Here is a 72,089-nt window from a genome sequence, read left to right on the forward strand (position 1 = left end):
AGGGGAGGACGTAGAGCTTGAGAGACTACTCCAAGAGGCTAAATAGTAAATACTCAATGCTTGAAGACACACACACATACCTAAGTCAAGGACTTAGGAAAAGAGAGAGAGTACCAAGAGAGAGCGCATACCGAGTCTATAGTTGTTTGAAAGTTGCAAGGAAAACACGAAAGCATATTCAGTGAGGGTGTCATTTTTGTCAATTCCACTGCAACAAGACGTCCACGGGACGAGTGCACTACTGGAGAGAGAGAAAATGATGGAGAAGGAGAGCTATGAAGGAAAGGGGGGAGAGAATTATTAGTGAATTCTTATTTATTAGACATATTGTTTTACTACACGGAAGAAAATGTATGAAGGTGGATATTAGAAAAGGAGAGAGGTTATAATCGCCGTTATTTCCTGTAGCATTATTGTACTAGCATTTAGAGCCAAAATATACAAATTTGAGTACTTTGATCTATTTTCCTAAAAGTTAATTACAAAGCATGCATTTGTTATTTTTCATGAAAAATTGTATAAAAAAGGATTGATATTTTATCATTAAATTAATCACACCCACTTGATTAACATAAATTATCATGCTTCACAAAATTAGAGAGTGAGAGAAAACGATGAATGGGCGACATGAAAAAAGATTTTCATAAAATAAAATATACAAAATATACATAAATTATCTTCCAAAAGATCTCTACAAGTAGCTTGTTTTAAATCTAAACCCATGGCTCCTAAATCAATAAAGAGAGAAATTGAATTGGGCATTTGTGGATGTGCTAGCTTCATCATCTTCAAACTCGTCATTTTCCATCTCATCATCGTTATCATGGAATCATCCTCGTTGAGATTGGCGGTGGTGGGACTTGAATCATCGATCTCTCTCTCCCCTGTCTCCCCCTCATCCAAAGTAATAGATGGGAGAGGGTAGAAGACGGTCTCCACTTCATTAGTGAAAACAATGGTTCTTTTTGGAGGTGTTACGAGAACTACAAACAAAAGTTTTGGTTGATGGACTGATGGGATATAGATGATGTATAGAAGAGACGTTCAAAATGAGTGACATTGGTATTACGTTACAAGAAAATAAGTGTAAAGAACGCTTACTCTCTCATACTCACAATTGCGTGGCAAAACTAAGTTGTCATACCTTCCTATGTGATACACTAGTACTAGAGCCCACCATATAAAGACCATTCTCATGTCGCCTAGACACATTTGCATACCACTTGCATCGAAGATGAAGGTATGAAAGGTTCTAAAATCAACCTTTAGTATCCTTTCAATAGTCCCACATTACCTCACCATTTGTGTCAAAGTTGCCCATGATGCCACAATCCATGGTGGTCTTTGGTTAAATCCATGGGGCTTTAGGAAGCACAATCTTTCCATTTGGGGCTCGATGTGGGGTGGTGGAGGCGAGGAGACACTTCAAGGCCCTCAAATCCTCCCTAGCCTCCAAAGAGTCATTTTTTTCTACAATGTGGTCCCATAGGGTGTGAGAAACATTCTTGAATATGGGCATGGGATCCAAGAGATGTTGTATTTCTAAGTCCTTCCAATATGGAAGCCTTAAAAATATGGAGTACCTTGATATACCTTCTGGTGGCGTAGACGAAGGTGGATCACTATTATTTTGCTCTTCCCAAATGGTTCCCAAATCTACCATTGTAAGCTTTTGATGTGTCTTCCCATTTGTTGGAGCCTTGTATTTGTTGTGACTTTGGGGCAGAAAATGATAGTTGTTTGGATAGATTACCTTGTGTAAGGCATCCAGCCTCCGCTCCATCACAATGATCCACAAGTAGGATAGGCATTGTGAGCCGATGTGGACAACCCTGCCCTCATATCATATTGTTAGAGAAACGCTTCAAAATTTGAATGGTAAAAAGAGTGCACATAACATACCAAAAATCTCTCCAAGGCCAGGATAGTTGTGCATGGTCCACATACGGATATCTCTCACAATGGCCTCTCTTTTCTCCTTTGGAAGTAAAACATCAACAATGGGGATGCCCTTCAATAACTCCTCCAACTCCTCAATGAGGGGCTTGAGGTAGACATTAATATTTTCCATTTTTTACTTTCTTGGCACAAGCAAAGAAAAAAGTATATTTACCTTCTTGGTAGTGTTCGCCACAAGCCAACTGCTCCATGATGTAGACTTGGTGCCAAAGGGAGACATCGTCACTTGACAACCCAAGACTCAAGTGGTGAGTCTCTAGCCCGAATAGGCCAATGTGTCTTGATGTGTCTCCATGCAGATGAATCGGTAGGGACACACAATATCCCATCATTTGAGTAGTGGTTGGTGTGCCATGTGAGAAGCGCCATTGTAGACCTGCTTTTAAACATGTGCTGAATTCGAGGGATAAGTGAAAACTGAGTCAATACCTTTCATATTAGGTGAGCCTTGCTCACAATGATCTTAAGAGGGCTTCTCCACACAGAGGATGGGAGATAGCATGTGCATGTTCATTGCGGTATAGTATGCAATCGTTGAAGCATGCATGGATACGCTCATATTCCATGCCAAGTGCAATGACATACGACCTCACTCGTCAATGATTCAAAGGCATGTGGTGATCTTTAGAAATCATTTTTTCCATCAAACTAAAATGAAACAAAAAATCAATTCAAGTGTAAGGGGAGACCAACAATAGAGTGCAATTTACAAAAAAACCATACATAGAACTTACCCGAGGAGTGCATCTACACTTCCATTACTCCAACCAAGTTTTTCCTACAAGTTGAGGACCACCAACGATGCTCAGAGCACCAAGTACTGTGCACCATCAGAAAGAGGTTTTCAAACACTCGATAGCAACCTATCCTCCATTTCTTGTGCCCGTTTAGTACATGGTCTACAATCCTCCTCGCACATGTTGGCTTTATGTGCGAACAACTCATCCATTATGTTGAACATGTGCTCATATTCAACCTCGAAGTGTCCCTAAGGCGCGTGTGGAGGAGCTATTGAAGTAGATCTAGTGCCACAATGATCACGTGCCATGCCTTCGCTCAGTAGCTCTTGCTGTTGTCTTTGCATGTCAGAGCACCACCATCGAACACGGACCAATGGGAAGCATCCTCAAGCGAGGGGAAGGGGGGGGGGGCTCCCATTTACTCGGGTGCTTTTTTGAGGGATTCAAAGCCCCTCATTCTCCACATTCTCCAAGGAAATGCACCTCAAGCAAGGGATTGCCCCTTTGCACTTGGTGACTTGGCGCAAGAGTAAGTGACTATGTCCTTGAGCCATCTCCGCTCTCGTTCAGGGCGGTTGGGAGGGCCTTGATCATCTCAGTTGTCCTACACACATAAGAATTAAAATTAGTAAAATTCAAGATTTTTTCAAAAAAACACAAATGAATAGGTAGTATAGGAGGGGGGGGGGGGATAAAGTTTCAATAGTGAAAGAAAATAAAAGACCAAAGAAACAGCTGGAAAATCACCCCATTGAAACATCGTATTCATTTTCCAACGTTTAAGAAAACGCAATAACGTACACAATAATATATGTGGTAATGATTGGCATATTAAAAGAGAAATAGAGCAAGGTATGCCATGTTTTTGGAATACCTTGCTCAAGTTTTCACCCACCATTGCACCCACAACAATGATATCTCTTTCCCCCTTATACCCCCCCCCCCCCCTCTCTCTCTCTCTCTCTCTCTCTCTCTCTCTCACACACACACACACACACACACACACACACACACACAAAAGTCAATTAGACCAATGGATCACTAGCAGTTACTTCCCCTAATAATTCTTTGACCCTTTATTTGGATAAACTAGTTTTGTGCCTTTCTAACAGTATCACTCTGATTTGACTAAATCTCTTAGACTACTACCCACTTGAGGCCTAATTTATTAAAAAAACCCTAAGAGGAATATGTGACCTCACCCCTATAACTTACAGAGCAATGGGGTATTTATCCCACCACCATCGCACTTAAAGCTTGGTATTTTGTGCTGCCTTTATTTTTCCTCCTCCCGAGTATTGAATCATTCATGCACACCTCTCGGCTGCTGCTCCTACCCACCTATTGTGTACTCGCTTAATTGGTGGATCTCCCTATCTCTCTCCTCCCTGTGCCATCAAAGAGGAGGCTTATTGTGCTCCCCCATATAACTCTTGAAGTTGCACTTCCTGCTCGCTTGGATTATGGGTTTGTAAGCTGAATTGGAGGGTATCAGTGCTCGAGGGCTACTGATTGGACTTCTTCTTGCAATCTATTTAACACTTGGTGAGGGACACTCTTCTCTCTCACTTAGCCTTGCTCTGTGTATTACTATTACAATTTGTGAGAAAGGGTAGCTGCGTTGTTTAATGACCTACATACTTTGATATGGATCTGGTTGAGAAAAGTGATGCTTCTCAGGTTGGTGTTGAACCACCTATAACGGTTTTTTAACGACTTAAGTAAATCACTATGGAAAACTATGGTGAATGATATGGTATCTTTGATAATTTGCATTTTAAGTTACTAACGACAAACGCCTAATGATTTTTTGTAGTTGATTTAACTAAGCACACAGAATAAACTACTATGGTGGTTTGATCTGTCATTCCTTGAAGATTTACAGTAGAGTTTGCTTAATGTTATCGTGGTGTTATAGTATCAATACTAATTAACAATCTCGTTTCTTTTACTATATGATTTTTTGTATGGTGTTTATTTGTTGGGCTCCTTTAAACTACGTAGATTTTGCTTATACCTTTTATTGGTTGTTTCTATTATGTTTATACTGGGATGATTTGACCAAGTATAGGTGTTTGTATCTATTTTCATACTTATGTATAAATTGTTGCATTAAGAGATTGTACTGATCGACGTAACTCCCTCATCTAGCCTTAATTCTATGTCTATCTATTGATATTATGGATTGTACACCGCTGCCTGACTGGGTCCCGTGCACCTTGAGATTGATTGAGAAGTATGCTCTTTATCAAGTTCCCTTTTTATAAAATACTAATTCTCTGTATGTTTTAGGGTAATGATTATCATTCTTGCCGAAATGGAAGGTACAACTATAATAAACTCCATAATTGAAGACTCGTATCACTTACGTTGTTGATACTGAGAAGTCTACTCATCTGAAAGGGAATAATTTGTTGAATTTTTTACTGTGTATAGTCGATACTATGGGTTGCTCAATCTTAGAGCTTTCTTGAAGTATGGAATACCTTTACTAGCTTTTTTATACTTTTGAGTTTCTGCTTATACTTTACGTTATTGGATTTTTTGTTGTGTTTATACTAGGAATATGTCACCGAGTGTAGGTGCTTTTTTTTGTAACTAGACCTCACCATAGGCTTTTGATTTGGATGGCTGAGTAATACAAGGCTAGGGTAGTGAGTGATTGGTATGGCTGGTACTGACCTGAAATTGTCAACTAAACTATGTATCCTTGCAGATTTGGAGCTTACTATGGACTATGTACTATTGTAGTTCATTACTGGTTTATTTTTTGAAAAAACATAGGCTAAAATTTACAATGGTTTATACTTGTCCTCTAAACAAGTTGTTTCTATGATTTGTTGAAGTTTACAAATTTAGAACCCTTTCTTAACTCTTTGTTGAGGTAGTGGACTTGGTGATTATGGCTATAATTTGATTTAACTAAACCTTCTCATTTGATTTTTAAGCCTGACCCTATAATTAAACTCATCTTTTCCAATTTGTTTTGACACGTTTTGTGATTGAAGCTTGGATTTGACTTGAGCGATCTTGGTGTGGATTCTTGATACTAGGCTTTCTAGCATTGAAGGTAAGGATTGGTGTGGAAATTATTTTTAACTTTGTCTGTACCAAGGGAAACTCTTGAAAACATTTCAAACGAAAGTTGGCTTGCAACTTTCAATATAGAGCAGGTAAACATGGCACTTTGAGACCAGGCTGTTGTCTTTCAAGTCTTATGAACACCTGTCTATACCATTTGATAAAAATTTTATAAACCTTAATCATGACTTTACTTTGAAAAAGCTATCACCTAGAAATTTTAACATATGACTATAAGTAGAAGTGGTAGATAATCTAAACGAACCAAAACCATATTGAATGACTAACTCTGAACAAACTTTAATAGAATTAATTTAATTAATAGTGGTATGCCACTTGAATCAGAAGGGGGTGATGGACTTTTGATCCACATACCGATAATATATATTGAGGGGGTCTGGGGTGGGCAACAAGAGAGGTGACCTCTAAACACCCCTCAAGGCTCCTGTGCTGCTCAATTGGGGCTGGGGCAAGCACAAGCAAGAAACAACAACAACAAACCCACACCCAAACGAGTAAAGGGGCACCACCTAGTTATAGAGTGAATTAGGATGCAAGAAGGGAGAATCACTGAGAAATACAAGCGAGAAGGAAGGGTACACTATCACTAATATCAATGCTACAAATACACGCACCAAACATGGGGGGGGGGGGAGAGAGAGAGAGAGAGAGAGAGAGAGAGAGAGAGAGAGATATATATTTTTGTGCAAGAATTTAGCTTCAATATTAATGATTGACGTGGGTGTATAAATAGCTTAGAGAAGAGTCAAGAGACACAATTAAGTTTGATGATGTTGCAATCTACACATTATCTTAGGGTTATGAGAGTCCTCTCACCATACAACCCTCTTATAATGTTTTCCCAAGCAACAAAACAAACACAAAATCTCTTGAGTCACATACAAGCAAATACTAAAAAATAATCTCAAAATGAAAACGCATCACCTTAACCAAACAAGATGAAGTTGCCAAGTGTGAATTGGAGAGACTCAAGAGAGTTTTGAACCGTGGTTGCACCCAACTTATTGATTCAATTGATACGCAAGAGTAGGTACAACTTTGATTGGAAGTTATGAATCACGCACTCCCTTGCAATGCTACTACTAGCTCAAAAAGCTTCCATATACACCACATGTAATGGTGTATAGAGAGCTCACTCTCTCTCCCTACAACTAAGTGGAGAATGGTATGCTCAAATTGGTGAGCAATAGTGTAGAGATCATGCCATTTACAAAGGGAAAAGGGCTCTATTTGCAGGTGAGGAGAGCTCTTATTAGAATTATCTCCTGATCAACATTTACATAGAAAACCATGTTTATGAAATTTTTTATATGTTCTTATGAGATTGGGGGTCTCTTGTCTCTTGAGTCACATGGATGTGGGCTCAAGAGGAGAGAATTGTTGAGCGTACTCCAAGGTAGAGTAGAGTGGGTGCAATTTACAAGAAATGGTTAGCAATTAGTGTTAGTAGTTTGTACTTAGTAGGATGGGTAAAATTACATGGCATATCCACTCAAGGTGAATTATATGATTTCTACAATGATAAAATTAAGAGAAGGATTAGAATATACACAATTTGATGGAAACCACAAGATGGAAAGAGAATTTTCCACCTATCTCCTCCAGCGAATGAAGCGGTTGTAGAACTTTGTCGGTGTAGTTCTTGGGACCGTGGAAAAGTTTAATTTTCCATGATCAAACTCCTTTCTTTTTAGAGCTTGAGCTTGGTTATTTGCTGATGTTTTCTCTTTTTGTGACAGGATGAAGAGGTTATGGTAATATGTGTTTGATTCTAGAGAGAGAAATTGAGCTATATGTGTGTAAAGATAATAATTTTTGACCTATGGAGTAAGGGAGAGATGGGAATGGTGAAGAAGATGAAAGAAGCCTTGAAAGTTTCAGGTTTGAGTGAGGGATGGACAAGAATGTGTGTGTGTGTGTGTGTGTGTGTGTGTGTGTGAGTAGGAAAGGAGGTGAGAGAAGACTATGGGTTACTTTGTGAGAAAAGTGGGCAGACTAGCATCCACACAAAAAAATCCTATCTCACCGGTGGTAGCTCCAAAAAATTTCAAAATGTGTGAGTTGATTATTCAGCTCTTGCTTCACATTTTGTCTTCTAACCACCACTTCAAATTCAGAGTGGAGATGGATATAAAAAATCCCACCAAAATGCCTAGTTTTCTTCACAAAAAAGTCTTTAGTGGCTCCCCTTTTGTTGAATTTGCATAAGGCCCCAAAGGTGAGCCCCTCCTTGCATGAGAGCATGACCTAATAGACTTTTAGAGGTTTGAAAACATGCATGGTTGTGGATTATGCACAAATATAATATATGGATATGATGAACAAAAAAACAGAATAGTATATAATTAATTCATGGAATCTAGAATAGTGTTAGCTGTATATACAAAAAATAAATATATGAAAATATAGGGAATCAAATGAGGAGGGTCCTAATTTGTTTTTATTGATGTATATTTATTTACAAGAGATAAGGAGAAATACCTATAGGAGATAGAAATTTAGTGAAAGGCAATGACTGATGATGAAAGGTTTTTCATTGGAGTGGATTCACATCAAAAATAAGAGATGCTTGCATGAAATGGTTTTTTAAAAAATACATGGTAAGAAAGATCATGGTAATGGTGAGTAAATGTACATAGCATACTTCGATAAATAACACAAACCTAGACATACATATTGAAATAAACACCAAAAATAATTATCATAAAAATTTCCTATATTTAGGCCCTATATATACAATGAAATACTTATACACAAAAGGGCCATGATATATTTTGGCTTTTATTTCTACTTACTTTTTATTTTGGCTCAACTAGCCTAGTGACTAGCTAAGTGAGGGTTTTTAAGGAGATATAGGAAAAGTCCCCTAACTCACACATGCCTATGTACAGTGAAAGGGTGAAGATAGCCAGAGTGTTTGGGTGATTTTGAGAGGGTGACGTAGCTCACTATGGCAATTACAAAGAGCCAAAAAACGGCTATCATTAGCCCTCTCCAAGATGATGGTACATTCATCATAAGGCATCTTTCCAATCAGAGTGGTTTCCTGCTATTTGCGAGGTTTTATGCCTCAAACAAGTCTTCATTTTGTAGTTCTTCTTCACCTTGTCCTGAACTACTGACACAAACCAAGCTACAAGACTTACATGATGATATAGCTTCTTGATGATGCTCTTGCGGATCCTTTGGTAGAATGTGATTCAAGTAGGGCTTTAGTTGGTACCCATTCACCTTCTTAGGATTCTCCTTGCCATCTAAATCCATGAGCTGATAGTAACTTGAATTAAATGATTTTTTAACCACATACAGACCTTACCATCTGGTGTTGAATTTGGCATAAACCTATTGTCAAGTCGATTTTCATATCTTAACACTAGCCCACCTTCCTTGATACCCTTGTCCTTGACCTTCTTATCGAGCTTCTCCTTTGCTTGCATAGCTTTCCTCTTATAGAACTCATAAGCTGCTTCTCTTTTCCACTCAAGCTCAGCTAAGGTAAGAAGTCGATCCATCCATGCTTCTTGATTATCTTGTGTTGTTTTGCCACCAGGAAGGCGCATTATTGGAATGTTGAGCTCGATAGGTTGCAAAGCCTCTTGACCATAGACCAAGTGAAATGGTGTGAACTGCGTGGCTTCCCTATATGTGGTTCAATACGCCCACAAGGCACCATCCAAGAAGTCATCCCACAACTTTGTCTTGTTTTTCACCATCTTTCTTATGATGCTTGCAATGACACCATTATCCTTCTCCACCAAACCATTTGACTGTGGGTAGTAGGGTGTGATATGACAATGTAGAATGTGAAGCTCTTCACAGACTTCTATGAGTAAACCCTTCATGAACCTGGACCATTATCAGAAACAATCTCCAAAGGGGTGCCAAATGTACAACAAATATTCGTGTAGAAAAACTGCTCACTATTTTTCCATTTACCCTTGCCACACTTTGAGCCTCTACCCACCTAGTCACGTAATCTATAGCCCATTAGAATGTAGAGTTTACCATTTTTTGTTGTAGGCAGAGGACCCATAGCATCAATGCCCCACTTTTCAAAGGGTCCATTTGCAAGAACGATCTGCCTTGGACCATGGACCAATCTTCTATTTCCATTTACCTAACATTTGTGACAACTTTTACACCAATGTTGGACATCCACATGGAGGCTTGGCCAAACATACCCTACAAGAAAAATCTTCTTCACAGTTAACTCTTGGGAAAAATGACCACCGCATGCTTCCTCATGCAAACCTTTTAGAATGGATGGAATTTCCTCGATAGTTGGTACTGTTTTGCACACTTGATCCTTCCCTCTTTGATAGAGGGGGCCTTCTAGGAAGAGATAGACACTTGTCTTCTTCAGGAGTCTCCTTCTCTGAGCTTTTGTGAAATCTTGTGGAAACTCGCCATCCAAAATGTAGCCAATAATGGGAGACAATGACTCCAATCCCTGGTACCTCGGTTGCTTGAAGGTAGCCACCACCATGATGACCTACACTTCTTTTCCAACACATGCAACTTCTTGTTGTGCAAGTAAATTGGCATCCTCATTTTGTTTCCTAGGAATATGATATAATTACACCTCCTCAAATTGATTGAATAACCTATGGATGGCATGAACTTTGGCCCTTAGTCTTTCATTTGTGCATGCCCAAATGCCTAAAATCTATTTCACAATGAGAAGTGCATCCCCCTTTACCATGAGACGTTGTATACCTTGGCTGATGCACATCTTCAATCCATGAAGTAGTATGTCGCACTCTGCTTCATTGTTGCTAGTTGAACCTGGTAGATTGACCTTCTCTTTCATGACCACCTCTCCACATGGGTTGAGAAACACTAGCCCTCCCCCTTCTTTTCCTGTGGCTCATCAAAAAGCTCCATCAAAGAACAAGGTAAAAACATTCGGAATACTTTTTGGTGGTAACAATGGTAGGGTCTTTATTTCAGGCACTTTAATCTCCTTCATAAACACAATCTTCACAAAACTCTAAGTCCGCTTCTTTCAAACATGGTAGAAGATTCTTTGATTGAAGGATTTGCATTCCTTTGGCACTCATATGCCTAAGCCGGTCGTGCCACACCGCAGTGTCGACTTCTGTAGCTATTGCACAAGTTGAAGATTGCATGTTGACAGTACACAAGTAAAATGTACCAACCTTTTCTCCTATGGAAACCACCAAAGATTCCTTTGAGATCTTCCAAAGTGGTTCACGAATGCAATGTTCTGACCTTCATCGTCCAATTGTCCTGTGTCACAGATCAAACTTTTGCAAAGAGAAGGAACATGCCTAACATCTTTAAGCTTCCATTCATTTCCATTAGCAGTTTTGACACAAATTGTACCTTTTTGCCAACGATTTCACAAGCTTCGCCTATCATGAGAGAGGGCATCCCTTTTGGCGTATAAAAGGAGGCTCTTCTACACACAATGCATTGTGAAGTTGATGAAACAAGGTCTGTATGAGGTGGTGAGAGTGAAGCAAGATATGATTCCATTAAGGGTATGTCCCCTCTGTAACCTACTTCTCGTTTGAATTACTAAAGCCATTGAGTGGATGCTTTACCGTGGACGTAGCCCACATTGGATAAACCATGTATATTGCTCTCTCTCTCTCGCTCCCTCTCTCTCGCTCTCTCTCTCTCTCTCTCTCTCTCTCGTGTATGAAAATTATATCTCTCCATTAAGTAAAATACTCTAATATCTACTTAACTATGCCCTATTTCCTAACAACACTTGCTACAAAGGCTTTACGATTGTCCTTAATAGAAGTAAACATCAAGGCAAGCTTCCATCACCACCACGCAAGGATTTAATAATCACGTGATCACGTTAATTTTTTTGTGATTACCATGTGTTATTATCATCTTCACATAAGTACACTTACATGACCATATTTAGGCAAATAAATGGCGACCTAATAACCCACCAAAAGCCCGTCGAACTGTTATTTTTTTGTGGCGGGCTTATTGGGCCTGTTGGGATATGGCAAAAACCTGTCAAGGGGCCTGTCAATAGGAGTACTGGTTTGGGTGGATTTTGCAGGTTAGTAAGAAGGTTGAGTGAACATTTAACGTGATCAGTGTTTTAAAACATAATCACTCAACGTTATTAACATGTTCGCATGTTTGTGATCACATTAATGAGATCCCTCATTTCCATGCTACAAGGCTGCAACAAAAAAATCAAGAGAGCAAGAGTGTGCAAAAGACCAGAAATTAATCAAGCTCTAGATTGTGCAAATGAAGGGCGATTTGAGCATGGATAGGCTTTATGGGAAGCTCTTAAGGAGTGCTAGGCATGCACACTAATTGCAAGTGCCAAATTTGCTTAAGGAGGAGCAACTATTGATGCAAGATGAGCGGAAGTCAACTTGAATGCAATCACTCAAAATGAAAATTAGAAAGCAATCATATAATTACGTATATGCATTAATTTACTAATCAATGTCAATTATCAAGAAGGCTGGTGGCCATGCTTGGTAATCAAGCAATGATTAGAAGGATTTAGAAAAATATAATTACTCTAATGGAGATGCCAATCACTAACACACAAATGCATAACAACAATCCTAGCTAGTACATGTGGCTCTGATACCACTTGATGGGAATGGGATCGTGCTAGCTAGGATGGATGAAAGATAAACATCGTGCACGCATGTGACTGTGTGTTGGTTAGATTATCACTCAAGCGAATTAGGTTCCAAGATCAATTAACTTGGACTCATAAACACGATATTGAGTATTTGCTAAGACATCACAAGCTCGCCATAAACAAAGGAGATGTAATGAAAAATAGACTTGTTATTCATTCATGAAATGAGCTTTAAGTAGCTCTACAACCTTACACCAATACATGTGGGATAATTCCACCTCTTCTCTCCTTGACTCACACTCTAGTGACTCTAGGACAAAGCTCACAGCTTACAACTTGTTCATGTGTACCCCCTATTACACAGATTTTAGAGGAAGAATGTTTGATTGAACAATCAAACGTTCTTATAAGGTGAGAATTCCATTTCACTCAGTCATCATGGTAGTTATGTAAATGGTAAGACCTACCTCTCACTCACTTTCCTCGAGCACATACATGGAGCCCATAAATATGAAATCTAAAGATCATGAAGACCATCAACATGAAGAAAAAGCACCAGAGGAAGAAGAATCAGATAAAGCAGAAGACAAAGACCATAAAGAAGTTGAAGACAAAGCATTGAAGAAGACGAAGGTGCTCTTGGATTAGAGAAGAAAACATTTTTCAACATTTTACTCTTGGATTAGAGCATCACTTTTGCTCCTAGATTGGAGTGTGGCTCCTGTATTGGAGTATGATGTTTGTCTCCTTGATTCGGGATGTATGTTGTTTGTGCTCCTGGATTGGAGATGTTTTTTGGCTCTTGGATTGGGGTGTACCAGAGATGTCAGTTTCTTCAGTTTCTTCCTAGTCCAAACCTCAAGGGGAGGATTGTAAGGTGTGATCACGCTTTGTCCTAGAGTCACTAGAGTGTGAGTCAAGGAGAGAACAGGTGGAATTATCCCACATGTATTGGTGCAAGGCTGTAGAGCTATTTAAGCTCATTTCATGATGAATAAACCAAGTCTATTTTGCATTACATCTCCCATGTTTCTAATGAGCTTGTGATGGCTTAGCAAATACTCAAAATCATGTTTATGAGTCCAAGTTAATTGATCTTGGAACCTAATTTGCTTGAGTGATAATCTAGCCAACACACACTCACTTGTGTGCACGATGTTTATCTTTCATCCACGGTAGCTAGCACGATCTCATTCTCTCACAAGTTAATAAAGAAATTGAGATCTTCATATTGGTTGATGCATCTTATGAAATTATGATAATTAGACATCGTACCACAATGGAGAGCAGATGCACGTGTTGTAGTTCACAATCAAAAAGTGAGACAATCATGTACGTTTGCTCGTAGATCGCTAGGTGTGAGTCAAAGACGAATTACCAATCCATGATAATATTACCACAAATGGTGGCTCTCGGCCTTACATTAGGGTTGACCACCTCATACATGAGGCACAAGGCCATAAGCTGTATAATCCGTTTGATGTTTGCATGGGTTGAATCCCAAAGAGAGTTTATATGAAGGTCTTCGACATTAGCACATCTCCTGCCCACTGAAGCCTGAACAGTCCTCGCAAATATGATATCAACCTGTGCATGCCCTTGCACTCCCCAAGAGACACATAATTAACATAAAAAAGGGAACTTCTTTCCTTCTTTGTACATGCCACACAAGTGTACATAGTATGTGACCATATGAATAAAGCTCAAGGATAATGTGTCCCTTGAAAGTAGATATGTGAAAGACTTCACCCACCAACCCTCTGATTTAAGGGCCAGACAGCCTCATAACTAGCATACGAAGGGGTATATGCACCTCTGATTTAAAGGATAAGTAGTCTCATTTCATAAGGGGTATATGAGCGTTAATCTTCAAAGGCTTCTTCCTATTTCCTATACTCTACAGCTCATGCACCCTCATTTGCTACATAACCATCCCGAGAAGCAGACTCACGAGTACCCATTTTGTAACTAAAAGGAATGCAATCAAATATAGCTTAGTACCCACTCAAGCTTATGAGACAATTAACATGACAATGTATGTTAAAGAAATTAACATGTACTGCGACTATAAAGAAGACCTGCTGATCACACAAAACTTGAAGCACACTCAGAATGTGTTCATGCTTACCTAGAAAGATGGAGAATACACAACGATAAGCACAAAGCGCTCTCGCTCTCTCGCTCTCTCTCTCTCTCTCTCACACACACACACACACACACAGATGCACACATTACCTTGATCGCAACTGAGCTCGGTGCCATTGGGGCGAGCATGATACCAAAATAAGAAAGTCATGGAGGTGTCAAGAGAGGCGATCTCCACCCTACGCCCATTGAGTGTGAAACATGTCAAAGTCCATGGAGCTCATTTTCCATTTGCATGAGCAAGCCTAGCTGTGAGAAGTGCAGGTTTTATGGCAGTGTTACCCACGTGTAGGGGAAAGGAGAAAAAGGTGAGGCAATGAGCGTTTTCGCACAGATTGCAATGTGAAGCATTATCGGTGACCTATCCATAATCGTGATTCCTCTTTAGGTGAGTTGGCACCTCCAAACTTGTAAGTTGCAAACCATTGTTCGGTTGCCACGAGGCATGTGCCAAGGGATAGGGTCTATCCTCTCAATCACCCCAAGATTTCTACAAAGAGATTTTTAAAAGCCACATTTAAACCAACCATATGGCACTACCAAGTCACCGACTCACTACCACATGTACATTGACACATGGCTCTCCTTCTTATATCAATTTGCACCACATATAAGGCCTCTGTCACACTGGGCCGCATGCCCTTCGTGAGTTGGACCTCCATGACTACCGTGCTCGTGAAAGCATATAGGATTGCACACCCTATTGGAAATGGTGTCGCACTGGAGCATGTGGGAGAAAATGAAAAAGTTGTTGCACGTCCAATCAAATTGCACGTTTGACGCTTGGGCTGAGCTTGGACGGGCAGGCGAAGCCGGCACACTTTTGGGAAAAGCTGGTCACTGAGGTGGAGAGCCAGCTCAGCTATGTGATGGGGATCAACACGTGATTGGTGGGTGGCAGGAAAAAGCGTTTTCACTTGCCCGAATTGGATAACCGTTCAAAAAATCAAAACCGTGCAACGTGGCAGCGTTCTAGCTAGAGGCGAGATACGAAGACACGTGTTACGTGGGCGCGAAGTTTGGGAAGCACTATATAAGAGGTCTGAGCAAACGGTCAGAGGAAGAACCTCGCGCACACATTAGCTACTCGCGAAAACTCCAGTTACGCGCTCACACACACACACACGCACCACAGAGGGGAAGAGAGAGAGAGAGAGAGAGAGAGAGAGAGATCAGAGCGATTCTGAGTAGTAGTTGAAAGAATGGCTCATCTGGTGGGAAAGATTGAGGAGAAGGTGGATCACCTGACGCACAAGGTCACCGGCCACCATGGCCATCGTGCAGGCGGCCATCACCATCATCATGGCACAGGCGGCCCTCATATGGGTGGCGGCGGCCCCTACGCAGGTCCTCACATGGGCGGCCCCCCGGCAGGAGGTATGGGTATGGGTATGGGTGGACATCATGCAGGCCCGCATATGCCTGGCGGCGGTCACCATATGCTGGGCGCTGCAGGAGGCCCTCATCCTCACCACCCCACAGGCGTTCTGCCTGGTGGCGGTCACCATATGCCGGGCGCTGCAGGACTAGGCCCTCATCCTCACCACCCCACAGGCGTTCTGCCAGGCGGTCACGGCCACGCCGGCCCAGGCGGACACCACAATGGCCCCCTGAACAAAGTGGAGCATGGCGTCCACCACATCATTGGCGGCAGATATTATGCACTCCTGCGATCATATAGATAATCTTTGTAGATTGTGTCTGGTTTTTGGATCCCCGCAAACATTTCTGTACTTTACACTCACTCCCTCAGCGAATTTTAAATTCTGAATAAAAAGAAATGCATCTTTTAAGATTGAAAGATGCTGTTCTTCGCAAGTTGAGAGAGAGAGAGAGAGAGAGAGAGAGAGAGAAAAGAGGGTTAATTAATTAGTGTAATTCAAACCAAGAGAGAGAGAGAGAGAGAATTACCGGCCTGTTTGTCCCTCTCCACCTTTATATATATATATAGAGAGAGAGAGAGAAAAGTTCAATGTTTGCATCTTCCTTTTCCTTTCTATCATCCCCAACTTAATTTTTATCCTTTTGAGGTGGTGTGTGTGTGCGCGCGTGCACTTCGTTGGACGCTTTGGGATTGTTCCTCCACAACTTTATACCTGTTTGTAACTTCTACTATTCTTCTCCTTGGGTGACTTGACATCAAACCCCATTGAGTTGATTTGGAGAAGCCTACTACTTGGAAGCGGTCTTGTGGGTTATTGTCCTAGGGTCGCTTCCTCGAACCGCCCTCATCGAAAGATGCTTTCTCTTCTTGTTCGCAAAAATAGAAAAAAAAAGTGATGGTATATTCAAGCATTTTTTGATAGATCAAAAATGAATTAAGTGATGGCTAATCGAATGTCCTCGCAAAGAAGCAAACCGAAAATACTAGCAATGATTTTGTGATTTGTACGATTTTTGAACGTCCTCACATATTTTATCGGTTTTTTTTTCCTTTATTGTGGTTTACAATTGGTTAGTCTCAATTTTCAATCGGTTCAAGACTAAGATGAAGCAATCCTTTCTCGAACATTGATTCTAGTTAAACGCATTTTATCACTTTCTTATTCTTTTAGAAAGCCATCGCGGTGACCTTTTCACTTGTTTAATTAAATGTTGAAATTATTCTATTGGTTGCAATAGACGAAGATGAGGCAATCCTTTTTTCAACATTGATTCTAGTTAATCTCATTTTATCACATTGTTATTTATTCTTTTAGAAAACCATCGTGACCTTTTCAATTTTTAATCAGATGTTGAAATTATTCTATTGGTTGCAATAGATAGTGAAACATTTACTTAAGATATGTGATGATGAGAATGGAAGGGGTGAATAATAAATTATTGATATTAGTTTGAGCCATGCATTAAGCAAGTACGTCAATCATTTTGAAACCATTTTTTTAATGGGAACAAAATCATATAAAGAGCACATTCGTACGGGAGGGGGTTGATCCTAGTTCGGACAAGCGCGAGTTGGATTTGCATGGGCGAAAGTTACATGGCATAGTTAACGAGGATTCGAGGCTTTAATTCTGTCGAATATGATACAGTTGCTCTTCAGCCGCTTCGTTTACCAATGGCATGAGGAGGTCCACCTCGCCATGAAGCTGGCACGGCAACACGAACTTGCGTATCATGGTGGCCACTGGCTGCTACAGACAGTCACCTACACTGCCACGAAGCAAAACTTAACCCATGTGAATGCTCTATTTTTTACAGGCAACGTTGTCTGTCGACCGAGAGCCGAGTTGGGTAAAGTGCAACGAGCGGGGGTGCCACTTCTGCGTGCAAACGTACCCTAAGGTTTGGGCAAAAGCTTGGACAAAACTAAAGGGAGTGAACTCTCTCCCAATTGAGGGCATGCAGCCTATGCAGGCAATGATGCCTATGTTTTTTTCTTTGTGCGTGTTGATAGACTGGACGTATATATGACTCTCTCTCTCCCTACAAGCTTGGCAAAATTATGTCTTTGCAGGTTTTGGACCATTTCTGGCACTGATGTCTTTGTATATGAGTTCCATTCCATCCCTTTTCATGGCCTTTTCTACCCCTGGCCACCTATGCACAGTCTACCTATATGGCTTCTCTAGCTCCCTGATTGCCTACCGCGACTAGTTGAGTCTAGCTCCCTTATTTTTCTGGCTAGAATTATTTCTAGAAAAAAAATTGGTGATGGCAATTATTACATAAAGAAGATGTCGTGCAAATGATGGAGAGTGAGTGGTTGCACCGTTGCAGATCACTCTTGAGATGATGCGATCAAATACCAACTGCTTTAAGCGGACTAGCTCCATTGGCAGATTTGTGTGCTGAGGCATTCAAGGCTCCACCTTCTAAATTGATCATGCTTTCGGGGCTCCGCCTCCATGTAGGGATCTTACAAGTCTTGTCATAGTCTTGCTTCTGGTGAATATTTATCTGCTACCTAATTAAGTGCTTGGCTTAGTCATCTATATGCACGTGTGAGGGATCCATGGCGAAGAACTTGGCGAGAAGGCAAAGGGATCGCAGGAGCCGACCATATTGCAGTTGTAGTTGTTGCTTTCTCAATGGCTCCATTGAGACAGAGACACCCTCCCCGAAATCATGAAGGCTCTCCATGGAGGTTGCTAGTATTAGTGTCCTCGTCATGTGAGGTCATCCTCCACGCCACCAATTTGAGTTTCATTTGAATCAATCTTTTTGGGCATCGCCACAATATAATATGATTGCTCTATCTAGGTACAGCTCAAGATGCTGCCCCTTTGAAATCCCTTCTTTCAAACCATTCTTTTGAGAAAAGCTGTAACAACTAATCCCACTTGTGCACTATTCCAATACCCCACTTTCACTTTCTAGGATGTATCGTACACAACCTTCTAGAGGCTAATATGTCTTTCATTGAGTGATTCTTATGTCCCATCTATTGAGTTATTCTTTATTAATCTCAACATATTGTCATTCTTCTTGATTCTATTGTTGGACAATGTTGTCTCTAGTACTAAGAGCGCCATGTGAGGAGTTCTCCCTCGAGGGATGTGGCCTACTTGGAATGCATGTGTTATAACCCTTCTATGGTGATGTAATCTTTTGCAATAGCATAAATAATATACTTTTTTGACATGTATTTATAAGTAAACAACTCGGTTGTTTTGTTCTGCAGATAGTCTCTTTTGTAACTTGGTGGGCAATGCCCATTTGGAACATTGAAAATGCTGAATGTTTTAAAATTTTTGACTATTGATCGAAAACTAGCGTGACTTGCAATGAAAACATTGAGGATAGACAGTCATGTTTCCTTGCCATTTGAATGTCCCAAGGTACATGTGCTTAGTCCTTGTTTGCAGATTTAACATTGTGAACTTCACTGAATACCCTCCAAGCTTTAGTCCCCCTCTTTTTGCATTTCTATAATGCTAAGAGCTAGCCAATTCTTTTTGTTGTAACTCTCGAAAAAAGGGCACATTTAAAGCTTTCCTAACTTTTAGGTTAATATTTGAATGGAAATTACTTTTAGGTTTATTTCAAGGCAAGCTTAGAATCTAGCCACATTTTTGCAAATGATTTAGCTAGTTAAAAATAAGATTTTTATTTGAAGCATTCTAAATTATATCATATGACCAATCTATCAATTATAGGCAGGCCTTGTGATTTTATTACTTGTTAGTATGGAATAAAAAATGAATTTGTATTGAACGACATCGAGGTCCAAATTTCTAGTTTGCAAAATTCAAGCTGCAACTTGCTACCCATGAAGATCCTTCTTGGAGCTAAATATGAGAATAATAACAATACAAAGAAGTGAGATTTTGCCAATGAATTTACTTCCGGCATCAAGCACGATGATGGGCCATTGCACACTTGTGTTGTGGTTGCAGACGTACTACTTGCGAGTTCAAGGCACAATGTCCAATTGACCTCTCTCTCTCTCTCTCTCTCTCTCTCTTTTTGTGTGTGTGTCTCTCTCGCTCACTCAGCTTTGGCCAATTTCACCACATTAGCTATTCTTGCATGTCTTGCCCCAAGGGCCTTGTGTGTTGTTGCCACCAAACGACCATAGTATCTACTTGCAATTATCCTCTATCCATCATCTTAAAACTACAATTATCACCAATGATATTTACGACCATTAATGCATCCTCCAATGCACTCTGGAAGTAGTTGACTTTAAGGTATGAAGAGCTATAAAACTTTGCTTGCATCGCAATGTCGACATGCAAAGAAGAAAGAGGGAGGGAGGGACCGAGGGAGGGAGATTGAAATGGATAGGTTTGTCAAAGACAACAAGTTTATGGTTTTGCACATGCCAACTCCATCCCTCCACAACAAACACCATAGCATCTCTTAGTATCATATGTGATAGTTAATTAAATCCACTCGAGAAATAATTCAATATCTATTATGCTTTATAATTCGATATCGGTTATGCTTTTCAATCAACTTGGCCACTTTTATCAAACCTATTGTTGGGTAATACCACCACAGAAATTCTCATGGTATTCTCACGGCTTTAGAGTCTGGATTCTTGCAAATTATGCCATCTTTGATTTTTTTCTTGTATTCTCAACCACCTTTGATGCCCACCAATGTTGCTCGCCTCATCCTATTTGCCGAGGGATGCTCACTATTCAAAGCTATTCCTAGCAAAGGCACCCCACCAATAGGCCCATGTTCCCCCCTCCTTTCATTTGGCTCATTGTAGCCCTAGTGAATCTACTAACATTAGTGGACAATCCTCCAGCGGCACTCCGTTTTCCAACACTTGGACCATGTTTTCTCTGGGCCTCTTGGGATCCCATCTCATACTGTCCTTCTCCCCATGTGAGACACACACACACACACACACACACACACACACACACACACACACACACACACACACACACACACACACACACACACACACACACACACACACACACACACACACACACACACACACAGATCCTCTATTGTATTTAGTCCTGGCAAGTTCTTACATATAATTTTGTCAAGATTTTGGAGTAATGGAAGTTAAAATGGCCCTTGCTCCGGTTGCAACGGATCCTAGGCATAATGAATCTAGCCAACCAGTTGAGATGGGTTGAGAGGCTTATAAATATCTTGGGGGGGTGTTAGACACATGAGATTTGAGCAAGTCTTAGTGGGTGTGAACTTGACCATGAGAGCTAGTAAGGCCAGCGACATCCTTAACATGACAACAACATAGTCATCAGAGAAGGCAGATTGGTTGGAAGTGAAGTGGTTGACTTGGGCATGGGTGGGTCTGGCCATCGAGTACAACTCCTTGTCAAAATGCAAAAGGCCTTGCCGATGGGCCAAGTCGACGTAGTATGCGTTGTCAAACCGAGTGAGCAAGGCCATGGCATGATTCACAACTCTTTCACACTGCTTGACCAGAATATGCACTACTATTAGATTGCGTGATAGAAACTCATAATAGCCTTAAGCTAAAGCCATGGTATCTTTTGTCGAGTTATTCAAACGAATTGTCCTTGCCTATGGTATGCCCTCCCACTACAACACCATGTTAATGGCACCTAGTCCCACCTACTCGAACATAGCCACCAGGTTGCTGACATTGAACCAGTAATAGCGTAAGGCCTCACCCTTCCATGGAGTTGCTGGTTGTCTAATTATCAAAGAATGAAATGATTAAGAAGGGTTTTTCATATTGGAGGACAATATCAAGATAACGAAAGGAGTGTAACTGTTTTGCTTGAAAAAAACCTATGTTTAGTGTAATGAGTCCTGAAAATTTTGAAAATAGTACAAAAACCTTCATATATGGTCAAATTATCTCTAAAATTTACCATACGTGTTTGACAAAGTTTTCTAAAATAGTTTTTCTCGAGCACTTGGGCCATGTTTGGGCCACATTGACAACATAAAGTAGCGTGCTTACCACAACCTGGGCCACCATAGCCAGAGTGTCCGTGCAAGACACAACCCCCAGACACTTCTCATCTATGATATTGTCTACCACATTTAAACTCCCTGCGTTGTGTTCAAGCCAGAGCCGTCTACCCCCCTCAGGGCTCCAGCTTTCTTGTGATGCTCTTTACACCATAATACTCCAAAATTGCCACAATTTAACAAAGAAAATTAGAAATTGTGTGTGCGATAACAGGAGTGGACTTGTATGCGGTAATGGTTTATCAATAATATATGCGGTAATATATCCGCAACAATTATCGCATGTATTATTGTGTGTAATACCACATATATTATTGTTATACGACTCTTCAAAAATAAAGGTGCTCATTTGGGTGGCTCAAATGAGCATCCTTATTTTTTACCTGCATAAAACATAGGAAATATCAATTGCATTTTGCAAAGTGTAAAAGAATAATAATAGTAAACTTTAAAATCAAAGAAGGGTTTTTCATATTGGAGGACAATATCAAGATAACGAAAGGAGTGTAACTGTTTTGCTTTAAAAAAACCTACGTTTAGTGTAATGAGTCCTAAAATTTTGAAAATAGTACAAAAACCTTCGTATATGGTCAATTTATCACTAAAATTTACCATACGTGTTTGGCAAAGTTTTCTAAAATAGTTTTTCTTGAGCACTTGGGCCATGTTTGGGCCACATTGACAACATAAAGTAGCATCCTTACCACAACTTGGGCCGCCATAGCCAAGATTTCCGTGCAAGACACAACCCCCAGACACATCTCATCTAGGGTTGTTTTGATATTGTCTACCACATTTAAACTCCCTGTGTTGTGTTCAAGCCAGCCGTCTACCCCCCTCAGGGCTCCAGCTTTCTTGTGATGCTCTTTACACCATAAAACTCCAAAAATACCACAATTTAACAAAGAAAATTAGAAAAAAAAAATTGTGTGTGCGGTAACAGGAGTGGACTTGTACGCGGTAATGGTTTATCAATAATATATGCGTAATATACGCAACAATTATCGCATGTATTATTGTGTGTAATACCACACATATTACTATTATACGGATCTTTAAAAATAAAGGTGCTCATTTGGGCCACCCAATTTTGGGTGGCTCAAATGAGAATCTTTATTTTTCACCTGCATAAAACATAGGAAATATCAATTGCATTTTGAAAAGTGTAAAAAATTAATAATAGTAAACTTTAAAATCAAACTCATACCTCACCTTTATAAATTGGGGCGAAAAAGAATGATACTTTGAAAAAATCACAAGTAAAGCCAAATTTTCAAATGAGTTCTATATACAAAATATGCGGGCTTTTTGTGCCACCTTTGCACTTGTAGAAGAGGAGTACATAAAAATATATATATATCCTAATCCTCCTCGTCCATGTCCTTGCCCTCGCCATCATCCTCGTCCTGAGCTACATACGTTGGATTGCTTTGACTCTACCCCAACCGAAAAATATTTAGAAGAGGAGTACATAAAAGTCGGTGCCATCCACGCGAGGCTCTGGACGTATGGAGTCCCTCGTTGGCTCCCCCACCGTGTGGTCTGCTGTGAAAGACCATAGGCCACAAAATTTTGTGGAGTGCAACGACCAAAGGATTCATGCGTCAAATGTAGGTATTACTCAAGTAAAGACAATGCGTGTTGTAGATCCGGATCTACTACCGGTGGAGGAACCTGTGTCAATAGACTGGCACCTCCAAAGTTGTGGGAGGGCCATGCTTGCAAATAATAATTTGAAATATTTGCCCTTGCTCACAAAATATTAGTTATAGATACATTTAAATCCATTCTTTGGACCTACCGTCTCAAGACTTGGGTCCATTGGAGGCAATGTCACCCTGGATGGCTGCCTATCTGGGATGTGAACCAATCAAAGGAAGAATGTGACGGTTTCTCAGAGATACATTGGAAAGTATAAGGACCTAGCCGGTTTTTACTCTCCCTATACCTAGCTTGCACACACGTAAGCTCTAACATATATACACACACATATATTTATGTACATATACTCACATAAATATGTATATACAAGCATATTTAGTGCTTGAAAACATGTGTATACACACATGCACACTTACACATATACATACATACACACTTACTCAGGTAGATACGTATCTACATGCATACACATATACTATTAGACCTAAGTAGGGGCTAGGAATGCCAATACTCTAGCGGCACCTCTTTAAATATCCTCACAATCTCATCGTCATAAAACCAAGGGTACGTTGCGATAATTTATACATGAGTGGATTGAAGATCACAACGTCACCGATTAAAAAGGGGCTATACTCAAGAGAAAGTGTTCGACCATCAGGTGCTATGCTCCCTTGCTTAGTGTCTATATACATGCATAGTACAAAAATATACACATGTATACATAACTACACATATATGCATGCACACACATGTATATATACATAACTACATATATATGCATGCACACACACACACACGCGCGCGTATATATATACATAACTACATAACTCTAGCTACCCCTCTTTTTATCTCTAAATTTATCTTTCCCTCCATCTCTATCTCTCTCCCTCTTTCCTCTCTATCTCCTTCTCTTTCTCCCGCTATCTCTCTATCTTGCCCTCTATCTCTCTCCCTCTTTCCCTCTATATTTCTCTCCCTTTCTCTTTCTCTATCTTTCTCTCTCTCCATCTCTCTCCTCTTTCTTTCTCTCTCTCTCTCTCTCTCTCTCTCTCTCTATCTATCTATCTATCTATATATCTATCTTTTCTTCTTTGTTACAAACTCATTTATTCTTTTATTTTTTATTTTTTAATAAAATGATTGATTTTTTTAAACATTCATCTAGATATCAATTCATGGTTATTTTTTGAAATTTTTTAAACTGAATCTACAATTTTCACTCATTTCACTTAATTGAAACTCAAACCTACTATACTAATCATACAATTTCTCTCTCTCTCTCTCTCTCTCTCTCTCTCTCTCTCATACACATCAATTAGTCAAGCATTCTTTCATCCCTCTCACACACACTAATTGCACACACTATTCACCTCCCTTACATGTCCTCTCTCTCTCTCTCTCTCTCTCTCTCTCTCTCTCATACACATCAATTAGTCAAGCATTCTTTCATCCCTCTCACACACACTAATTGCACACACTATTCACCTCCCTTACATGTCCTCTCTCTCTCTCTCTCTCTCTCTCTCTCTCTCTCTCTCTCTCTCTCTTTCACTCAAATCCAACACCAAGCACAAATCTATCAAGGCAACAAAAGAATACGTAATACAAGCAAATCAATGCAAACAAATTGATTGGGGAACAAACAAAAGAGCGCATAATGTAAACAATGAGCATTTCAAACAATCTTTGCCCCCAGGCAATGGTGGTCTAGCCTACGAGCAAACGGTGAAGCTCCACGAACATGGAAAGCTTTGAGAGCTTCCATTATGAAGCAATTTTTTACTAGCGATGCCAAAGACAAAGTGCTCACCAAATGGCAAATCTTGAAGCTCTCTCCCTACGAATCTATTCACAAATACGTACACAAGTTTTGGGATCTACATCTCAAAGCCACTATCTACAAAAAAATAGATTTTGGACATCAAAAACAACAATTTTGTACGGGTTTATCTAAAGATATGGCAGAATATGTCAACTCCCAAAGGCCTCGCACTATTTCAGCGGTCATACACCATACTATGGTGGCTTCACGAAACAACTTCTAACAAGGGGCTAAGAAAAATCTTAAGCCCATGGAAAGCAAAGATCGTAATGAGCCTAAGGGGAAGGACCATGTCCAAAAGTCTCCCAAGGGCAACTTCAACAACAACAAAGCGAAGGAGAAGGGAGTCTACAAAGGAAAACATAGACTCTCTCCTGAAGAGCTAGAGCGTTATCACAAGGATAATCATTGTTTTAAATGTGGGGAGCAAGGACATGCTTATCGTGCTTGCCCACAAAAGAACACACGCAATGAACCTCCTAGAGATTCCAAAGTTGAAGTTCAAGAAGAAGATACTCATGGCAAAGGATCTCCTCTATGCCATGCTTGGGGAAAGGTAAGAGAACTTGATGCTTTCATTCTCTTCGACAATGGCTCTACTCACAATTTCATATCCACGGAGTTGGCCACTACGCTAGTCATCCAAGCCTTTGAGATAGGAGATACCCTACCAGTCGATGGTGCTTTCAAGGGAGAAGAAGTCTCAGTTACTCCCTTAATTGGGAAATTGAGGCTTCATGTCCAAAACTACGTGGACAAAGAGGATTTCTTCATCTCTCCCCTTAAGCATGAGGATGTAATCCTAGGGGCACCATGGTTTGATTGCATGGAGGCCAACATCAAGTTCCCTAAAAGGCAAATTTATTTTAAGTACAAGGAAAAAGACATGTACATATATGCTAACGAGTGAGGTAACACTATACCTCTAAAGGATTGGGTCTTGCTTAAATTTCCCAAGGCTCGGTTAAGGCACACGATGGGAAAGAATCCTACGGGACACCAAAAGTACTATGCTAAACTAGCAAAAAGGTACTATAGCCCCTTTCAGATTCTTAAACCAATCCATGAGAGACAGCTTATCTGCTCAAGTTTCCCAACCACTGCCTCATACACAATGCTTTCCATGTGAGCCTGTTAAAGCCTTAACAAGGAGAGCCACCCCAAGAAGCAACCATAGAAGACCCACTAGAGATTGAAGACCAAGAAGATGTAATGCAACCCGAGTCCATCCTTCGACACGAAGACAAGGTATTGAGAGGCGGTAAGATTATCCGACTGTATCTTATTAAGTTTAAGAATTATCCTTTTGAAGATGCTAGATGGATGCAAGGCATACAATTAAAGGATAACCTAACCTTGTCAATGCTCACAATGATTCCCTAGAGTAAGCAAATGTAAAGATGTTTTAAATGATCAATGTTTTTGTCTTATAAGACTCTCTTTTTCCTTATTATGCACAAATGTTAAGAAGTATGCATGCTTATGATCATGTTTGTGGCGAGGACCTCTCCCAAACACCAACTAGAGCTTGTCACTCTATTATGGAAGATTGATACGCACTAATGAGCAGACATGCTTGCGGTAGCTAAGTCTCTCAAGCACCAAATGGATTAGTCATCCATTCTGGAACGATGTCATAGGGTAAAATATGGATCCTCTATTGGCTAGCAAACGGACTAATGAATAGGCTTTATCTTCTCTACCTCATAGTCGAGGACGACTATGATATCAAGAGAGAGGTAATGTCCTAAAAACCTAATATCTACTGTCCCAAATGATTTTCTCATATTAAGCTGATCATTTAATATAGGGAAAATACCAAGGGGAGCAAAGGATGGATATTGGAAAGGCTACCAGACCGGTCTCAACAGGGGATCCAAAAGAGGGGAATTGGGGATCTAGATGGGGATGGTCTGCTAAAGAGCAAAGTACATCATTGGAGTTTAAAAGAGCTCTAGGTTTACCTCCATTAAGACTTCCATAGGGCAACGTTCCAACTTTTTAACTCTAAAGGTCTTAGGCCATGGGAACTTGGCCTAGTGACTAAAAGTGCTAACTCTAGTAGTCAACAAAATGACAACCAACAAAAGGACAAAGGAGGGGACGAGCTGGGAAGATGACAGATGAGTGGGGATGAGATAGAGCGTGCACACACACACACACTCATCAGTTTACCCTATCCACAAAGCAAATAGGACACATGTCAGGCATGCAAGAAAACCCCCATTTCTTGCATGAATCCTATTGGATGGACATAGAGGTGGACCAATGAGGATTGAGCTAGTGTAAACTTAATTTCTTATTTTATAAATGCTTTAAAAAACAAACAATAAGAATTAGTCTCCCTAAAATACTATCGGGCAGTCAAAAGGTCCAATGAGAATTAAGCAGCCCGAAAATTTTCTTAATTCCTATTGGCCAGAAGACTAAAAGGTCCAATAGGTATTCAGATAATTAAATTCATTATCTGCACTTTTACAAAAGGGAAAAAGGATGGACACTTGTCACAAGGCTCTTGATTGGGCCTCTCAAATGCTATTGGCTAAGCTTTTTCAAGGGCCAATAGGAAGCCAACATGAGTAAATTGCAAGAGAGGTCGGCCAAGATGAGAGAGGGAGCTGATTTGACAAGGTATTATTCCACACACACTCACACAAGCTCATGTGTGAAGTAAAGAAAGTCTATCTCCTTCTCAAGCTTTAATGGAAAGCTCTTCATCTACTCTAAGCTTGTGAGAAGGGAGGCCTACACCAACAAGCTCTTGGCTTGTGATGCAAATCCAACCAAGAGACAAGCTCCAATGCATGCTCATCTCCTTTACCATGCTAATTACTAAGCTATGTTAAGCTGTTATGAGTGATTATGTGAGGAGAAATACTTCTTTCTCGTATGAATACTTCTTCCTCCTCTACATCTAGTCGCATACCCTACTAGCTCTCGCCATCTTCGAAGGTGTATGAGGTCTTGGGTCTAAAATCGTGAGGGGATTGATGTTATGTATTATCACGTGCAAGTTTGGTGCATGAATCTTCCATCTTCATTGCACCAACGAGTTTGTACCAAGGAACACAAAGAATTGTATTGTACAAAGTCTCTCTTAACACTAGAATGGTAACCTAACAGGACATAAAAGTGTCCTTTCAAGGTTTTGGGAAAAAATTCCAAAACCATAGTAGATCCACTCATTTTGAAAAATCCTTTCATGAGCTTATAGTTCAATAACTACTACATATGGAAAAAATGAGAAACTTGTAATTTTTCTCTTCCCTTGGTCACTACAAGTCTCCAAAGTTGATGGACCAGTGCATTTTGCCCAAAACAGCAATTTCGTACGGTTGATTGCATATAAATAAGAGTGGGGATTTTTGTAGGACATGAGATAAAATGCCACATTAATTTCAATGGGTTGGTGACCAAAACATATGGTTGCTTTTACCTCACTAATTTTTTTCAGGGCAAAAAAATATGTACAAAAAAGTTGCATTTTTTCCATTCTGCGGACCTATCATCAAAGTTTCTATAGTCACGCTCAATACAGATACTATATACATGTTTTCTTAGTTCCATTTGGGCCGTTGGATCCAAAAGGAGCCATGGAGCATGTCAAAAGGATAATGGATCTCTTACAATTGGAACCTTGGGGGCAATGATAAAGTGCTAAATACAGCAAACATGAAAAAACTGGGTTTAGCATTATGACCTCTAGAAACCCATAGAAACTACTCAATATCTAGCCAAGTTTGTAGTCTATGATTAGATATGGTTACTACCTACAAAATACACACAATTGGCCTAAGAAACTAGCAATATTGAGAAAGTTATACTTGCTACTCTAAAATGTATCGTATTCTTCAGCAATCAAAAAACTCAACCATCATCATATACTATGCTATATAGCATATTAGGTCCCCCAAAACTCAAGGAAGATTAGCTTTATGTTATACATTACACTTGCACAATCAGAATTGAATTTGGATATCAAGAAAGCCACCCAAAAAATCATAAAAGTGCTAATTTTGGCCAAAAAACCAGGATTATGCAATTCTTGTAAATTGGTCATAACTTTCAATTTTAACACTTAGCTCTCCCTACAAGCATCAAAACATGTTGAAAACTATGAAGGCCTAACCTCTAGCCATCTAAACCTCACAAACATGAAGTTTAGAGTGATATAGTTGCCAAAAAATGAAAAAAATCCAAAAATGGGACCCGTTTTTTCACACAGTTTAGGTTCAAAAATGTTGTGCACGAGTAAGGTTAATGGTGAGATCGATACTCCAAAAAAAAATGCTAAGTTTTTTTCAGCTCATAAGGCAACTTTGTGGATATATAGCACCTAGAAATTCATTTTCATACTCTTCAAATAATTCAAGAAAAATGGTCACTTTATAGGACACAAAAGTGTCCAAGGACATAAAAGTGTCATGTTACCATTCTAGTGTTAATGGGAGAAGTTATAATACAAATGCCTAATGGAGGGGGGACCGGTCCATGTAAATCTGGTCCTCAATAGTTTTCAATTGTTCTATTTCTCTCCCTCTTTCAAGTATTGTTATGCCAAATTAATTAGGTGTTATGCTAATGTTGCTATCTCCAACCAAGCACTCTTCTATGCTCATTAGGAACTTGCTCTTAATGAAATGCTCACTATGTTAAGTTATTTTCCGCTATTTACAAGCTATTTAGACCATTAATATCATAGAGATAATTTTCACACACAAGAGAGATTATAGAGTAGAGAGAGAGAGAGCACGCACAATATACGTGGCTCACTCAACGTAAGCTACGTCCACGGAAAAGCAGCCACTCAATGGCTTTAGTACTTCAAACTAGAAGGAGACTACAAAGGGATTATACCCTTAATGGATCTCCCACACCTCACAGACACCTCATTTCATCAACTTCACAATGCATTTGTGTGTAGAAGAGGCCTCCTTTATAAGCCAAAATGTATTCCACTCTCATAAGAGGAAACAATGTGTAGCCTCCCTTGTGTAGACAAGTTCGAGTTGAATTCTCCCATGCGCCCATGTCGGGTCACCCTTGAGTAGAGAAGTCTGCTTAGAAATCGGCCACCAATCAAAGACTTCCGTCCAATGGCCATCGGCCATTGACTACCGGCCACTAGCCAACCGATCGACCATTTTTTGTCACTTTCCGGCCGCCATCCGCCCGTACATAATATTCTGTCATGATTAGGCGTGGATTTTTGGTTTTTTGGTGAGTGATTTTTCTTACACACAATGGCTTCTCCTCATAATGGGGGCCTTACAAATGTGCGGTTTTGAGACTTAAAGTTACAAGGGGTAAATAAGGCTCCATATTAACAAGTGTCACCAACTCTTTCTTACTTTCTTGTGAAGAAGCCATCCTCTATTGCCAAAATGCTCTCTCTTTGTGAAACTTTGTCTTCAATGACTTGAAGATAGAGACATTAAGGGGGCTAGATTTTGTATTGGTACTTTTTAGGTATGAGTGGGTAGAATGGTGATATCTATGCCTGGCGCATGAGCGCTAGCCATGAGATCCAATGAGATATGACTACCATGTCCATCCAAAATTAGAAGATGTCTATTTTGAAATCCAATGTCTTTGCATGATGGCATTCTCTAAGTGCTTTATCCATGCTCAAAAGAGTTCGTTCACCATCCATGATTTTTTTTACATGGCCACTGCTGCTCATGCTTCACGATCTTTAGCGTAGTTGCCATTAATTTGGATATCTTCAAATATATAGTAAGCGGGAATAGAATAACTAGCTGCATTTACACAACACAAAATTGACATCCATTCTCTTGAGTCACAAGTAAGACCATACACTAACTGTGTCCCTTTCTTTGCTAAGATATTCATACTTTGTCTCTTGAGTCTTGAAAACCTATTTTGTTGGCATTCTAGATGTTAGAGGGTGGATAGCTATTATCATTATAAAGCTTTTAGAGGTTCTCATCGAGATTCTTGACTATCTTAGGCTTGAATCTTGTAGCCCTTGATTGATCCAATCCTTTGGAAACATGAAACACAGGCTTCCACTTTCAAAATCCGTCCCAGCAAATACTTCCAAGAATGCCATTAGTGAAGAGTGTGTGCCTTGTTTGCCACTTTGAGCGTAATGTACACAACTAAAACTCCATACCTAGAGTTGCACTTTAGGAGAATCCAGTGTAGAAGTGCTTCTTCTTCATCCATCATGAGTATGGTTGCAGGGTCTCTTTTATTTCTTTGTGTATGTCCTTCTTCTCAATTTGTTATTGCAAATTTGCTAATGCCAAATTGTATTGAGCACTTCTACAGAGATAGACCTTGGCCACGGGCAAGAAGAGATTTTGCCATGTCTTCTTTAGTCCATAAAAACATTGGGTGTGATTTTTGTCGTACTGGTGGGCTATCCTCATTTTGATTGGCCAAGCTCTAGAGATTGGAATTTGGTGGTGAGGGTCTGAGAAATGTTGATTTTATTTGAAGAGCCAAAAGTGGTGTCCTTGCTGTTTTGGTGTGAGGATTTCTTCTCTTCTTGATGCCGTGAGTGACTCAGAAAGAAGGTGAAGCAGTTGGGTATTGGTTCATTGTTGCATTATTCCCTTTGTTATTACTCCTCATTTTTGTAGGCTTCACCATTGCCTACATTCCAACTATAGGTTAGAGGGTTTGCTAACAATCCTAAACTGTAAAAACTAGTGGAGGAATGTACTTTGAGTTTTGAAGCCTAGTCTTTGATGCCCTCAAGCATGTGTGAATATCGCTTCATTAAAACTTTTTTTAAAGGGGCTGGTGGAGGATTAGTAGGAGGGCTTGCAAGTCTCTTCTCAAGTGATGTTGCTGAGAGGTTGAGTAGTCAAAGATGAAGCTTTAGGAGTAATAAACGGTGCTTTCTTCCTTGGGATTTTGCATAGTAAAGATGGCATAGCATGCACATGACCACAACAATACACACGTCCTTCCGAGGGATTCACTCTATATACAAAATGGGATGCCACTTGTAAGCGGACAACTTTGATAAAAGCCCTATGTACAACTCATATTAGGGAATATGACCCCCCATTCTATGCTTATACGACAATCAATGTAGAAAACTATCATACCCCTATCTTACATATAAAATCTAACTATGTAAAAATATTCAAGGAGCATGTAGCATAGTGGTTGGCAACGTGCTAAGGAACCACTTCTATTGATAACTAGATGTACCCTCAACGTGCATTAGTTTTTCAAAGCTTGTCTTTCAATGCTTTTCCTAAGTGCAAAGTTACCATCAAAGCTTAGCTTAAAGATGCAAATCTACCTTTGAAGTTTAACTTAATGATGCATAAATACTCTTAGCACTTGACCCTAATTGGGAGATTACTATTAAATCTTAAACCTAAAATACAAGGTAGTCACTAAAGCTTACACCTAAGTGCAAAGTTACCACTAAAGCTTAGCTTAAGAACGCAAATCTACCTTTGGAGATTAACTGAATGATGCATAGATACTCTTAGCACTTAACTCTATTTGCGAGGTTACCATTAAAGCTTAAACCTAAAATACAAGGTAGTCACTAAATCTTACACCTAAGTGCAAAGTTACCATTAAAGCTTAGTTTAAGGATGCAAATCTACCTTTGAAGCGTAACTTAATGATGCATAGATACTCTTAGCACTTAACCCTAATTGCAAGGTTACTATTAAAACTTAAACCTAAAATACAAGATAGTTACTAAAGCTAAAATACAAGGTAGTTACTTAAACCTAAAATACAAGGTAGTTATTAAAGCTTACACGTAAGTGCAAAGTTACCATTAAAGCTTAAGCTTAAACCTAAAATACAAGGCAGTTACTAAAGCTTACACGTAAGTGCAAAGTTACCATTAAAGCTTAGCTTAAGGATGCACATCTACCTTTGAAGCTTAACTTAATGATGCATAACTACCATCAATACTTAACCCTAATTTCAAGGTTACCGTTAAAGCTTAAACCTAAAATGATACACATAAACCTTCCTAGTAATAAAACACATGGTTTAGGTTAATTAATCCTACTAGAAGTGAAGATTACCTCCTCTAATTAAGAGGGAAGTGGGGTTGAAGTCCTTCTTGAAGAGATGTGAGGTTGAAGGAAGAAGGAAAGGGATTTAGGATGAAGAAGAAGGAGAGAAGAGCTTCTTCACAAAACCCTCAAGGATTTGGCCTTCAAGAGAGGGAGAGAGCAAGAGCAAAGTTTAATGGAAACCTTGATTTACTTAAGCATAATCTTGAGCATGGCAAGTATGCAAGTAGCTTAGCAATGTGTGTAAAACTACAAAGGAGAGGCAGTGCTTATACAGGAAATGGTGGGTATAATTCTTTTTTCTCAATTCCTTTTGGACCCCAATTCTCTTCCAATTCCTATTGGACCCCAATTCTCTTTTCAATTCCTATTGGACCCCAATTCTCTTCTCAATTCCTATTGGACGCCAATTATTTTCTCAATTCTTATTGGACCCCAATTTCTTCTCAATTCCTTTTTCTTAACTTTATCTTCCAATCAAGTTAGTCCCTTTTTCTACCAGTTCTCGATCTAGATCAGTTCCCACGCGGCTTTTGACGAAGAAGTATAAATATAATCTTAATCTTTTGGGAGAAATATAGGGACGATGTAATTTCTTATCCGAAATATTCTTTTCTTTTCATTCTGGCGTAAAGCCTCGTTGTCCGCGTGACTTCTTTGTCGGTCTTGCTTTTTCTAAATTATTTTATAGGCTGAAAAAGTTTTGAATGGCTCTAGGGTTTAGGGAGGGACCTTACAACACCTTCCCTATCAAATTCTCGAGTTGTATGTGTAGGGGCATGGCTTTTTGTGGAGGTCACCCTCATCTCTAGTATTAATGAGATCTAGTCAGCTTGGTGAGAGCAATAACATCTTCCAATCCTAGAGACGGTATGGGCATATTGGAGACTTGTGTAGGTAAACCCAAGCTTGATGTTCCAAGGGCCCACCTCCCACAAATAAACCATAGCTCACTTATCACACAAGCTCAACCATTTAGATTTTTCAAAGCCAGAGCATACGGGTGGAACCTATTCTATCCTTACTCTTCTCTACCATATTGAAATCCCCAACCATGAGCCACTCCCCTTCTATCAGAGTATCCCTAAGATGAATCCACAATTTAGCTCTATTCTTTGCATTGCAAGGACAATATACATTCACAATAGTGTGAGGATGATCATCCCACTTGACTCTAACTCCAAGAACTCTGTCGGAGGGGTGGATAAAAACCATCTTTGGTTCGAATTCTCTCTTTGCAATAAGTAGAACGCCATTGAATCCTTCACTTCCTTCCCCATAGAATACAAGATTTCCCCCTAAGGTCTATTTTCTCCTCCTATGGGTATCTAGGTGGTGTTCCTAGATGGACCAACAATTGACTGCTTTCTCCTTCTTAACTTCATCCTAGAAGAGGACACTCTTCTTCTAGGTCTTTAATCCCTTCACGTTTCAAGAGTGGATATCAAGAGTATCCATCACTAGGAGAGGGGGATGAATTCTTCAACATATGATCCCTCTCCACTCACCACATCCCTGGTCCTAGGAGAATCCGGGGGTTCAAAGTTAGGTGATTTCTTTTCTTGAAGAACTACAAAGGGGTTGTGAAGAGATAGAGCCTTTCCTTTTCATAATTGACATGGAATACCTTTCCAATACCTTTACCCTTTTGTCCCTCCTCAGACCTAGGATTTTCATCCGACCTAGTTGTCCCTGTCATGAACTTAGGTGTTGAAGCGAGAAAATCATACACACTTTCATTGTGTGGGCATTTGGGGATTTACAGTGTGAGGTTTCTCTTCTCCAAAGTCTTCTCCTACAGCTTGGTTCGCACCTTGTCACAAATCATAGCCTCCTTTATGTCCCCTTATCTTGCCCATTTTCTACTCTTTACCTGATTCACATTCCCTTCCACCGTGGTTTTCTTACCATGGAAATGGTTTTCGTTCCATTTACAGAAGACTTATGCTGCATGATCGGTATTCACTTTAGCCTTCATGGGGTAATCCTTGGCAAAGTGTCCAAATTTTTTACACTCAAAACAAGCCCCAAAGTAGGTTCCAAAATTGAGGGGAATAGTTATCAACACCATGCTCTTAGGTGGTGTCTTAGAGACATTGCATCCTATACATACCCTGTTAGAGGCCGACCTAGACCTCTCTTGTTACAAACAAGCAAGAGGGTGCCCAATTGTCTGGAAATCATCCTAATTCTATTGAGTCAAACACGGTCTCCCATGGCACCACATAGATAGTAGTCTTGTTAATAGAGAGGGGACCTTTATCCAAAATCTTCAAGACATTGGAGATTTCTTTGAATCTAAGTGAATAGAAATCCTTGGCTCAGTAAAAGGTAAATACAATTGCTCATCCATGCCCAAGAATTTGCGCTCCCTAAAGCCAGTGAATCAGCTCGTACTTGTTCGGGACTCTCCCACTAAATTGAAATACTAGTGTAAGCTTAGCTTGCATGGCCAGTTGCTTTTAATCAAAGCTGATAGAATTGCCATTGTAATATCCTCTGCAACCTCCAGGCATCTACGACCGAGATTTCTTTAAAGCACTAAAGGTCCTATCCACCACCCAAGTTCAAAAACCCCACTACTTTCAGCATGCGAGAATATTCTTTTGTTGCAGTGTGGCCAATATCGGCTTTTGAAACTTCTGAGTGTTTCAAACTCAAGCTCCATCAAAAAATTCAGAATTGCTTACAACCAAATATTGCAAAGAGACACGTACATGTCTCTATCTTCATGCCATTACATGTGTATATAATTATTCCACAACAGAGAGGTTAGAAAGAGAGAGACCATCCTCATGTGCGAGTTGAAAATCTGCCTTGATTTTTTGGATGATGCTTGGGATATCCAAGATTCTAAGGGAATTTTGTGCAAGGTGGACAAACAATCAATTGTGTGCAAGTGTATGATAGAATTACAAAACTTCATAGTTTCTTTGTACTACATAAGGTGGCATCGGGTAAAAGGTCACTTGGTATCTATGGACCAGGACAATGTATGTGATGATATTAGTAATCCCTTGAGGGTGATTGAAGTAATGTGTGAAAATGAGTTGGTGATAGTTGTTAGCATTAGAAGTAATGCCACCCTAAGAAAGGTGTGGGAGGGTTTGCTTAATGAGATCAACCTCAACATGCCTGCAATGTTTTTTTCAAGTGCAACATGCAAAAGATACTATGTTGCACATCTACTAGTTATTGTGTCTATGTAATTTACGTTCTCATTGTGATCAAGTTGACTCAGCTCTTCTGCCACTTGTTGTGCTACAAATACCCGACAGAAAGAAAACTATGGTAGTATGTGCACATATTGAAAATGGTAGACTGTACGTTGTGTGTTGCATAGCTTGATAGAAAGACACAGATCGTTGTAACAAAGCACTTTACCCCAAACCAAAGAGGGAATATGAGTGCCATTTTCTTAACAAGTTGTAGATAGCACATTTGTAAACATCACACAATGATCAATACATAGAAAATTTTTGGTCCAAGTTTTATTTCAACAAGTATGAATGAGTACATTCTAGTGAGTGTTTTATTGATATCCAACAGAAGGTGAGGAAGGGGCATGAGGGATAGAGGGTGAGGCAAGGGGGATGGTTGGTGGGTGGGGGTGATGTTCGTTGGTGTGTAGAAGAGGTAGGGCCATCAACAGACATGGGTAGAGGGTGATGAGGGGGCAAGGGCCTAGGAGAGGTATGTCAGGAAATGGTGTTGGAGGTAGGCTACTGCATTGCTGGAGGAGCTGGGGGGTATCTCCTAGGTTGAGGCCATGGAGTGGGCCTTGGTGTTGGCGGAATGAATGCATTAAGAACTCCTTTCGGGCGCATTGTTACAAGGTTGATCATGTTCTTGACCAATGTGGTAAGAACAAATCAACATGCACATCTGTATAATCTGCTAGGTCTCTAGCCTGCAAAATCATTCAACCCCATACATTAGTTTAAGAAGTTATTGAAAAGTCACAGATAGTGATGAACAAAAAGCATGTGCTTATGCTTCTGTGCTCCTCCCCATACATGTACTCTAGCAGGAGCCCTGTGTTCATTAACCCCTCTAGCCAACAGCAATGCCCATCTTTTTGTTTGGGGACCTTGCAACTCAAAATGGTCATATTTCCCATATCTCCTCCTGGGTCAGTGCCTCTAGAGTAGTTACTAGCTTTCAAAGAGACCTCAAAAAATTGGAGTTAAGTGTCATAACAATTTCACAAATAGCTCATGACACTCAAGAAAGGACTCCAAACCATGCGTGGAGTTTGCAAGGTAGCAACGCTTTTGCTCCATGGCCAAAGCAACCAGGCTCCATTGGAAGTTGTTTTAACAAGTAAGGTCAAGTGAGATGCACATTTTCAACATACATATAGAAGGTAGATTTTTATTAATGACAACTCTTGCTCCTCATTGTAAGCTAGCAAAAAATTCTTCGGCTGTCTCCATGTTGATGGTTTGAAACCAATCAAATACCTCCACCAGCTATGTATTCTCAGATGAGAGAACTATAGAAAGTTGGGAGTCAAGAACATCAACGTCACCCTGGAAATTCCATGCAAGGTTTGAGACCACAAAGCTCCGAGAAATTATATATTCTATCATGAAAAATGCACAGTAAACTTGCAACCAACACAAGATGGGAAAAAAATCACTAACCACAAAAAATAGTTAATAATTGAGCCCGTCGGCTCCCTATTAAGGTCCCCCAAAATGTCGATCTCATGGGGTCCAAAATTGAATTAGAGGACACGTCCCCATACCACAACGGCAATATCAAAATGTGGGTAAAGAGACTCAAGAGTGTCTCCATTAGCTTTGTATTGCGCTATTGCCAATCGTTGCTCATGGAGGTCAACGTTACACGCTTCCTCCTCCGCTTGAAAGTCCAATTTCCGTGCTTCCTCTTTTCTTTGAAATTCCCTTTTTTTTTTTTAGATGGGTAGTATATTGATGCATATCTAAAGAAATATCAAGTACCTTGACCTTTCATAGTGGCGGGATTCTCAAAATGTTGTCCATCTTTTTGTCGGATATACACACAGGCATCAATTTTTTGTCGCACCTAAACCTAATGAGCCAAAGGGCGTTCAGATCTCGTGGCATGAGTGTGGGTGTGAGAAATCATAATGTAGCTATTTTGAAATAGCTCGACAAAAAAATCCTCCGTCATTTCATGGAGGCAACCCATTGCATTGCGAGACCATTTGAAATTAACATTGTTTTGGTTGTAGATTTCACCAACAACTCTCTGAAAAGGTAGGTTTGGTATAGCCAGGGACATATGTTTTTGGAGATTTTTGAAGCTCCAATAACACAATTGGATTCTGTTCGTATCTCCTACTTCTCATGGTCGTGCATAAACAAGGAAGCAGACTCTTTCCTGGAGCACATGACATTGATGCTTGACCAACATCAGACTAAGCCCTGCAAGATGATCCTTCACCTTTGTAAACCTTCCTGGTAGTCGGCTTTGTACGAGCCATCGGGGAACGACTAACAACACAGGAATCAGGGGGAGTGGAAAGAAACAACTCAAATGGGTTCCAAAATGTCAAATAAGATTGTGGGTGCTAAGAGAGAAAAGAGATATTAAATAGCAAAAGATGCTTGACAAGAGTGAGCGGGACATGTTGTATAGAAGAAACGCACATTATTATGACATTGAGAACACGATTGATGTCGTGATTATGCTCATAATTGTAGGTTGTGGTGCATTGGGAAGTTCTCGACCGAATGCATGGATGACACATGGCAAGACATTGTGGGGCTATATGTACACACACACACATATATTTATGTGTGTGTGTTTTGTAAGGTTGCAGTATAGAGCGAGGACGAGGTGATCAAAAAATGTACATAGGTCTCCTCACATTGAGCCGCGAGGCGTTGTGCTACAATGAGATGGAGTGTGAGATGTTAAACATACCCAAGGCCCCTCGCATTGTGGACAACTGGTACATGTGGCAGTTGTGCCACAATGCGAGGAGCCATGTGGACATTTTTTTGGTCACCCTATCCTTGCTTTGTACCACGAGATTTTTCATATTTTAACTGCAACCACGCTCTCGCGTTGTACCACGACCTTGCAATATACACACACAAATATTTACATATATATATATATGCACACACACACACACATTCTCATATAAATATATGTATAGGTATATGTGTAGGAAATTAATTGGAATCTACTCAAAGCAATGATGAAGGTGGTCATGACGTCGATGGCAATGATGAGGGTGGTTGTCATGTTGTCAATGGGCATCATGATCTTTTGTGAAAAGCCTATAAATAAGAACCACCTATGTGCCCATAATCGTCTAAGTGAGTTCAGCGTTGTCGTACTGCTTTGCTTCCATGATGGGAAAAAGAGCCAAAGGAATGCAAGTTAAGCTTCTTTGAAACCTATATGTTTATTGAGCAGTGACCAGGGTTTGATAACAGGCAAGGTTTGATGCTAAATATATGCCATATGTGGCCTTTAAGGGCTAAAACCTATCTTTTTTATGCTAAAAGTAGGTATGTTTGAGGTGATTAAAAATGCAAGTTTATGGATAGAATTGCGGTTGCTCAAGGTGCTCTATAGGCTTGTCTATACGGCTTGTTAATAGGAGCTATCGTAAGGAAGATATGACAATTTCAAGTTGGGATTGATAGCCAAGATATTGCCCGTTAATGTTTCACCGAGGGTCGGTTTCGTACCAATCTGGTTGCCTCAGTCACTGCGCCATCTCAAAGTTTTTGGGCTTCAAACAGGTTCTAGAATGCAATGCACTTACTAGGGCAACAAGCAATCAAGGAGCATCTTGTCCAGAATTCCATCTCATGTAGTGAATTGAAAGCGGGGTATACTGCCATAATAATCCTCAGCGATATGGTGGTCAACACGTAAGCCTAATATGATGGTCATTGATGCTTTGGTCAGGATGTATGACAAATTTGTTGTGTGACCCCTCAATAATCATCAAGTGGTTTTTAGAGAAAAAGAGAGAGGGAAACAACAGCACCGTCGTTCCCCCTCTTCAAAAGCTTTGAGAAGTATTTTTTTGTTTTGAGAGGTGACATGTCATGGAAAGTTAAGGGAGAGTGCCATCGGAAGAGAAAAGGAAAAGAAAGAATAAGAAGAGAAAGAAAATAAAGAAAAAGAGAGAAAGAAAGAAGAAGAAGAGGAAGGAAAAGAAAGAAGAAGAAGGGAAAGAAAAAGGAGGAGGAAGGGAGGGTTTTTTTGGTTCTCTCGCTCTCTCTATCTTGAGCCTTCAAGTCCGCTCTTTCTTGAAATAAAGATTAAACAAGATCGGAACCTCGCACTCTTGCTCTCTCAATTGAAAGAACGGAAAGAAAAAGGGAAATTGAAGCAGGATGAACGACATGGCGAGGAGCTCCATGTTACCATATACATGTGGTAGCGATATGTGTGAACACACTAGGACCGCCGGGGCATTTTTTCCCTCTTTAGGAGGTTTTTTCCCTCGTGCATTGTATATACGCCCATCACTCTAGGGCTATCTATCTGTACATTGCACACTAAGTAACACACTCTCTATTGTGTGCCTTGAGTTTTCTTTGTCTTCTCCAAGCTGTATGCATTTCTCTGCAACCCTAATTCCGACAATTGGTATCAGAGAAGCTTGCGTCCTCCCGGGCTTAGTCGCCAGCTGCTCCAGTACACGCCTGCTCACTTTCTCCAATTTCAGTGAGCTTTGGCGAGCGTTCACAGGTCGACAAATACTTCGGGTGCGCTCGGAGAGCTCGGTCTGCTCAGATTTTCGGTTTGGGCTCATTTCGGCCTCCGTTTACACTACAGGCAGTACTGCACAGGCTATTTCCTCATTTTGTGCAAAATTTTTGTCAGTGCCGTTTTCTGCATAACAAGTGCCTTATAGTCTTCTAAGGTTTATGCTATATAGCACATGTTGTTCCCGCTCCATTTCTCGTATTTTTGGGTAGTTTTCAATTAAGGTGCAACATTTACCATGGCTGACGACAACAACACAGATGTGTTCAAGATGTTTGGTGCTGAGGACAGGTTGGATGGGGACAACTATTCTATGTGGGCTTATATGATGCAACACGTTCTTGTGTCAAAGGGCGTCTGGAACATTGTGCGGGGAATTGATGTACGTCCTGATTCTGAGGATGCAAGCGATGTTGAGGATGTTGCAAGTCTTGCTGCAAGGATTGCTGCTGTTAGAGTTGTTTTTCCTGTGGCAGAACAAGCTCGTTGGGATGTTAAGGATGCGCAGGCTCATGCATTGATTGCGTTGTCTGTGAAGCGCACCATTGTTCCTCACATCCGTTCAGCAAAATCTGCAAAACAGGCTTGGCATATTTTGGCTAGTCTTTATGCAAGTCGCAATGAGGCTAAAATTGCTTTGCTGCGTAAAGAGCTGGAGTCGAAGATTATGCATGAGGAAGATGATATGGACACTTTCCTTGTTAGTGTCAAGGATATCAATGAGCAACTCATTTCTGCAGGTGAAGTCATTTTAGACATTTCCCTTGTGCAGACTGTTCTTGATGCCTTACCAGATTCTTACCAGACTTTTGCTAGTACTTGGAGACTTATGACCCAAGGAAATCTAGAAGTTGTCAAGTTTGATGCATTATGCACATTGCTGTTGCAAGAGTCACTTTCTAGAAAAAACAGGACTAGGCAGCGTGCAGTTGAACATGCTTTTATTTCTTCTCAAAGAAAGGGTGGTAATAGCAATGCAGCCACTTCTTATGGTTCTGTTGTGAGTGGCAAAAATATTGTTCCTAATGCTTCTGCTGGCAGCACTTCGTCTGGCAATTCTGGTGATAAGGGAAAAAAGAAGATGCGTTGCCATTATTGTAAAGATAATGATCACTTGATCAAGCAGTGTCCTAAGTTGAAGTCAAAAGAGGCTAAGAAGAAAGAGGGTGGTTCCACTGCAAATGCTGGTTCCACTACAAATGCAGCCATTGTTGAGTCTTTTGTGAAAGGAGACTTTGATGCTGATGTTGATGCAGAATGGGCTTTTAGCGCAGAGTGCACTTACAATCCTGCTGTCCATGATGCATGCTTGTCAGTTGTTGCAGATTCACATGTGTGGTATTTCGACAGTGGTGCTACAAAGCACATTACCTCACATCGTGAATTGTTTACCTCTCTCGAGTTTGTCCCTCATGGGAATTCAGTCGCTTGTGCCAACAATGCCTCTTATCCAGTTCAGGGAGTTGGAAAGATTGTACTTACTGTTGCAAATGGCAGTTCCTTCACACTTGTTGATGCACTTTATGTACCTGGGATCAAGAAGAATCTCTTGTCTGTATCCGCACTTGCTCGTTGGGATGTTAAGGATGCGCAGGCTCATGCATTGAATGCGTTGTCTGTGAAGCGCACCATTGTTCCTCACATCCGTTCAGCAGAATCTGCAAAACAGGCTTGGGATATTCTAGCAGGTCTTTATGCAAGTCGCAATGAGGCTAAAATTGCTTTGCTGCGTAAAGAGCTGGAGTCGAAGATTATGCATGAGGAAGATGATATGGACACTTTCCTTGCTAGTGTCAAGGATATCAATGAGCAACTTATTTCTGCAGGTGAAGTTATTTCAGACAGTTCCCTTGTGCAGACTGTTCTTAATGCCTTACCAAATTCTTACCAAACTTTTGCTAGTACTTGGAGACTTATGACCCAAGGAAATCCAGAAGTTGTCAAGTTTGATGCATTATGCACATTGCTGTTGCAAGAGTCACTTTCTAGAAAAAACAGGACTAGGCAGCGTGCAATTGAACATGCTTTTATTGCTTCTCAAAGAAAGGGTGGTAATAGCAATGAAGCCACTTCTTATGGTTATGCTGCGAGTGGCAAAAATTATGTTCCTAATGCTTCTGCTGGCAGCACTTCGTTTGGCAATTCTGGTGATAAGGGCAAAAAGAAAATGCGTTGCCATTATTGTAAAGCCAATGATCACTTGATCAAGTCGTGTCCTAAGTTGAAGGCCAAAGAGGCTAAGAAGAAAGAGGGTGGTTCCTCTGCAAATGCTGGTTCCACTACAAATGCAGCCATTGTTGAGTCTTCTGCGAAAGGAGACTGTAATGCTGCTGTTGATGCAGAATGGGCTTTTAGCGCAGAGTGCACTTACAATCCTGCTGTCCATGATGCATGCTTGTCAGTTGTTGCAGATTCACATGTGTGGTATTTCTACAGTGGTGCTACAAAGCACATTACCTCACATCGTGAATTGTTTACCTCTCTCGAGTTTGTCCCTCATGGGAATTCAGTCGCTTGTGCCAACAATGCCTCTTATCCAGTTCAGGGAGTTGGAAAGATTGTACTTACTGTTGCAAATGGCAGTTCCTTCACACTTGTTGATGCACTTTATGTACCTGGGATCAAGAAGAATCTCTTGTCTGTATCCGCACTTGCTAGACTTGGACTTGTAGTCAAATTTGTGGATGACAGATGTACAGTTCATGATCTCAGTTTTGGTGATGAAATTGTTGCATTTGGCCTTTTGTGGCGTGGGCTGTATAAGCTCACTTTGTATGACAAGTGTGGAAAAAATTTTGCAAATGTTGTTGCAGATTCAAGGGCTATTTCATATGCAAAACTTTGGCATGCACGTTTTGGTCCAGTTTGCTGCGTTTGCAGAAATCTGATATGGTTGCTTCTTTGCCGCCTCTTGAAGCACCTGTCAAACATGTTTGTGAAGGCTATATTTTGGGTAAGATGTAGCGTTCTAAGTTTTCAAAGGATGGTTCTGTTCGGGCCACATGCAGGTTGCAGCTTGTGCATAGTGATGTTTGTGGGTCCATGAAAACTCCATCCTTGGGCAATTACCTGTACTTCATGACTTTCATTGATGATTACTCTAGGCATGCATGGGTATTTCTGCTTAAAGCGAAGTCCGAAGTTTTTATGTGCTTCAAACAATTTCTGGCTATGGTTGAAAATGTCTCGAAATGTACTATGGGCACCCTCTATTCCGATGGAGAGAGGGATTATATGTCTCATGAATTTAATGCATTTCTGGCTAGTCATGGGATAAAACACCAATGTACAGTGCCCTATACACCTCAGCAAAATGGTGTTGCTGAGAGGAAAAACAGGTCACTTACGGAAATGGCACGATGTATGGTCAAAAGTCAAGCTTTGCCGCAATCTCTTTGGCTTGAGGCCATCATGTGTGCCACTTATGTACTAAACAAGTGTCCTACGAAAGCTTTGCAGTCTATTACTCCATATGAAGCACGGCATGATAGAAAACCTTCTATTGAGCACATGCGTGTTTTTGGCTGTTTGGCATATGCTTTGGTGCCTCAATCACAGCGCAAAAAATTGGATGATAAGGCTGTCAAATGTATTTTTGTTGGTTATAGTGGTGAAAGCAAAGGTTATAGGTTGTATCATCCACAAACAAAACGTATTCTGGTTTCACGGGATGTAGTGGTTGTGGAAGATTCTGTTGAGCTCTTGATGTCATGTACTAGAGATAGTAATGTAAGCTCACAAGACATTTATGACACTTTGTTGCCTCTTTTGAGTGGTGGAAATACGAATGTAATTTCCAATGAGGCAAATGTACAGCCTATGGGGGTTTCTGAAAATGTTTTAGATCAGCCTATTACTGATGCAGATGTACATGATGTACTTGATGACGCATGTTCTTGTGTCAAAGGGCATCTGTAACATTGTGCAGGGCATTCATGTACGTCCTGGTTCTAAGAATGTAGGCGATGTTGAGGATGTTCCAGGTCTTGCTGCAAGGATTGCAGCTGTTAGAGTTGTTTTGCCTACGGCAGAGCAAGCTCGTTGGGATGTTAAGGATGCGCAGGCTCATGCATTGATTGTGTTGTCTGTGAAGCGCACCATTGTTCCTCACATTCGTTCAGCAAAATCTGCAAAACAGGCTTGGGATATTCTAGCATGTCTTTATGCAAGTCGCAATGAGGCTAAAATTGCTTTGCTGCGTAAAGAGCTGGAGTCGAAGATTATGCATGAGGAAGATGATATGGACACTTTCCTTGCTAGTGTCAAGGATATCAATGAGCAACTCATTTCTGCAGGTGAAGTTATTTCAGACAGTTCCCTTGTGTAGACTGTTCTTAATGCCTTACAAAATTCTTACCAGACTTTTCCTAGTACTTGGAGACTTATGACCCAAGGAAATCCAGAAGTTGTCAAGTTTGATGCATTATGCACATTGCTGTTGCAAGAGTCACTTTCTAGAAAAAACAGGACTAGGCAGCGTGCAGTTGAACATGCTTTTATTGCTTCTCAAAGAAAGGGTGGTAACAGTAATGCTGCCACTTCTTATGGTTCTGCTGCAAGTGGCAAAAATTCTGTTCCTAATGCTTCTGCTGGCAGCACTTCGTCTGGAAATTCTGGTAATAAGGGCAAAAAGAAAATGCGTTACCATTATTGTAAAGCCAATGATCACTTGATCAAGTCGTGTCCTAAGTTGAAGGCCAAAGAGGCTAAGAAGAAAGAGGGTGGTTCCTCTGCAAATGCTGGTTCCACTGCAAATGCAGCCATTGTTGAGTCTTCTGTGAAAGGAGACTCTGTTGTTGATGTTGATGTATAATGGGCTTTTAGCGCAGAGTGCACTTACAATCATGCTGTCCATGATGCATGCTTGTCTGGTTCTGTAGATTCACATGTGTGGTATTTCGATAGTGGTGCTACAAAGCACATTACCTCACATCGTGAATTGTTTACCTCTCTCGAGCCTGTCCCTCATGGGAATTAAGTCACTTGTGCCAACAACGCCTCTTATCCAGTTCAGAGAGTTGGAAAGATTGTGCTCATTGTTGCTAATGGCAGTTCCTTCACACTTGTTGATGTACTTTATGTACCTGGGATTAAGAAGAATCTCTTGTCTGTATTCGCACTTGCTAGACTTGGACTTGTAGTCAAATTTGTGGATGACAGATGTACAGTTCATGATCTCAGTTTTGGTGATGAAATTGTTGCATCTGGGCTTTTGTGTCGTGGTCTGTATAAGCTCACTTTGTATGACAAGTGTGGACAAAATTTTGCAAATGCTGTTGTAGATTCAAGGGCTATTTCAGATGCAAAACTTTGGCATGCATGTTTTGGTCATCTTAATTTTGCCAGTTTGCTGCGTTTGTAGAAATTTGATATGGTTGCTTCTTTGCCGCCTCTTGAAGCACTTGTCAAACATGTTTTTGAAGGTTGTATTTTGGGTAAGATGCAGCGTTCTAAGTTTCCAAAGGATGGTTCAGTTCGGGCCACATGCAGGTTGCAGCTTGTGCATAGTGATGTTTGTGGGCCCATGCAAACTCCGTCCTTCAGAAATTACCTGTACTTCGTGACTTTCATTGATGATTACTCTAGGCATGCATGGGTATTTCCGCTTAAAGCGAAGTCCGAAGTTTTTATGTGCTTCAAACAATTTCTGGCTATGGCTGAAAATGTCTCAAAATGTACTATGGACACCCTCCGTTCCGATCGAGGGGGGGAGTATATGTCTCATGAATTTAATGCATTTCTGGCTAGTCGTGGGATAAAACACCAATGTACAGTGCCTTATACACCTCAGCAAAATGGTGTTGCTGAGAGGAAAAACAGGTCACTTACGAAAATGGCACGATGTATGGTCAAAAGTCAAGCTTTGCCGCATTCTTTTTGGCTTGAGGCCATCATGTGTGCCACTTATGTACTTAACAGGTGTCCTACGTAAGCTTTGCAGTCTATTACTCCATATGAAGCATGGCATAATAGAAAGCCTTCTATTGAGCACATGCGTGTTTTTGGCTGTTTGGCATATGCTTTGGTGCCACAAGTGCAGCGCAAAAAATTGGATGATAAGACTGTCTCATGTATTTTTGTTGGTTATAGTGCTAAAAGCAAAGGTTACAGGTTGTATCATCCGCAAACAAAACGTATTTTGGTTTCTCGGGATGTAGTGTTTGTGGAAGATTCTGTTCAGTCCTTGCTGTCATGTACTAGAGACAGTAATGTAAGCTCACAGGACATTTATGACACTTTGTTGCCTCTTTTGAGTGGTGGAAATACGAATGTAAGTTCCAATGAGGCAAATGTACAGCCTATGGGGGTTTCTGAAAAATTTTTAGATCAGCCTATTACTGATGCAGATGTACATGATGTACTTGATGAGGAAAGGGCTGAAAATGAGCAGGCTAGAGGTATGCAAAAATGGCTGGTGCACACTTTGCGTGACAGTAAATTGGATGCACCTTTGTCTAGTCGTACTGGTTCAGGCTCTCGCCATGCATCTTATGCATCACATTTTATGCTTTGGCTGTGTCTAGTTTACATGATGTTCAGGAGCCTCTGTCTTTTGATGAAGCACAGAATTCAAAAAATTGGATGGCTGCCGTGCAATCAGAATATGATGCACTTATAGAAAATGACACATGGACTTTATGTGATTTGCCTCCTGGCAAAAAGGCCATTGGTACGAAGTGGGTTTACAAATTGAAACGCAAGCCGGATGGTGAGATTGATCACCATAAGGCTCGACTTGTTGCAATGGGTTATGCACGACAAAAAGGCATAGATTATGAAGAGACTTTTGCTCCCACTTGTCGTATTACTACTGTGCATTTTCTATGTACATTGGCAGCTCATTTTGGTTGGGATGTACATGAATCAAACATTGTTACTGCTTTCTTGAATGGTGACATATTTGAGGAAGTTTATGTAACGCAGCCTCGCGGTTTTGTCATAAAAGGACAAAGTGTGCAAATGTAAGAAGGCTTTGTATGGGTTGAAGCAATCTCCTCGTGCTTGGTATGAGAAAGCTGACACTCATTTGGTCAAACAAGGCTTTCGTAAGAGTCCAACAGAAAGCACATTGTATGTAAAGCGTGAGGATGATGTACTTCTCATTATGGTTCTTTATGTTGATGATTTGCTGATCACTGGACCAAATGAGAGACATATTTCTAAATTTAAGGCTGATTTGAATGCTTCTTTCAAGATGAAAGATTTGGTGCTATTGCATCATTATTTGGGTATACAGTTTAAGCAGTGTGATGCTGTATTGCCTTGTGTTAGAAAAGTTACATAGAGACATTGCTATGTAAGTTTGGACTTGAGGATTGCAAACCTATTGCCACTCCCATGGAAACAGGTTTGAAGTTGAGTCTACATGATGCTGGTGATCCTGTTGATGTCATTCTTTACCAAACTGTTGTTGGCTGCCTCATTTATGTATGCAACACGAGGCCGGATATTCAGTTTGCAGTCTCACAGGTCAGCAGATTTATGCATAGCCCAGGGTGTAAGCATTGGCAGGCTCTCAAGAGGATTTCCGCTACCTTAGTGGCACTTTACATCTTGGCTTGTTTTATCCCAAGGGGGGATCATTGCCGCCAGATTTACATGCTTTTTCAAACTCAGATTGGGCTGGTTGTTTTTACACACGAGTGTCCACAAGTGGTTTTTGTTTCATGCTTGGCAGTTCATGTATATCATGGTTGAGCAAGAAGCAACCTACTGTGGCCACTTCGAGTTGTGAGGCTGAGTAGAGGGCAGTCTTCACAGCTACGGTTGAGTGTGTATGGCTCAGACGCCTTATGGCTGATTTGGGTGTTGGACAGGACACTGCCAACACTATCTACACTGACAGTCAGAGCACATTGGCAGTTGTGAGGAACCCAGTTTTTCATGCTCGCACAAAGCACATTGAGGTGCATTACCACTATGTCAGGGAGAGGCTCTCAGCAGGAGAGATCAGCTTTGCGTATGTGCCAACACAGGACAACCTTGCAGACCTTTTCACAAAGACATTGTCTCGTGAGAAGCTTGAAGCTTTCCGCAAAGCTTTGGGCTTACTTCCCTTTGTGGACTGATCATGTCCTTAGGGCATGGCACTTCCCTTTACTCATGTGCCAGCTCTCGTTCACCGCATCACTCCAAGGGGGATTTGTTACCATATACATGTGGTAGTGATGTGTGTGAACACACTAGGACCGCTGGGGCATTTTTTCCCTCTGTAGGAGGTTTTTTCCCCCATGCATTGTATATACGCCCATCACTCTAGGGCTATCTATCTTTCCATTGCACACTATATAACACACTCTCTATTGTGTGCCTTGAGTCTCCTTCGTCTTCTCCAAGCTGTGTGCGTTTCTCTGCAACCCTAATTCCAACACTCCATCATTGTCACGGAAGCAAGCAAAGGAGAACTGAGGGAGCGATCACGCTTTCTACAATCATCGATGTTACCGTCATTAATGCTCCTTTTCTCATATAATTCAATCTCAATCATCAACTTAAACTTTGTTAATCTTATTTTGATTAGTCATGGTATCGTTAACGACCTGCTTAATCTTTGTAAAAGAAGCTTAAACTCCTTAGTTTTCAATTAATCCAAGTGACGGCGTCGACGTTAACGACCGTCTTGGCTATTGATTATTATTTTGTACTCGAGGCTTTACTAAGACTCTATTGATGTTTATGATGATTTCCAGAGCTATTAGTGTCTGTTGTTCTCTCTCTCACACACACCTCTCACAACCAGAGGTCCTGCACCTTTTCGGATCATGTTTCGAACACATATTGCCCAGTAGCGTGCACCCCCATCTTTCAAGTCATATTTCTTAGTCACTCCCTACTTCTGATTACGTGCATTATCGTCCACAATGGACCTTTTCTAGAGCAAGATTGAAGAGGAGGTACCTTGCTCTTAGGAAATGCGAGACAATAAGCTGTCTAATTTTTCTACCGTATTGGCCTCCATCACCACGAGGTAGAAATCAGGCCATTGTTTTATCCAAAGTTCTTATTGCAAGAATGGATAGCTTTTGGGCACAACTTCTTGCACAATTTGAGCACACCTACCAGCAACAACTGCTAGTGAAACAATTGAGATGCAGGGAATATGCTTTGTGTATACAAAGGACATAAGTTTTGATTCAAGGCCCGCCGAGTTTTTTTATTTTCCCAGCGGGCCCATAGGGAATCAGACATTTCTTGGCAAGCCCTCCGAGAAAATAGAAAACCTCGATGGGCATAATTACATAAAGTAAAACTCGTGTTTACTGTGTTGCTTTGACTAGGAAAATTCCTAGGGAGTGTATCCGAGCACCAAGTATAGTCATCTCCTTATGAATTGACCTAAGGTTACAGAGTCACACGTTCTTTTTCTAGGCCAAATGTGATTCTTAATTCGGTAACCACTTCTAAAAATATTTAAATCTTTCATCAAGCATAAAGGTACGAAACCAAAACAATTGAGAATTTGGAGAGTCATGTTCACATATAAGGGCTGAAGTTGGTTTTAGAAGATGAGCATATATAAATAATGAGTCGATAATCAAGGGTCGAATGCCCTATACTACTGTACTAGGTATATAAAGATCCTTGAAGTCTTGCATTTTTCACCATCATAGATTTGAGTTGATATACATTGTCACTACACAATATAAGAGCTATAATCCTTAATTGGGTGAAAATAGATTTTATATATTGAATTGGATGCATAAGGGGGCTACAATCCTTGGCTGGGTACAAGTAGTCCTCAATTGTGTGATTGTATTAAAAATTTCTTTGCATTGTTTTATGCATTGGTTTATATAGGGAGTGCATTATGTATTATGAAAGATTGTTAATGCATGACATGACCAATCATACATATTATCACTTTCGTATGTGTTTTGCAAATAATTGACATCGTTTTAGTGTAAAAGTTGATTATTCTTTGTAGCATTTGAAAATAGATGTGTCTTATTGTTGCAAATCGAAGAGGATGTATAAATAATCATCATAATAAAAATTGCATTGAGAAACTCATAGTATTGTTGTATCTATGATGTCATGTAGAGAGTGTGTTGCAATGTGTATGTTTTCTCACAATATATGTGATATCAATATGTGGATTGACTAGAGTGCAATGCAAATCTCATATTGTGTAGACTTGATTACTTTCTTAGTGAGAGTTTTCTAATATATATTGAAAAGAAGAAAAATGTTTTAAAAATTGCTAGATTGTTGCTTCACATCGAACAGTATGTAGAGCACAACAAACCCACTTCCTTTGCTCAATACAACCTCATATTGAATCGAAAAAATGTTGCTAGGCTATTAGCCGATAAGTGGTATGGCAAGATCATCACCAAATAGCTTGACAATATTTCAAAAGAGAATCAACTTCCTACACGAGATGTTCGATCTTTTTTGGATGAAGCTCGTACTTTAAATAAAGTCTATTCTGCAAATTTTATGTATGTAATATTATTTGCATCTCTCTCACACTATAAGGAAACAAAACTTACTGAAATCTACCCTTTTTACGTCCATGTAGTAATAACAAGGTAAGAAGTTTCACCTAAAGCACACGCTGCTACCAAACCCTTTCTCCATTTAGAAGACAAGACAATAGGTCAACGAGGAGGTTCTGTAAATGTTGGGGAGCCCTTTTCACATTCAATCAACATATAGATCACCATCAGCAGAAAAAGTGGTTTATGACATGTACAACAATATTTTTTATGATTTGATTGCTCTGCACACATACATTGTACAAATGTTTGAAGTTACTCCCTAAGAATGCAATGGTGTTCTTAATTTTGTAATTAATCTAGATGAGTGTGAGCTTGTGAAGGAGACTAAAATTGAGCGAGTCACAATAACACTAATGAACACAAATGGATGGAAGCATTACAATTGATGATGCTAGAAACTTTAGCGTGCAATCTGAAAATAATATATTTCTTATTGCCACATTTAAGGTGTGTTGGCAGAATGATTAGCTTGGATATCTCACCTTTGCATGTGCAATTGAACTCACTAAATATCTCTATTGCAGGTGCTTGTGGAGAACTTTGATATACCAAATTGGGTTTTTCATTAAATAAGCATCCCTGAAGTAACAAGTGAGCAGAGAAATGGAAAGACACTTGATGTTTACAACATGGGATCCTACACAGTGGAGTGGAAAATGGCTAGAGATCTGAATACCTTGAAGTGTATGTACAACCTCTACAAAGGAGCAATAAGGAAAATCCCTTGTGTACTGCATGGGAGGAGTCCATAGCCTTGCAAATAGTATTAAAGAAGAGCACCAAAGAGGTACCTACAAGACCCTAACTTCCAGCCATTGTTGGACATCCCACTAGCTAGGGTTCACATATGCACAATGCATGCACTTTGCAGGATCATTGAGAAACTCATGTTCCTCTATATTTTTTTTGCTTGGACCACTCGGCCCGTACCTGCAAAGCAAAAGGATATCTTGGTTGCAGAAGTAATTTTCAAACATGGGCCTGCATGGAGGACATGCAAAGATAGAGCAGGATGAGAAGAGGTCTAAAAATGGTCGAGATGTTCCAAAGAATCTCTCCATGGGTGGTGTGAAAGCTCATCTCTTCTTGTCGATGCCAATAAGTGATAGATAGCATAAAAGACAAAGTGCACAAGAAGGGCAAGCATTGGGATACAATAGGTGGAAAAATCTCCACAATGCAGTGGTTGACCATGCACACAATAGTGCAGCAAGGACTTGCAAGGCAAATGTGTGGAAAATCTTGGATGCAATATTCAAGTTTTGTGAGCTAAATACATGGAGCGAGGCTAACTATACACATTTTGAAGAGGCTTTAGAGACCTTCTACAAGTCTTTCATATTTGCATTGACAAATCATAACATCACTCATTACATGGTATAATTAATAATTTTTTGATATTATGGAAACATGTTTTCATATGAAGTTTGTGTTGGTCTTCTATGTAGCACATTATATGCAACCACATGCCCTAACTCTCTAGACCGCATGGCAGCTTGGGTTTCTGATCTACACAAGGCATGGCAAAAACTCACTATCAAGCGCATATAGTTATTCTAGCCACACTTGCCCCCATGAAGGTGGTGCAAAAAAAGTCAATAGATTGGAGGAACTACATCAATGGACTTATCGCAAACTTATGCACATGTCACACCACAAAGAACAAGTCAGAGAAATTTAGATTGTCTCAGTATCTATTTCAGTATGGGGGGGTTTCTTCTGTAGTAGCCACCATGATTGGCCGCTGATGGGGGCTTTTCACAAGCCAAGCTCCCATACCCCTCTTCTCACGTCCCCACCCCATGAAAACCCCCTCTTAGGGAGGGAGTGATAAAAGGCATTGGAAAAAGTAAGAAAAAAAAAGTATGATTATGTAAATATATAAGAAAGGTAAAATATATATTTACATTTCTTATATATACTGTGTGTGCCTAGTGCACACACACACACCCACACCATCACCATCACCGCAATCACCATGCTTGTCTTGAGCATGACCTCTACACCCTTGGCTATGGAAGATGAAGGGCAACTAAATGAAGGATGATGGCCATAACCCTCGTGCGAGTCTTCGCCATCAACTCCCACCTATCCACCATGTGCTCTACCACTCTCTCCCTTCTCATTCCCCTACCCTATGCTCCCCATTTCATCGCCTTATTCTCTAAATAAAGCTTGAGGTTTTGTGAGTATGTTTTCTTGCAATGTTTATCCCATGTGAGGTGTGCGGAATCGCCACCTAGTCTTGTGTTTGGAGTGAGCTTGTGTATGTGTGAAGGGTGTGCAGATTCGCCATCCTTTTGTGGTGCCTAAGTACTAAGACGCTATACCCCCTCCCTCACTCTCTCTCTCTCTCACTCTCTCTCACTTGATCTCATTCCCTTTCCTCTTCATCATTACTCCCAAGCATCCATCTCTCTTGGATGAAAACTTTGTTATGGTGGTGTGTTGTTTGCGTCCTAGCCGCTGAAGCTAGGTGGTGCCCCCTGTTTGCTTTACTATGACAGGCTCGAGGCGCGCCATTCGGTCCCCGGTGTTTTAGAGGCCGTCGGGGTTTGGGGTTCGCTTTGCTCCCGTCACCGCTTATTGCAAAATAGAGTGTACTTGTCATACTCCAATACTTGGCTAGGGTCTGTGATTCCACATGTTAGACCATATGATGCTTGTGTCTAAAAATAGTGACCCTGCAAGCCATACACACCTGGGCCTTGATCGAACATTATCAATTGTGCTTGCTTCTCTAGAAGCATAATCTTCTCTATATTCCATCTGATGAGGGCACCTCCTAGGTATCTTGATGGGTTCTTCAAGGTCATCAGAGGTAGCTCAGCGTTATCATTAGAGAAGGAGAAATGGAAGACCAAAAACTTTGGATAGCTCAAATTCTTCAAATATTGGCCGAGGGAGGAATTGTTTCCTAAATCTTCCATGCCTCACCCGCGAGGACAAGGAATGAAGCTATCGTCATAACCAACCAATTGCAAGCAATTAATAGTAAGGATTACGGCATATAAAAGAAGTTTTAATCCATATACAACTAGAAAAGAAAAGAAAATTTCACCTTCTAATTTCATCTGCCTCAAGTAGTGCCTGAGTCCATAAGTTAATGGCACTATCCACTTTGCTTGGTGCCCTCGATGGTAAGGCCGATGAGGACGTCAATGAATTGGTTTTCCCATGATTTTTATTCTTAGCTTTTCCTAAATTGCCTTGAACTCCTCTCCCATTGGAAGTGTCGCCTCACACTTGGCTACATCATTGTAGATTATTGTAAGTACACTTGCTAGATCTATAAACTCACCTTCTGACACATGGGCATCTATCACAAAGTACTTGTTGTGCTCATGGTGTATGATGGAATTATCCTCTTCTAAATTTTGTGCCACTATGGCGAGGAAATAGTCCTCTTGCAAGTCAAAAAGCTCCATGATATTGTTGAGCAGCACTACATACTGCAATTCACCAATCCGAATGGTAGAAAGGATACGTGTAGGTAAAGCACCTTCAAAAAGTTGTACACCCTCCAAAACTTGTAAGGATCCACTTTGATGAGGAACCAAATCATCACCCCGGATAGATGGAACCTCGCTCAATGCTTGCTCTATTGCATCCACATGCTTTCCTAAAATAATGTGCAAGTATAGAATGAAACCTACATAGTATCCAATCATCTGACATTTGCGGTTATGTAGGATGCATTTGATGTCATTTCTTCGCATATGTGTCAAAAGCTTCAACCATCTCCTAGAGAAGATGTGTTTCTTTGAGGGATCAGAACTTATGTCCTTTGTATGCACAAAGCATATTCCTTGCATCTCAATTGTTTCACTAGCAGTTGTTGCTGGTAGGTGTGCTCAAATTGTGCAAGAAGTTGTGCCCAATAGCTATCCATTCTTGCAACAAGAACTTTGGATAAAACATTGGCCTGATTTCTACCTCGTGGTGATGGAGGCCAATAGGGTAGAAAAATTAGATAGCTTGTTGTCTGGCATTTCCTAAGAGCAAGGTACCTCCTCTTTAATCTTTCTCTAGAAAGGGTCCGTGAACGATAATGCACGCAATAAGAAGTAGGGATTGACTAAGAAATATGATATGAAAGATGGGGGTGCACGCTGCTGGGGGATATGTGTCTGAAACATGATCCAAAAAGGTGCAGGACCTCTGGCTGTGAGAGGTGTGTGTGAGAGAGAGAACAACATACATTAATAGCTCTGGCAATCATCATAAACATCAATTAGTTTTAGTAAAGCCTCGAGTACACCTTAATAATCAATAGCCAATACGGTCGTTAACGTCAACGCCGTCACTTGGATTAATTGAAAACTTAGGAGTTTAAGATCCCTTTACAAATATTAAGCATGTCGTTAACGATACCAAGATTAACAAAGTTTAAGTTGATGATTGAGATTGAATTATCTGAGAAAAAGAGCATCGATGATGGTAACGTCAATGATTGTAGAAAGTGTGATCGCTCCCTCAGTTCTCCTTTGCTTGCTTCCGTGACAATGATGGAGCTCCTCGCCATGTCTTCATCCTGCTTCAATTGCCCTTTTTCTTTCCCTTCTTTCAATTGAGAGAGCAAGAGTGTGGGCTTCTGGTCTTGTTTAATCCTTATTCCAAGAAAGAGCGGATTTGAAGGCTCGAGATAGAGAGAACAAGAGAACCAAAAAAACCCTCCCTTTCTCCTTTTTCTTTCCCTTCTTCTTCTCTCTTTTCCTTCTTCTTCGTTCTTTTCCTTCCTCTTCTTCTTCTTTCTTTCTCTCTTGTTCTTTATTTTCTTTCTCTTCTTCTTCTTTCTTTTCCTTTTCTCTTCCCATGGCAGTCTCCCTTAACTTTCCATGACATGTCACCTCTCAAAATAAAAAATACTTCTCAAAGCTTTTGAAGAGGGGGAAAGACGGCGCTGTTGTTTCACACTCTCTTTTTCTCTAAAAATCACTTGATGATTATTGAGGGGTCACACAACACATTTGTCATACATCCTGACCAAAGCATCAATGACCGTCACATTAGGCTTACGTGTTGACCACCATATCACTGAGCATTACTGTGGCAGCATACCCCGCTTTCGATGCACTACATGAGATGTCATTCTGGACAAGATGCTCCTTGATTTCTTATTGCCCTATTAAGTGCACTGCATTCTAGAACCTATTTGAAGCCCAAAAACTTTGAGATGGCGCACTAGCTGAGGAAACCAAATTGGTAGGAAACTGACCTTTGTTGAAACATTCACGGGCAATATCTTGGCAACCAGAGCTTTGATTGCAGATCTAAAAAGACCAACATGCTCCGCAAGACAAGCACTTGAGGCCCATGCATTCACTTCATCCCTTCCTCATCTACAGATGGACAATCCGGTAGAGATATGGTATCAATCCCAACTTGAAATTGTCATATCTTCCTTATAGTAGCTCCTATTGACAATCCATATAGAGAGGCCTATAGAGCACCTTGAGCAACGGCAATTCTAATCTATAAACTTCCATTTCTAATCCCCTCAAGCATACCTACTTTTAGCATAAAAATCATAGGTTTTAGCCCTTAAAGGCCGCATATGGCATAAATTTAGCATCAAACCTCACTGCTCAATAAACATATAGGTTTCAAAGAAGCTTAACTTGCATTCCTTTGGCTCTTTTTCCCATCATGGAAGCAAAGCAGTACGACAACGCTCAACTCACTTAGACGACTATGGGAATATAGGTGGTTCTTATTTATTGGCTTTTCACAAAAGATCATGATGCCCATTGAAAACATGACAACCACCCTCATCATTGCTTTGAGTAGATTTCAATTAATGCCTTGCACATATACCTATACATATATTTAAATATATGAGGATGTGTGTGTGTGTATATATATATATATATATATATATATATATATATATATATATATATATATATATCTGTAAATATTTGTGTGTCATGTATATTGCAAGGTCGTGGTACAACACGAGAGCGTGGTTGCAGTTAAAATATGAACAATCTCGTGGTACAAAGCAAGGATAGGGTGACCAAAAAAATGTACACCTGGCTCCTCGCATTGTGGCACAACTTCCACATGTACCAGTTGTGCCACAATGCGAGGGGCCTTGGGTATGTTTAACATCTCACACCCCATCTCATTGTAGCACAACTCCCTATCATGGCACAATGTGAGGAGACCTGTGTACATTTTTTGATCACCTCGTACTCGCTCTACACCGCAACCTTACCAAACACACACATAAATATATATGTATGTGAGTACATATAGCCCCACAATGTCCTGCCATGTGTACTCATCCATGTATTCGGTCGGGAACATCCCAATGCACCACAACTTGCAATTATGAGCATAATCATGACATCAACTATCCTCTCAATGCCATAATTATGTGCATTTCTTTAATACAACATGTCCCGCTCACTCTTGTCAAGCATTTTTTGCTATTCAATATCTGTTTTCTGTCTTAGCACCCACAATCTTATTTGACATCTTGGAACCCATTTGAGTTGTTTCTTTCCACTCCCCCTGAGTCTTGTGTTGTTAGTCGTTCCCCGATGGCTCGTACAAAGTAGACTAGCAGGGAGGTTTACCAAGGTGAAGGATCGTCTTGTAGGGCTTAGTATAATGTTGGTCAAGCATCAACGTCATGTGTTCGAGGAAAGAGTCTGCTACCTTGTTTATGCAGGACCATGAGAAGTAGGAAACGAACAGAATCAAATTGTGTTATTGGAGCTTCAAAAATCTCCAAAAACATGTGTCCCTAGCTATACCAAACCTACCTTTTCAGAGAGTTGTTGGTGATTTCTACGACCAAAACAACGTTAATTTCAAATCGCCTCGCAATGCAAGGGTTGCCTCCATGAAACAACAAAGGATTTTTTTGTCAAGCTATTTCAAAACAGCTACATTATGATTACTGGATTTGAAATCCCTTTGGCTCATTAGGTTTAGGTACAACAAAAAATTGATGCCTGTGGGTATATCCGAAAAAAAGATGGACAACATTTTGAGAATCCCGCTACTAGGAAAGGTCAAGGTGCTTGATATTTCTTCATATGTGCATCAATATAACACCCATCTAAATAAAAAATGGGAATTTTAAAGAAAAGAGGAAGCACAGAAATTAAACTTTCAAGCGGAGGAGGAAGCGTGTAGCATTGACCTCCATGAGCAACGATTGGCAATAGCACATCACAAAGCTAATGAAGACACTCTTGAGTGTCTTTACCCACATTTTGACAGTGCCATTGTGGTATGGGGACATGTCCTCTATTTCAATTTTGGACCCCATGAGATCTGCATTTTGGGGGACCTTAATAGGCAGCCGACGGGCTCAATTATTAACTATTTTTTGTGGTTAGTGATTTTTTTCCCATCTTGTGTTGGTTGAAAGTTTACTGTGCATTTTTCATGATAGAATATATAATTTCTCACAGCTTTGTTGTTTCAAACCTTGCATGGAATGTCCAAGGTGACGTTGATGTTCTCGGCTCCCAACTTTCTATAGTTCTCTCATCTAAGAATACATAGCTGGTGGAGGTATTTGATTGGTTCCAGACCATTAACATGGAGACAACGAAGATTTTTTTACTAGCTTACAAAGAGGAGAAAGAGTTGTCATTATTGAAAATCTACCTTCTATATGTATGTTGAAAACGTGCATCTCACTTGAACTTACTTGTTAAAACAACTTTGAATGGAGCCTGGTTGTTGTGGCCCTAGAGCGAAAGCGTTGCTACCTTGCAAAATCCACGCATGCTTTGGAGTCCTTTCTTGAGTGTCACGAGCTATTTGTGAAATTGTTATGACACTTAATTCCAATTTTCTGAGGTCTTTTTGAAAGCTAGTTACTACTCTAGAGGCACTGATTCAGGAGGAGATATGGGAAGACATGACCATTTTAAGTTGCAAGGTCCCCAAACAACAATATGGTCATTCGTATGGCTAGAGGGGTTAATGAACACGGGGCTCCTGTTAGAGTACATGTATGGGTAGGAGAATGGAAGCATAAGCACATGCTTTTTGTTCACCACTATCGATGACTTTTCAATAACTTCTTAAACTAATGTATGGGGTTGAATGATTTTGCAGGCTAGAGACCTAGCAGATTCTATAGATGTGCATGTTGATTTGTTCTTACCACATTGGTCAAGAACATGATCAACCTTGTAACAACACGCCCGAAAGGAGTTCCCAATGCATTCATTCCGCCAACACCAAGGCCCACTCCATGGCCTCAACCTAGGAGATACCCCCCAACTCCTCCAGCAATGCATTATCCTGCCTCCATCACCATTTCTTGAGATACCTCTCCTAGGCCCTTGCCCCCCTCATCCCCCTCTACCCATGTCTGTTGATGCCCCTACCTCTTGTACACACCAACGAACACCACCCCCACACCAACCATCCCCCTTGCCTTACCCTCTATCCCTCATGCCCCTTCCTCACCTTTTGTTGGATATCAATAAAACACTCAATAGAATGTACTCATTCATACTTGTTGAATTAAAACTTGGACCAAAAATTTTCTATGTATTGATTATTGTGTGATGTTTACAAATGTGCTATCTACAACTTGTTAAGAAAATGGCACTCATATGCCCTCTTTGGTTTGGGGTAAAGTGCTTTGTTACAGCGATCTGTGTCTTTCTATCAAGCTATGCAACACACAACGTGCAGTCTACCATTTTCAATATGTGCACATACTACCGTAGTTTTGTTTCTGTCGGGTATTTGTAGCACAACAAGTGGTAGAAGAGCTGAGTCAACTTGATCACAATGAGAACGTAAATTACATAGACACAATAACTAGTAGATGTGCAGCATAGTATCTTTTGCATGTTGCACTTGAAAAAAAAAACTGCAGGCATGTTGAGGCTGATCTCATTAAGCAAATCCTCCCGCACCTTTCTTAGGGTGGCATTACTTCTAATTCTAACAACTATCACCAACTCATTTTCACACATTACTTCAATCACCCTCAAGAAATTACTAGTATCATCACATACATTGTCCTGGTCCATAGCGACCAAGTGACCTTTTACCTGATGCCACCTTATGTAGCAAAAAGAAACTATGAAGTTTTTTAGTTCTATCATACACTTGCACACAATTGATTGTTTGTCCACCTTGCACAAAATTCCCTTAGAATCTTGAATATCCGAAGCGTCATCCAAAAAATTAAGGCAGATTTTCAACTTTCACATGAGGATGGTCTCTGTCTTTCTAACCTCTCCGTTGTGGAAGAATTATATATACACATGTAATGGCATGAAGATAGAGACATGTACGTGTCTCTATGCAATTTTGGTCGTAAGAACTTCTAAATTTCTTGATGGAGCTTGAGTTTGAAACACTCAGAAGTTTCAAAAGCCGAGATTGGCTACACTGCAACAAAAGAATATTCTTGCATGCTGAAAGTACTGGGGTTTTTGAAGACGGGATGGCGGATAAGGCCTTTAGTGCTTTAAGAAATCTTAGTTGTAGAAGCCTGGAGATTGCGGAGGATATTACAGTGGCAATTCTACCAACTTTGATTAAAAAGCAGCTGGCCATGCAAGCTAAGCTTACACTAGTATTTCAATTCAGTGGGAGAGTCCCAAACAAGTACGATCTGATTCAGTGGCTCTAGGGAGCACAAATTCTTGGGCATGGACGAGCAATTCTATTTACCTCCTACCTAGCCAATGATTTTTATTTAATTAGATTCAAAGAATTCTCCAATGTCTTGAAGATTTTGGATAAAGGTCCCCTCTTTTTTAACATGACTACTATCTGTGTGGTGCCATGGGAGACCATGTTTGACTCAACAGAATTAGGATGATTTCTAGACAATTGGGCACCCTCTTGTTTGTTCTTAACAAGAGAGGTCTAGGTTGGTGCTCTAACAGGGTCTGTATAGGATGGAATTTCTCTAAGACCCCACCTACGAGCATGGTGATCAATGTCAGAGTTGGGCTGATAACTATTCCCCTCAATTTTGGGACCTACTTTGGGTCTTGTTTTGAGTGTAAAAAATTTGGACACTTTGCCAAGGATTACCCCATGAAGGCTAAAGTGAATACCGATCCTGCAACATAAGTTTTCTACAAATGGAACAAAAACCATTTCCATGGTAAGGAAACCACGGTGGAAGGGAATGTGAATCAGGTAAAGAATAACAAAGGGGCAAGATAAGGGGACATAAAGGAGGCTATGATTTGTGACAAGGCGGGAACCAAGCTGCAGGAGAAGAATTTGGAAAAGAGAAACCTCACACTGTAAATTCCCAAATGCCCACACAATGAAAGTGAGTTTTCTTTTCCTGCTTCGACACCTAAGCTTATGATAGTGACAACTAGGTCGGCAATGAAAATCCTAGTTTTGAGGAGGGCCAAAAGGGTAAAGGTATACCATGTCAATTATGAAAGGGAAAGTCTTTGTCTCTCCCCTCGCACAATAGAAAGGGGGGTCCATATTCATTCCTCTTCACAACCCCTTTGTAGTTATTCAAGAAAAGAAATCCCCTGATTCTGAACCCCCAAATTCTCCTAGGACTGGGGATGTGGTGACTGGAGAGGGATCATATGTTGAAGAGTTCATCCCCCTCTCCCAATGATGGATACTCTTGATATCCACTCTTGGAACGTGAAGGGATTAAAGACAGGAAGAAGAGTGTCCTCTTCTAGGATGAAGTTAAGAAGGAGAAAGAAGCCAATTGTTGGTCCATCTAGGAACACCACCTGGATACCCATAGGAGGAGAAAATAGACATTAGGGAAAAATCTTGTATTCTATGGGGAAGGAAGTGAAGGATTCAATGGCATTCTACTTATTGTAGAGAGAAAATTCGAACCAAAGATGGTTTTTAACCACCCCTCCAACAGAGTTCTCGGAGTTAGAGTCAAGTGGGATGATCATCCCCACACTGTTGTGAATGTATATGGTCCTTGCAATGCAAAGAATAGAGATAAATTGTGGATTAATATTAGGGATACTCCAATAAAAGGGGAGTGGCTCATGGTTGTGGATTTCAATATGGTAGAGAAGATTAAGGATAAAATAGGTTCCACCCGTATGCTCTAGCTTTGAAAAATCTAAATGGTTGAGCTTGTGTGGTAAGTGGGTTATGGTTTATTTGTGGGAGGTGGGCCCTTGGAACATCAAGCCTGGGTTTACCTACACAAGTCTCCAATATGCCCATACCGTCTCTAGGATTGGCAGATGTTATTGCTCTCACCAAGCTGACTAGATCTCGTCAATGCTAGAGATGAGGGAGATCTCCACAAACAACCTTTTGGATCACATGCGCCTACAAATACAACTTGAGAATTTGATAGGGGAGGTGCAGACCCCGAAAGGGGATAAAAGGCTTCATATAACAGGGTCACACTTGCTCAAAGACCGTCTTTTCAGAAGTCTCACCAAGAAAGCATTAGGTAAGCTAAAGAGAGATGTGGATCTCAATAAACCTGAGGCTTGGGATCTATTCGCTTGAAGCATTAAAAAAGCGATGAAAAGCTCAAGCCCTCAGATTAAAAAAGACAGTTAGGTGCACTTTAAGCATCTCACACAATAGAGGTGGCTCTACTAACCTCAAGAAAGGTTGTTGGGCTAGTTACTGAGAATGAGCACAAGCGATGTCTCAAAGTTAAATCTATCATGGCTAATGAATAGCTTGAGGAAATCAAGAAGGCAAGATTGCTCTCCAGGGAGACTTTCCTACAACTGGCGTAAGCTTGTAATCAAGCGTATTTTTTTAGGGCTTTGAAAGTCAAGAAGAGTTTGAGCTACTTCAACTCACTCTATGATGAGAAAGGGACTACAACTCAAAACCAAGATGGGATGGCTGGTCTAATGTTGAACTATTGAAGCGAGATTATTGTCCAACCAGTCCCATGAAGTGGATGAAGCCAGAGTTACTTTTATTGAGAGTTTCAAGAAGAAGGTTCCCCAATCTGAAGCGAACCGACAGGAAGGGGTAGTCTCTGAAGACAAATGTTCACTAGCATTGCAAGCTCTTTGCAAGGAAAAGACCCTCGATTGGGATGGGATGATAGTTGAATTATTTAGAGAGTTTTGGGATGATCTCAAGGTCCTAGTCACATGGTTGGATAAGCAAGCCATTATCAAAGGGTTGTGGATGCAAACCCATCCCCCAAAAGGTCTGTTACTCTCTACTTAAGCATTGGTGCCCTATTACCATAATTTTAGTAGCTTACAAAATTGTTTCCAAGGCAAGATCCCTAAGACTAGCACCCCTACTGAATGGGATCATCTCTTCCCATCAACATAGGTTCATTAATGGAAGATCCATTTATGACAACATCTTGGCAGAAATGCTGGGCATTGAATATACAACATCCACCAATAGAGAGTGCACTCTGCTATAGCTTGACCTTGATAAGTTTTAAGATAGAATAACATGGTCATATATCTAGAAGATGTCATGGAAACTCTAGGCTTATGGCCTCGCCCGTGGGGCGGATGCATCGCGGTCCTCATCCTCATGTGGAGCTCCAAGGGGTGAGTGAGGAGGTCGGGGTGTAAGAGGAGGTGAATCTGTAGCACTACCCCCTCCACCACCAAAGCAGCACGAGCCACTACCTTGACGAGAGCGTGAGCCACCACTACGGGAAGAGAGCTGGCCACCCGAAGAGCGTTCTCCCAAGCCTGAACCGCTGGGTGGTGTAGGCGATAGATAACTCGACGGTGCGGGCATGGATCGCTGCGAATGCAAGGTGGAGGAGGTGCGGGTGACGAGAAAGTCGAGGATAAGGTGGAGGAGACGCTATGGGAGGCACACTCTACACGATCGGAGTGCCGGCGCCCGGTGTCGCAAGCGGTGAGAGCCCATAGGCAGCCAACTGTGCGGGTGTGTACCGCCCTAGAAGACTCTGCTGTGAGGATAGCCACTCTGCCTGGGTGCGGTTGTATGCCCTCTCGAGGTCGGGGTCGTGTACTGCATCTCGAAACCATCGAAAGCCGAAGGTGGATTGTGACTGGTGGGAGGAAGACTACGAGTAGTAAGCATCACAAGCGTCCTCGTAAGAGAGGCCCTCGGCGAGAAAGTCCTCTATGGATCGATAGCCGGGCGTGGAAGAGGATGCCATATCCTACAATTTCACAAAAAAAAGGGACCCTAATTAACATTGGATTCTAGTCAAAGTGAGATTCTTTATTGCATAGGATTCCTCCCTGCATACGATTCCTTTTATCTCCTATTTAAGAAATGGTTTGTGTGCTTATTTTTTTTGCATCCATTTAGAGAGAGTGTGTGTGTGTGCTTCTAATTAATCTATTGTGTGTGTGCGTTAGTGTGTGTCAAAGAAATTAATCTAGTGTGTGTGTGTTGGACCTTAATCTACTATTGGGCTTCTTGGTGACCATTGGGGTCTCAATCAACATCATCGCACACCCACATGTAGGTATGTTTTGGTATACTTGTAACGCATGCACACTAATGCTTGCATTAGTGTGTGCATGGGCAAGCATTAGTATGAAAACACACTAATGCATGCCCAAGCACACACTAATGTAATCCTTATTGTGTGCTTGTAACGCATGCACACACTAATGCTTGCATTAGTGTGTGTGAAAACACACCAATGCATGCACACACACACTAATGCAAGCATTAGTGTGTGAATGCGTTACAAGCACACACTAAGGCTTACATTAGTGTGTGCTTGGGCATGCATTAGTGCACAAGCACACACTAATGCTTGCACTAGTGTGTGCAATTTTTTCACACACCAATGCTCACAATAGTGTGTGCTTGTGCATGCATTAGTGTGTAGACACACTAATTTGTGCACAAGCACACACTAATACAAGCATTAGTGTGTGCTAGAGAGGTATGCACACACTAACGCTTGAATTAGTGTGTGCTTGGGCACAAATTAGTGTGTGGAAGCACACTAATGCATGCACACACTAATGCTTTCATTAGTGTGTGTGTGTGTATAATGCATGCACACACTAATACGGACATTAGTGTGTGATTGTGCACAAAATAGTGTGTGAGCACACACTAATTTGTAAACAATCGCACACTAATGCAAGAATTAGTGTGTCTATAATGCATGCACACACTAATGCTTGCATTAGTGTGTGCTTGTAACGCATGCACACACTAATGCGGGCATTAGTGTGTGATTGTGCACAAAATAGTGTGTGAAAACACATTAATTTATGCACAATCACACACTAATGCAAGCATTAGTGTGTGTGTATAATGCTTGCACACACTAATGCTTGCATTAGGGTGTGCTTGTGCATGCATTAGTGTGTAAACACACTAATGCATGCACAAGCACACATTTACACACTAATGCATGCACAAGCACACACTAATGCAAGCATTAGTGTGTGCTTGTAACGCATGCCCGCACTAATGCGGGCATTAGTGTGTGATTGTGCACAAAATAGTGTGTGAAAACACACTAATTTGTGCACAATCACACAGTAATGCAAGCATTAGTGTGTGTATAATGCATGCACACACTAATGCTTGCATTAGTGTGTGATTGTGCACAAAATAGTGTGTATGTATGCATGTGTGTACAATGTGTGTGTGCATGTTAGTGCATGTGTGTGTATGCATTGTGTGTGTGTGTGTGTGTGTAGAAGAACGAGAAGAAAGAGAGAGGGTTCGAGCACTTATAGTCATGACCTCGATCGCTTGGATATGGTGGGGATGGAGATGAAGAGAGTAATAGAGCTTGGAGATGGAGAGAGAGCTTGGAGACGGAGAGGGAAACAGGCCGCACAGAGAAGGAGCTCGTTTTTGAATTTTTGGCATTCAATTTTGTGGGCGTGTCCCCTTTATATAAAAAACTTTGCTGGAAATTTTATCACGTGTATTACTGCGTCTTTTCCCGCCCCTATTACCGCATATATTACCGCGAAAAGCTCTAATGTGCCATTAAGGTTATGTCGATTGGATGACGTCTTGTACCCACCTCTTTACCTTACAGTCTCCTCTATCTTTAATGAGTGTCAGTCATGTTAGTACCAACATTCTTGATTCTTCTTTTTCTTATTTTATTTTTTTTATTTTTTCTTATTTAGTGTGTGGTCGTGTGTGTAGGTCAATTGGGATGACGTGGGTCCGCCGGTTGGCACGGAACGAACTCGATGGTTGAGCGAGCGACTACCATGTCCATGTACGCGATGTAAGTGTGCGATTGCACGGCTTCGGCGTATATGCTTGGTTCACGTGGATGATTATGGACTATGGGACAATCCGAGAAAACGCGCTCGAATGGAAACTAGTGATCTGAGGGTTTTGGCATCCATTGATGTTGCTCCCTATTGGAGTGTGATCGGGGGTGGAGGACGAAAGAGCGATTGCGTCAGGAAGAAGTCATGGTAGGAGGTCACATCCGCCGTCCGATGTGGGTGGGTCCACACGAGCGCATGCACATCCTACATCCACCACATATGGGGATCTTCCCACCACCCCTCCCCACATGGAGGTGGAGGAAAATCATTTGCACAATATGGTTGAGGATCTTCTTACACGTGAGGCGGTGAATAAGTGTGAGCCTGAGTGTGCATGTGAATAAGCCGCCCAAAAAACCAAAGATTCATTGCTAGAGGCAACACACACCGCTCTTTACGAGGGATGCTCCTACTCCATATTACGAGCGTCTCTTTAGATCTTGAATATTCAAGCAATGTTTGGATGGAGCAATGCAGGGGTCGATGCACTATTGAGGTACATTTAAGTGTAATAAGTTTTAGTTGTGAGTTTTGTTCGTGGTTATATGCAATAACGAGTGTTCTTTAATTATGTCATAGGCTATTAGGCAAGATGATGCCTAAAGGAAATCATCTTCCAGAAAATCGAAGGAAGGCATGACATGTGGTGACAGGGCTTGGGAAGGATGATGATTGCATACATGCATGTGTCAATGATTGCGTGCTATTCCTCAATGAATATGCAGAGCTTGATGCTTGCCCCGAGTGTGGAGAATCAAGGTACAAAGAGGGAATGAAAGGAACCACAATACCTCACAAGGTTCTTTGTCATTTCCCCCTCATTCCCCGTATCAAGCACATGTTCAGCACCAAAGGAACAAGCGAGCTTCTTACATGGCATGTGACAAATCGCTCCACCGATGGGGTTATGAGAGTGCCGGTGTGAGCGAGATGGAAACACACAGAACACCTCTATAATGACCCGGCACACACTCTTGGAAGGATACACACACACACACACACACACTATGGGGCACCACTCGGCTTACACAACACACCTGGCCGAGACAGGGAACACACCTATGGAGTGAGAGGAGAGAGACTATCCGTTTGCCCACTCCACACAAAGAGACACACACACACACACACACACCCAGAAAACTCAGCTCAAAAGAGGATAATTTCTGATGTTTAGATACAATTGAGCTTGGGCCAATACCAATGGGGCAAATAGCTCACACAATATGGGTAAAAGATACTAGATACAATTACAAATTGGAGCAGAAGCTTCGCTCATAGGAGAAACTTACACAGCCAAAACAAAAAAAAACAGGGAGGAATTTGGAAAAATGGAGAGCGCAATCGCGTTCGGAACGGCCCAAAACCCATTCTACAATGTCAAAGTGCTCAAATCCGACCTCGGATGAGCAGTTTACGGCCAAAACAGGCTCGAAAAATAGCAAAAACACACCTGCGGCTGTTCCTCCTCTTCTCTCCACTTTTTTCCTGGTCTTCTCTCAGGTTTTTCAGTTCCCACACTTAGCTTTATTAATTGGGCACCCTTGGCCTTTTAGATGACCTCAAATGGACCCCGAACAGGCCAAAAACTGACCTTGTAGTGCATAGTTGTCACCCTGCTGCATCCATATGCACACCTGGCACTCAACTTTTTTCAATAATGCATCCCGCCACCACGTGAAGTGGCCCAAAAATATGGTCCTCATGATGACATTTCTGCATAATTATCACAAGAAAACATCCACGTTGTGCCCGTACTTCTCCACGTGCAAGTATTGACCCCATTCGACCTCCTGACACCACTAGATGCCATCTGAAGCATCTGCTTACCTCATGTCGTCGGCCCGTGGATAGCTTCCTCGAGAAGGTTTACGCGCTATTAACTCCTCATTATTATAGGAAAAACACACTGGTACTGGTAATAGTGAAAATCGATGCACTATGTACATGTTGTCCTACCTGTACACATGTGGCCCCCACGTAACCACTTGGCTATGAAAAATGGGCAATCCTTTATTTGATGCACCATGCATGGGTATGTACATATGCGCAATCCCTTGCTCCAAAAAAATCCTGACATAATTTTCCCATCCCCTAGCCTGCTAGATCATTCATGATCAGCAGTAGCAAAAAGCGATATGAGACTCGCAGCGTCACCGGTCTCCTCATTCCTCACACACCTTACTTGCTCTGCAGACATCTCATCTTGTTCCACCATCATCAATCTAGCATGATACAATTTAAGACGCAATCCATTTATGCTTGACTTATGTAGAATCCCATCCAGGTTAGCCAACTGATATGTACCATTCGGAAAACACTCCACTACCTTGAAAGGGCCTTCCCATTTAATCTAAAACTTCTTTTAGAAGGTGTTGTCCAACTTACTGTTGTAGCGCAAAACCAAGTCATGTTTCTTGATACCCTTACTTTTGACCTTTTCATTTATCTTTTCTAAAGCCTTGTCTTGCATCTGTCCATAATGTTCCAATGCACTCATTCTATCCAGCTGAACCTCCTGTAACAGTACAAGCCTCTTTTTGAATGCATCACTAGGCGGCCCGAGAAACTTCTCTAGCATCTTGACTGTAGGCAACTCTACCTCGACATGCAATAGTGCTTCTTTTCCATACACCAAATGAAATGGAGTAAACCGTGTACCTGTCTTCACCGACGTACGGTAAGCCCATAATGCACTAGGCAATTCCAAATCCCAATTCTTTCCTTGGTGCTCTCTCACTTTCAAAAGAATTTGTACCAACTCACCATTGAATCTTTCATTTAATACATTACATTGGGGATAATAAGGAGTGGTATGTTGTTGCCTAATCTTCATTTTTGCGCATAAGAAGTCTAGCAGTTTAGCTCTAAATCCAGTGGCACCCCAAACTTGCAACATATTTCATCATACACAAATTTTGCCAAATCCTTTGCAGTTATTTGTTTTAGTGCTATAGCCTCTGCCCATCTAGAGAGATAGTCCACTACCATCAAAATATAGCTTTTACCCCTGCTTGTGATAGGTAATGGGCCTATTGCATCAATCCCCCACTTTTCAAACACATCAAACGCCATAATGTTTTTTCGTAGCTCTGGCTTCAACACTCTCTTCCCAAATGCTTGAAACCTATTGCAAGACCTACACCAATGGTGAACATCCTTGTGCAAACTAGGCCATACATACCCCTCTTGCAAGATCTTATGCAAGGTGATCTTTAGAGCAAAATGGCCGCCACATGCGCCTTCATGATTCTCTTCCAACACTCTATAAAGCTCCTCCCGCCAAGGTACACGTCTCAACACAAGATCATCCCCTTTCATGTATAAGACATCACCAATCAATTTGTACCTGTATGCTCTATGCACAAAACCATACTTCTTAGACTTCTGAATCTCATTTGGAATGATTCCTGTTAGCAAAAACTCCTCTTCTTGAGCCAAACTTTCCCGGCCATGATAAAGAAGTAAGTTGGTCCTCAACATAAATAGCTCCCCAATCATACTTTGAGCTGCTTCATGTGCTTCTCCATTTAGAGAAAGTTCAATGTGTCTAATGCTCCATGCTTCAAAATTTTTTAACAGGCCTTTAATTCTGAAACACATTTCCTTCAATGAGGTGTTCTTGCTCTTCCACATGCCCAGCACTTGCTTCACAACTAACAAGGCATCACCTTTTATACTCAACCTTCTAATTCCATGCTTCAAACAAATGTGTAATCCGGCTTCCAATGTAGCATATTCAGCCTCATTGCTACTATGCGCATCCTATTTGAACCCTCTCTTGCATACTAGCTTCCCCTCTAGATCATAAAGTCCTATACCTCCTGAAGCGGCATCATGGCTCTTTCTGTATGAACCATCAAAGAACAACACATGTGCATTGCTCATCTGTGGCACTTCTTCAACTACCTTTCTCACCACCTCTTCCTTAACAAGGAGGGGATTCTCCTTGTAAGTCAACAAATCAGTTAGGGTAGCTCTTGTACTGTCTTCCACTAAAAAAGAGAACTCAAACTCTTGCAGCTCAATTACCCATTTCTTGACCACATTTGACATGTTAGTGCCATTAATTAACTATGGCAAAAAGGCGTAACTCGTCAAAAAAAAAAAAGGTCGTGGTAGCAAGTAATGACGAAATTGGACAAGCAAATATTACACTGGCCATCACTAGCTCTACTTCCGAGAACTTTCTCTTTGCTACCAACTTCACTCGGCTTGCACAATACACTGGCCTCATATAATGGCTGCCCTTCCCCTTTTGCAATAGCATGGCTCCAATGGAATCATCCCCTACTGATGGATTTACATAAAAAAGTTTCTCCCAATCAGGAGTCTGCATGGTTGACAACCCCCCTAACACCTCTTTGACCTCTTGAAACACCTCTTCACACTTGTCATCCCATTGCAATGGATCATTCTTTGCCACTTGTTGTAATGGATAAAGGAGCTGTGAAGACAATGGAATAAACCGTCCCATGTACTTCACTTTATGTATAAAGGTTGCCAATTGCTTTGTACTTGTAGGTGATGGAAGAAGAATAATAGACTTAACCTTGTCTGGATCAGCCGGCAATGCCATTTTCTGACACCATATGGCACAATAACTTCACCCTCGGCTGTGCTAGATGACATTTCTCTGGATTTAGTTGTCCTCCACATTCATCATATCGAGCCAATACCATCTGCAACTTCTCATGGTGCTCAGCCCTACTACTGTAGACACAGAAGTCGTCCATAAAAGCCTTAAGACAACTACCAATGAATGGTTCCAATGCGCAATTTGCTCTCTCTTGATAGAAAGATGGTCCATTTGACAACCCAAATGGCAATACCATATAGCAATAGCAACCCCATGGCGTAATGAAAGTTGTTTTTGTGCGGTCTTTAAGAGCAATATTCAATTGAAAATAGCCTGAAAAACCATCACACACACTGTACCTCTCATAACCTGCCACTGAATCCAAGATCTGATCAATGAATGGAAGAGGATATGGGTTCTTCTTAGTGGCTGCATTTAAGGGTTTAAAATCTACACAAATCCTCCACTTTCCATCCTTCTTTGGACTGGCTACTACTGGATTCACCCATTCTGTGGTTTCCATAGGGACTATGAACCCTGCCTTCAATAACTTGTCCACCTCTTCCCTCAAGGGTTTCATTTGCTCTTGACCCATCCTTCTTAACCTTTGTTGCACTGGCTTAGAACCTTCTTTCAGCTCTATATGCATCTCTTCACCCT

General features: G+C 40.9%; 1 protein-coding gene across 1 annotated transcript; it reads left to right on the plus strand.

Moving 5' to 3' along the window:
- The first annotated feature begins 15,613 nt into the window (after positions 1 to 15,613).
- Positions 15,614 to 16,359, plus strand: LOC147422001 (uncharacterized). The gene has a single exon (XM_086502862.1). It carries the CDS (start codon positions 15,744 to 15,746, stop codon positions 16,224 to 16,226), a length of 483 nt encoding a protein of 160 aa, XP_086358988.1. The 5' UTR covers positions 15,614 to 15,743; the 3' UTR covers positions 16,227 to 16,359.
- The last annotated feature ends 55,730 nt before the right edge of the window (positions 16,360 to 72,089 follow it).

The sequence above is a fragment of the Adiantum capillus-veneris genome, chromosome 27, assembly GCF_014529385.1.
Source record: "Adiantum capillus-veneris isolate H3 chromosome 27, ASM1452938v2, whole genome shotgun sequence".
In the NCBI taxonomy this organism is placed as follows: Eukaryota; Viridiplantae; Streptophyta; class Polypodiopsida; order Polypodiales; family Pteridaceae; genus Adiantum; species Adiantum capillus-veneris.

Coding starts and splice junctions, on each gene's coding strand:
- LOC147422001 (XM_086502862.1), top strand. CDS start 15,744: ATGGCTCATCTGGTGGGAAAGATTGAGGAGAAGGTGGATCACCTGACG.